The sequence below is a fragment of the Colobus angolensis genome, unplaced genomic scaffold (genome assembly GCF_000951035.1).
Source record: "Colobus angolensis palliatus isolate OR3802 unplaced genomic scaffold, Cang.pa_1.0 Scaffold104, whole genome shotgun sequence".
Classification (NCBI taxonomy): Eukaryota; Metazoa; Chordata; class Mammalia; order Primates; family Cercopithecidae; genus Colobus; species Colobus angolensis.
The window spans coordinates 9,802,611-9,874,699 of NW_012111364.1; the positions used below are offsets into that span (position 1 = coordinate 9,802,611).

Consider the following 72,089-nt stretch of genomic DNA (forward strand, 5'->3'; position numbering starts at 1 on the left):
GGATGGATATGCTAACTAGCTTGACTGTAGTAATTATTTCACAATGTGAATATATATGAAAACATTACATAGTGCACCATAAATATATACAATTTTTATTTGTTAATTATACTTCAATAAAGCTGGAAGAAAGTAAAAAAAGAATAATAATAAACCCTTTACATTTTAACATACATAAGGATTTTTACAAGAAATAATTATGTTTTCCCAAACATAAAAATTAGTTATGAGTGATATGGTCTACAAATTTTGTAATCTCTTTTATGTTTGGCCTAGAAGATAGCTGGATTCTCACATCTGTTTATTTCCAATCTGCTGTGATACACTGTGCTAGATAAATACATGAAGATAATTTGGCCTCATGCAGATGTATAGCTGAAAAAGGGAGGAGTATTTTAATGGCCTTTTTAGATAATTGTGAGTATTTTTTGATATGACATCAAACTGTTTAAGTACTAGTTTACTAAAGGTTTGCTATAATGTGGAAACAGAAATGGTGTCAATGAACTTTTCGTACTCTGTACATTTGGGTGTATGAAAGTGAAAAATTCAAGTCATGTCTTATATTATGAAAATAGCTTTGACATCATGGACTTTCTGAAAGGATCTATTTGAGAACCATAATTGCTACTATAGACCAAAAATAATAATAGTTTTACATGCACCTAGCAGGAGTAGGACATTCTCTTAAATTTTGGTCTGAGGAAGACTTATGAAAATTGATTGAGATGAGGCATCATTTAACAAGACCTGCAATCTTAAAGGGTCATATACGAAGATTGTAAGAAATGGGAAGGGTACCTAGGCAGACAGATTTAGCTTTATAATTCCTCCAGAAACCAAAGTCTTTCTGAACAGAAACCAACTCAAGGATAAAGCTTACCCACAGCATCCCTATGCAGCAGAGGGGATTTAAGGAAAAACCTAAAGTAAGGCATCAAAGGATCCTACCCTGAGCTCACAAAGTCCCTGCCCTGCAGTTCACCTCTGTCATTCTCAAGATTTTTGTTGTTTCACATTCAAACAAAACCTGCACCAAACTGTTGTGTAAATTGAGACTGAGACTCAGGATTTACCATAAGACTCTGTTGCTTATGAAAATTGTACCATAGAAAGGAAGGAGGAGTACACATTCGTCAGAGACTGAGGATCACCCTAATGAACCATTTTAGGCTAATCAAGAGAAAACTATAGTTGCTGAAAAAGCTTGAGCTGAGTTTTAATGAAAGCTATCCTTGGACCACATTCTGCCATGTATATAAGAATCCATGAAATAGTTTACTTGACATTTGCTATTAGCTTGATGAAGCCCAAGCTCTCCGTTCTTTAAGGTGCTCTGAACACCACCTTGCATGAAAGATTCTTTCAGGATAAATGCAAAAATATTTCAGAGTCATGATGTGGTGCCCTTAGACAAAACATCAGTCAGTCAGAACCTGAAACCAATGGCTGATCCCAGGACTGTTTAGAGATCGGACTTAGGTGCTGTCCCTATGGGTACAAGCTGGAAGGCTCATGAGATTCACAGTTTTATTGAAATGGTTTTTGTCCAGTCTCCAACAAATTCCTCATTTTCTAGTCCAATGATAAAATTTTAGTTTTATTCTTTCTTGGTCCCAGTTTGATGCTATTGACCTATCCTAAAACTATGGAAACACTTTCCTCCATTGCTTCTAGTTCACCACTCTATGGGAATGTACTCTGGCTCCTGCGCTTACACTTTCATGGTATATTTGGTTGATCATTCTTTCCTTACTTATCATTCTCTCCTTACTCCTAAAATACTGTCATCTCCAAGGCCTGCCCTTTAATTTCTACTTCTTTTGCTCTTGCAGAATGATTGTTTTTACTTTTTAAATATGCTGATGACTCTGAAAATCTGCCATTTCTGCACAATTATTATGTGCCAGGAACTGTTTATCTCTATACATTTTATTTATTTAAAATTTTACAACAACCTAATGGTTATTTTTAGCATCCCTGTTTTGCATGAGGACCAAAAAAGTGGCCTGTCTTGTTCAAGTCACAACTTGGAAGAGCTGGAATTTTATCTTAGATCTAACTACAAACTGGTTGCCTTAAACTTGGCATATGCCACTCAACATATTGCCTACCCAGATTTCCATCTTGAGCCTGAGACCAGGTCTTCACACAATTGGAGCACATTAGAGACATCAGTAAAAATGCTTTTAAATACAGTCTTTGTCCTTCCTGATTCTCAGATGACAAAAATCTTGGCAGATGGTTTGATGCATGGATCTTTATATTCAGCTTTCTATTAGAACATCACCAGGATGCTTCCCAGGAACTTTGATTTTAACCTGAACAAAACCAAATCTACATTCTCCCAAATCTCCCCTTGTAGTTCTTATATTGTTAATATATCATAATTCACACAGAGATAGACATTTAGGAGTCATCCAAGAGCCCTTCTCCTCTCTCACTCTTCTTATCCTCTTGGCTCCAACTCCTATAAAATTCATCCCAGAGATACCTGGACATCCCCACTGGTACTGCCATCATCTGTCACCTCCTAATCAGCCTCCTTATTTCTAGTCTCTCCATACTCTAAGTGTGTCCTGCATCTTGCTGCTAAGGCCATTTTAGTTTTTCTAAGAAGTGTCTTTGGGTGACCATGTTAATAATTCTTTTATTATTTTCCACAAGGAAAATGAGGCAGAAAGAGGTTCAATATCTGGTCAAAATATCATCAAGTGAAAGCATCATGGCAGTTTAGTGGCACATTGGCCATTCTTGAATTTTACCTCTGCTATTTAACCTTTTGAACTATAGTTCGGATTTGAGTAGATACAGGTGATACTTCAGGAAATCATGAGAGAACACGGATAGGGAAATGGAGGGATAAATAAATGATTTCTGTTTTTCTCATTTTGAATTTTAATGTTTGAAATTAGAATTCCTAGAATAATGTTCTGAAATGAAGAGAAACAAGGAATTAGTCATCTGGACTACATGTTAATTTAAAAATAAATTTTAAATAGTGGGCTTCACTACAAAAGCATAAACATTTGGAGATACATACACATTATTGGTAATCTAGTTGTGTTTTTCAATTTGTGAGGCATAGATCCTGAATGGTTTAGGAATTATATAGCAAGGAGTTGGTGAATCTGAATGTTGCTGTCTCATTGTCTATAAATTGGAAAAAAGGTAACTGATACATCTAAGAAAATGATTTTTCAGATGTATAGAATGGCAAGTGAAATACAAACTTAAAAGTGTAATAAAAGTCATAGTAGGTTGTTTCATTATGAGTTTTTCTATCAGTGGATACCTAAATACAACACTTCTCAAGTAAGCAATTTGTTTGCTATTTTGATGTTGGGAATGGGCCTCACATACCTGAAAAGGTTAAAATGTATTGCTTTTCTGACAAAAAAGAAAATAATGGGGAAAAGACTTCCTATTCAATAAACGGTGCTTGCATAGGTGGCTAGTCATATGCAGAAGATTGAAGCTGGACCCCTTCCTTACACCATATACAAAAATCAACTCAAAATGAATTAAAGACCTAAATGTATAACCAAAAACTGAAAACTCTAGGAGAAAATCTAGGTAATACCATTCAGGACATAGGCATGGGCAAAGATTTTATGATGAAAACACTAAAAGCAATTGCAACAAAAACAAAAATTGACAAATAGGATCTATTTAAACTAAAGAGCTTCTGCACAGCAAAAGAAACTATCAACAGAGTGAACAGACAACCTACAGAATGGGAGAAAATTTTTTTCAATCTATCTATCTGACAAATATCTGATATCAGAATCTACAAGGAACTTAAATTTACAAGAGAAAAACAAACAACCCCATTAAAAAGTGTGCAAAGGACATGAACAGACACTTCTCAAAGGAAGACATGCATGCAGCCAACGAACATATGAAAAAAAGCTCAACATCACTGATCATTAAAGAAATGCACATCAAAACCACAGTGAGGTACCATCTCACTGCAGTCAGAATGACTTTTACTAAAAAGTCAAAAAACAAAAGATGCTGGCAAAGTTGCAGAGAAAAAGGAACACTTTTACTCTGTTGGAGTGTAAATTAGTTCAACCATGAAAAACAGTGTGACAATTCCTGAAAGACCTGGAGGCAGAGATACCATTTGACCCAGCAATCCCATTACTGGATATATAACCAAAGGAATATAAATCATTCTCCTATAAAGATACATGCACATGTATGTTTATTGCAGCATTCACAATAGCAAAGACATGGAATCAATCTAAATGTTCATCAATGACAGACTGGATAAAGCATATGTTGTACATATACACCATAGAATACTATGCAGTTGTAAAAAGGAATGAGATCATGTCCTTTGCAGGGACGTGGGTGGATCTGGAAGCCATTATCCACAGCAAACTAACACAGAAACAGAAAACCAAAGGCTGCATATTATCACTTATAAGTGGTAGCTGAATGATAAGAACACGTGAACACACGGCAGGGAACAACACAGTAGGGCCTGTTGACAGTGCAGGGGCAGGGAGAACATCAGGAAGAATTGTCTACGGATGCTGGGCTTAATACCTGAGTAATGGTATGATCTGTACAACCAACCACATGGCACACATTTACCTATGTAACAAACCTGCACGTCCTGTACATGTACCCTTGAACTTAAAAGAAAAGTTGGAGAATAAATAAATATTTAAAAAGATGGATTAAAGACTTAAATGTAAAACCCAAAACCATAAAAACCCTTGGAAGGCAACCTAGGCAATACCATCCTGCATCTAGTAATGGGCAAAGATTTCATGACAAAGACACCAAAAGCAAACACAACAAAAGTAAAAAATTGCAAATGAGATCTAATTAAACTTAAGAGCTTCTGCACAGTGAAAGGAACTATCAACAGAGTAACCAAATAACCTACAGAATGAGAGAAAATATTTGCCAACTATGTATTCAACAAAGGTCTAATATCCAGCATCTATAAGGAACTGACATTTATTTATTTATTTATTTATTTATTTATTTATTTATTTATTTTTGAGACCGAGTCTTGCTCTGTTGCCAGGGCTGGAGTGTAGTGGCCGGATCTCAGCTCACTGTAAGCTCCGCCTCCCGAGTCCACGCCATTATCCTGCCTCAGCCTCCCGAGTAGCTGGGACTACAGGCGCCCGCCACCTCGCCTGGCTAGTTTTTTTTTTGTATTTTTAGTAGAGATGGGGTTTCACCGTGTTAGCCTAGATGGTCTCGATCTCCTGACCTCGTGATCCGCCCGTCTCGGCCTCCCAAAGTGCTGGGATTACAGGCTTGAGCCACCGTGCCCGGCCGGAACTGACATTTATAAGAGAGAAACAAGGCTGGGGGCGGTGGCTCACGCCTGTAATCCCAGCACTTTGAGAGGCCGAGGTGGGCGGATCACCTGAGGTCGGGAGTTTGAGACCAGCCTGACCAACATGGAGAAACCCCATATCTACTAAAAATACAAAATATTAGCCGGGTGTGGTGGTGCATGCCTGTAATCCCAGATACTTGGGAGGATGAGGCAGGAGAATCGCTTGAACCCAGGAGTCAGAGGTTGCAGTGAGCCGAGATTGCACCATTGCACTCCAACCTGGGCAACAAGAGTGAAACTCTGTCTCAAAAAAAAAAGCAACCACCTTAAAAAGTAGGGGCAAAGGACATGAACAGTCACTTCTCAAAAGAAGACATACATGTGGCCAATGAACATACGAAAAAAAGCTCAATATCACTGATCATTAGAGAAATGCAAATCAAAACCACAATGAGATACCATCCCACACCAGTCAGAATGGTTGTTACTAAAAAGAAAAAAAAAACAGATGCTGGTGAGGTTGCAGAGAAAAGGGAATCTTTACACACTGTTGGTGGGAGAGTAAATTAGTTCAACTATTGTGGAAAGCAGTATGGTGATTCCTCAGAGAGCTAAAAGCAGAATTACAATTCGACCCAACAATCCCATTACTGGGTGTGTACCCAGAGGAATATAAAACATTCTGCCATAAAGACATGTGCATGGGAATGTTCATTGCAGCACTATTCACAATGGCAAAGACATGAAATCAACCTAAATGCCCATCAACGACAGACTGGATAAAGAAAATGTGGTACATATACACCATGGAATATTATGCAACCATTAAAAAAGAATGAGATCATGTCTCGTTCCTATGAGATTCCTATGGATCATTCCATCCATAGGAATATGGATGGAGCTGGAGGTTATCGTCTTTAGAAAACTATCACAGGAACAGAAAATATATTATTAGTTTAATGAAAAAATTAAACCCTAACTTTCTCCTCTGACAATCCTAATCACAACCTCCACACGAAGGAAAAGGGGTTAGTCTGGTCTCTAGCCACAAGTCTAACTTTCAGCAGCTAAAAACCCCATTCATCTTTCCTTAATGTGTTCAAGAAGAGCAAAGAGATCAATATTACTGGGATGTAATGAACTAGGGAGAGGGAAGGAAGTCAGAGATACAGTTGGAAGGCAATGGAGGTGGATTTTGTCAAGCTTTTGGACTAACAATTCGACTCTGATTTTCTGGGGGCCTGTTACTCCAGGGCTCCTGATTCCTAGTTCAGAATCTATAAACAGCATCTATGACTGCACAGGGCGTATCTATGTCTGGACAGGGCACAACCTGGAAATGCTTAGGGGAATTCTGTTTGAAGAAAGCTTTTGTTAATTTAACACACATTGTGTTCAGGGACCTGGGCTAGATAATCTTACATTCATTGTTTTATTTAACACTGTAAAATTATACATTCCTCGCCCATGAAAATGTCCAGTTCATCTGTCTCTTTCACTCCCATACCTCTCTCCCATAGCCTGCGACCAAGACTCTAATCATCAGCTCCTGTTATTGCTCTCAAAAAATTAGGTCACTTACGGCTTTACTTGTTTCCCTTCCAACTTAAAATATTCAAGCTCTATTAGCTAGTTTAGATTGGGTTATGTTGTAGTTACAAATGATCCCAAGTCTCAGACACTTACAACCAGAAAAGTTTGTTTGCACACTCCAGCTACATATTGATCATGGTAGGTTGTGACCCTTCTCTACATAATTTTCATTCTGGGTCCTTGGCTGGGGGAGTTCCTCCTACCTGGGATACTGGCAGAGGAAAACAGTTGGTGTTGAGCTACATCATGGTTCTTAAAATTTCTGCTCACAAGTGACACCTGTCACTTCTGCTCACGTTTCATTGGCAATAGCAAGTCACCTGGCTATGCTGATATCAGTGGGCTAGATATAGCATAATCCTCTCCTAGGGAGGGGCACTGCATATTTTTGAGCAATAATAGAACATACCAAAAGTGCATCCCTATGGAGGCACACTCACTGTACCTGTCATCCTGAGCCCTCTTATCCTTCTTCCACACACACTGTGCCAAACACAGAACCTGGATCCATTCCCCCGATGTCTTGACTCTGGCTCTCAGACTGGCCCAAGTTATTGGAGGCTCTGCCCTCTCTAACGGTGCCAGTCCACATTCATGCTTGGGTTTTCCTCCTTTGCTGGACCACCATGATGCCCATCCATCTTTTCGTTTTCCCCTCATTAACTCTGATAATTGTCTGTTATTTTCAAGTTCACGCTCGCAACATTCCAAACCCTTCAGTACCTGCAGAAGATAAGCCTCCTGCTTTTTATGGAAAACGGGCCTATAAGAATGAATTCTTCTAAAACTTGTAAACCCTTCTCTGCATTCCTTTTCCCCTCTCTGCTCTGCTTTTCTCCACAGCACTTATTTATCATCATCGACATACTTAGCTTATAAATCTTGTATGTTGGTTAACATTAGATGTCAACTTGATTGGATTGAGAGCTGCCTAGAGTATTGTTCCTGTTCCTGAGTGTGTTTGTGAGGGTGTTGCCAGAGGAGACTGACATTTGAGTTGGTGGACTGGGAAGGAAGACCCACCCTCAAGGTGGCTGGGCACCAGCCAGTCAGCTGCCAGAGCAGCTAGAACAAAGCAGACTGAAGAAGGTGGGATAACCTTGCTAGCTGAGGCTTCTGGCTTAGAAGCCTCTTTTTTTCTTCTTCACATGCAGTAAGCTTGCTTCCGTTCCTCCTGCCTTTGGACATCAGACTCCAGGTTCTTCCGCCTTTGGACTCTAGGACTTGCAACAGCGGCTTCCCCGAGGCTGTCAGGCCCTCAGTCTCAGACTGAAGGTTGCACTGCAGGCTTCCCTGGTTTTGAGGCTTTTGGACTTGGACTGAGCCAAATGAATATATACATAATCCATGTTTAATTGTGGGACTTTGTAATCGTGTGAGACAATTCTCTCTAATAAACTCCCTTTTACATATATGTGTATCCTATTGGTTCTGATCCTCTGGAGAACCCTAATACATCTTGTTTATTTTTTCTCCACTGCCTTTTCCTCTTCTTCTAGGCTTACCTAGACCACCACCATTCCTTCCCTCTTTCCTATTCTGAAGTAAAAGTTGTTTTTTCTCGCTTAGTGCATGGTATTCTGCCCATTTCCCATGGCTTCCCTCAGTCCTGCTCTGTTTATTCTTCTTGCTCTCTTAAGAGGAAATTCCTGCCTCTTCCTTGGCTTTTTCCAATTGGTCTACGTACTGGTTTCTGTTGTTCCTAGAGACACACTGAGATGTTTCACGTCTCACTGTCACTTCTTAGAAGGGCTCTCTCTACCTCGTCTGCCTGCCGAGCAACCTCTTGGGGAGACACAGGTACTCCTGAGTCATTGAACTTGATCCGTTTGGTGTTGGCATGTTAATTTATCTTCTTACACCACCTCCCACTTCCTTAACATCAAAAGACAAGAATAATTATTATTTTCCATGGTTGATGTGAAGAGTACCAATAACTTATACAAAATGCATTGCAGTTAGGAGAGAATAAATGGCAGTGAATGCCCTTATTAATGTTATTCTATCAGTATCAGCTCAGATACCATCTGTTCTGTGAGCTCGACTCTGAATCATATCTAGTTCTTCCCTGGGTTCATTGTGATCTATTCTTAACTGCTTTAAAACAGTAATTATTCTGATTCTAATTAGTGATCCTTCCTAGTAAAATTTAAATTTTTTAGATCTCTTTCTCCCACCCCTGCCCCAGCCTTAGCAGTATTTTCTTATTTCTTTTTTGTAGGTACAGGTTAAATCACTGGTCTTCTTTCATTTGTGGCTAAATAAATGTTTTGCTGGAAAAGTAAAGAGTTCCCAGTTCCATGAGATCTATAGTTCTACAAAATGAATATATACATAATCCATGTAAATATTTCACTTTTAAAACAATTTTTAAATATTTAGATAAAATTTAATTTGTGCATGTGTGTATGTGTGTGAGACCAGAGATGGCGGGGGGTGGGGGGAGGGTCTCACTATGTTGAGCAGGCTAGTCTTGAACTCCTGGCCTCAAGCCACCCTCTTACCTTGGCCTTCCAAAGTGCTGGAATTGCAGGCGTGAACCATTGCACCCAAACTCACTTTTTGTTTTTGTCTCATGCATCCGTGTGAAGAGACCACCAAACAGGCTTTGTGTGAGCAACAAGGCTGTTTATTTCACCTGGGTGCAGGCTGGCTGAGTCCGAAAAGAGAGTCAGCAAAGGGTGGTGGATTATCGTTAGTTCTTACAGGTTTTGGGATAGGCGGTGGAGTTAGGAGCAATGTTTTGCGGACAGTGGGTGGATCTCACAAAGTACATTCTCAAGGGTGGGGAGAATTACAAAGAACCTTCTTAAGGATGGGGGAGAGATTTGTAAAATGTAGATAGAAGACCTACTTTCCCACATTGCTTTCCCACATTGCTGTCCCACATTGCTCTCAGGTTTAAAATACATCAATTAGGATACAGCAAAGTCTGTTTGATACTGAAAACTTTCCAGCAAGAATAATCCTTAGAACAAGTCATCTCTCATCTTTGCTCTTGCCTGTAACTACTAAGTGACTACTCTATCTTCTGCGCTTAGGGATTTTAAATTGTTGGCATTTTTGATTTAGCCGGGAATGCGTTGTATGGGGATATCAAACCTGCATGCTCCCCAAGCATTGACTGTAGTCTGATCATAGTAGGTCGTGCACATATAATTTTACTATTTCTCAATTTATTTCAGTGCTGATGTAATTAGTAAAATACGATTTAAGAGTGTTATGATACTCTTTTAAATCGTGATGTCTTTTCTTCATCAAAGAGATACTTAAAAGCACATAATCATCTTGTGGAGGCAGGTTGACAAAATACTTTTTGAGATTCTAAAAGGAATCTTTGTACTTAAAATGTTTAAGGACCACTGATGTATTTTGGCTTCATGTATCAATCAGATTTAGATTTTATTTTATTGTTTTAGAGATGGGGGTCTCCCTTTGTCGCCCAGGCTGGAGTGGAGCTCACCGCAGCCTCAAACTCCTGGGCTCAAGCTATCCCTCTGCCTCAGCCTCCTGAGTTGCTGGGACTACAAGGGTGTGTCACCATTTTTTGTAGAGATGTGATCTCGCTGTGTTTCCCAAGCTGGTCTTGAACTCCTGGTTTCAAGTGATCCTCTTGCCTTGGCTTCTCAACGTGTTGAGATTACAGGCGTGAGCCACCACTCCTGGCCCCGATTTATTAATAGATTTTATAAGGACATTTTAGGCCTCACGCATCAGTTTCTCAGAACAAGCTTTTCTCTGCACTGCATACTAAATCAGACGGTAGTGAGACAAATAAACGGTGATGATTTCCCTAAGAACAAATCAAGTACAGAAAACTCCCTAACTGTCAGAACAGCAGGTAGTCTGGACCGATCTCTGAGGCTATCCTTAAACAGGTGCACTGAGACGCAAGGTGCTGGAAACAAAAGAGCTCCTCCTTGCGCCCTCCCGCCGCCCGACTTAGTCCTGCTCCGCCCGGGCCACCCCGCGGCCCCGCCCCTATGCGCGCTGGTTGGTCCTCGCAGGCATGATGAAACTTCCCGCACGCATTACAGGAGCCAGGTCGGTATAAGCGCCCGCAGTCTAGGCGGCCGGCACGCTCTCCGCTGCCCGGCCTCCGCTCACCGTATTTCCTTGACTTGCTTACGCCCAGGTGAGCCGGACCCCGCGCCCCGCGCCCCGCGCCCCCCGCGCCCGCACCCTCCTCGTGTGCCCTGCGGCTGCTCCGGGAGGAGGGGGAGGAGGATGCGCTCTTAAGCCTGGCACCTGGCAGACGCGGTTCGGGGGCGCCTGCTGATGCTACGGCTCCTGCGGTAGAGAGGGCGGGGCGGACGCCTAGCGATTGTTGCGCAACTGGCAGCTAGCGGAAGGACCTCTCTGTCCTGGTCCCCTGAGGCATCAAGAGGGAACCGCGACCGGGAGGCCGGGCTGCTCCGGAGAGAAGGCAGCGGCGGTCTGAGCCCCTGTAAATGTTATATGTGTACTTTTTTTTTACTATGTGTCGTCGAAGCCTGTGGACATTTTCGCAGGCCGGGTCCCTGCGGCGGACGGGTCGGAGCGTGCTGGTGGCCAGGTCGCAGTCAGGCGTCGCGTGGTCCTGATCTAGGAAGAAGAGACTCTGGCTTTATTACCGCCTCGGTGTCTGTGCTTTCCCCTTCAGCTGCCCCCGTCCTCACCTGGACCCCTCACCTTCCTCCTCCTCTCTCACCCCCCACCCCTGCCAGTCCCCACCCCTCTCTGTAGACTGCAAGACTTAACAAGTGACTTGCCGAGCAAACCCTGCGGAGAATAGGTCTGTTTAGGGACACAGGCGGCCAAGTACAGAAAAAGGCAGAAGAACTAGCGTGCCTTTTTCAGTGGATGCCATTTTACAGGGCTGGCTTCAGATGATTGTTATAGTTTTAAATAAAAGGACAGTTTTCTTCTCGGCCCTTGGCCTACATTATTTCTTTACTGTCCATTGCCCTGGGCGCTTGACTAATAATTTAACAGCAGTTTTTTGGTTTTTTTTTTTTTAATTTTAAATCATGATTCATAGCATTGCTGTAAGAGTAATTAGAGGTAAAATAGGGCTTGAGCCTGTCTGTAGTTGGTTACTTACTGACATCTTAACATAAAAGTAAGGTGAGAGGGTGAAGTTTTAAGTAACGTTAAGTGGAATAGAAATTAAATGCCCTGAAACTGCCATGTCCGGTTCGGTAGGCGCTAGCTACCTGTAGCTGTTGAGCACTTGAAATGCTGGCTAGTCCTAATTGAGGTGTGTTGTGTTAACTACACTGGATTTTGTCGTTGGAGTAGGAAGAACAGTGTAAAATATCTGCTCGATAATTTTTTATATTGATTACATACATGTTAAAATGATACTATTTGTAACATTGAGTTAAGTATATTTAAAATTAATTTCACCTTTTACTTTTAATGGGGCTACTAGTATATTTAAAATTACATACGTGGCTCACATATTTATTGGACAGCACTGCTCTAGAAGTTTAAGAAGAAATAAGAAAAATGTTGAGAACAGGTCGCGGTAGTAGGAACTTTGCCCTCCTATGAGACCGATTCCAATAAAAATAATAGGTTATAGTTTTAATTGGCCTTTTCCTACTAGAAAAAATAAGTGTACTTTACATGCCCCTTTGTTCTCCCTCTTTCCCCTCCAGTTTAGTGTTTAGCGTGCATTTATTATAGCAGGATTAATACAGGGATTCACTAAGCAGCGTTAAGAAAACTTAGGTAAATGATTCCCTGAGGACCACACTTGATTTTCAAAGCACTTTCCTAACCCATTTTTAACTGGTATAGAGTCAAAGGCAGATGGCTTATTAGTAGTCATCTCATTTAAATCTTATGGAATTCCAGTAAATCTCAAATAATTTATTATAGGCTATTTGGGCTATTTGGTCAAGTGCATGGAAGGGACAGCATAGGACATGTGGTACTTCATTTCCAAATTGCTTGAGATGATTTTCATTATAACCATATATTATTTGGCTCTGGTTTTCTGGAAAAGCCAGCTAAACCTTTGGTTCTTTTAGATATAAATGAAATATCACCAAAGGATTGCTCAAAGTGACTTACGCAACTTGAATATATATTTTTTTCCTTAGGGTGTTTATCCCAAATTATCTGGGCATTTGCTTCAATTTGCAGTTTTTTTAAAAAAACACCAAAATAGTTATTTTTCAAGTTAGAGATGTTTTCATAAAAACAGTCATTTTGAGCTGGCAGCAGCCAAATAAAGTAGCCCTTTATTTCACTGTTGAGAATTTGAAATTGGAAAGTAATTAACATATGTAAGGATGACTTACTTGCTTCCTGGATTATAGGGATGAGCCAAGTTTTTATTAGGGATGTTGTTGCTGTATATGTCCCACCTAATTTGCTTCCTTAGTGAACAATGCAACTTTGAGACAGAAATATTTGAGAACATTTTTGTCACTTAGGACATTTTGATAGTGCACATTTTGTATCTTCTATTAACTTAAAATGTTTTATTTGTTATAAAGCCAGGATATCTGATATCAAATTAAATTGTTTTCTTTTCCCTTTAGATTTTCTTCAATCACATCTGAATAAATCACTTAGAGGTTACCTAGATGTAATATAGTGAAATGCTTAAAAGAGCTGTGTATCTTAGTATTACACTTAACAGCACTATGATTTTCTGTTGTACCCATTATATTATACCTGCAGCTAGTTCGGATAAAGAGAGGGCATTTAACTGTCAAGACAACCTGAGAGGAGACTCTAGTAATCTGGAAAGTCTCTTGGATCTTTGAGGCATTTTGGGATGGAGAGAGTGGGCCTGGGATCTCTGGCTAGGCTGGAGCCAGCCTGAATTTGTATCTATATCTTGGAAGCAAACTTAGAATGCAGAGACAGATGTGGCCTGAATGCTGCCAGCTCTAGCCAACCACTAAATCCTAAGGTGGGAGAGATGCAGGCTTTGACTAGGTGCTAAGCTGCTGTAGCCCGTTGAATGTAGAGGTCACTATATTTTCTGAATACCTGTAAGTAAATTAAATCATTCTCTACTCCCGTGTGCCTGCCAACCTAATGGGGAATCCCTATAGAAAAGATGGTTTAAATTTTAGTCTTTGAAGTGATTTATGCATGTTTCTGGAATCAAGATTTAATGCAGACTTGGATTGGATATTGAATATTTTTGATTTATCTGCTTTTATCTCCATAGAGAGCTTATAGCTTCATTGCACCATGTGTGGCATTTGGGCCCTGTTTGGCAGTGACGACTGCCTTTCTGTTCAGTGTCTGAGTGCTATGAAGATTGCACACAGAGGGCCAGATGCATTCCGTTTTGAGAATGTCAATGGATACACCAACTGCTGCTTTGGATTTCACCGGTTGGCAGTAGTTGACCCGCTGTTTGGAATGCAGCCAATTCGATTGAAGAAATATCCGTATTTGTGGCTCTGTTACAATGGTGAAATCTACAACTATAAGAAGGTAAGGAGAAAGAAACCAGATGTCTGGATGTGATTAAACTTAAGAGTTTGTTGGTCACGATGATATTACATATTCTGTATCATGCTTTTTACTTTGCAAGGCACTCTATGTTCGTTATCTCATGTGCTCTAAGTATGTAAATAGGGAACTGATGAATAAAAAGGTGAGTGAAATGACATGGTCACAAAAGAAGTGATAAAAATGAGAATTACAGTTCAGTTTCTTTGACTCTTAGAATTTTTTCTCCTTCTCCCCAGCTTTTCATTTTGAAAAAATTTCTAACATACAGAAAAGAACAGAACAGCGAGCACCTAGATTGAATAGTCATTAATGTTTTGCCATATTTGCTTGATTTTTCTTTTACACACACACACACACACACACAAACACACACACATTTTTGCTGAATCATTTGAGAGTACAGTGCAGATATTATGACACTCCTAAATATGTAAGCATTTATCTTCTAAGAATAAGGACATTCTTCTACATAACATCAATGCCATTATTAAACCTAAGAGTCCATAATACCACCTAATATCCAGTTTATTCTTAAATGAAATTTCCCTAAGTGTCCCAAGAATTTTTTTTTTTTTTTTGAGACAGAGTCTCACTCTGTCACCCAGGCTGGAGTGTAGTGGCGTGATCTCGGCTCACTGCAACCTCTGCCTCCCGGGTTCAAGCAATTCTCCTCCCTCAGCCTCCCAAGTAGCTGGGACTAGACACCTGCCACCATGCCCAACTAATTTTTTGTATTGTAGTAAAGACAGGGTTTCACCATGTTGCCCAGGGTGGTCTGGAACTCCTGAGCTCAGGCAATCTGCCCACCTTGGCCACTCAAAGTGTTACCAAGAATATCTTTATAGCCGGTTTTTGTTTGTTTTGAGCTAGATTTCATTCAAGGTTCATGCGTTTGGTTGTGATGTTTCTTGGTATTTTTTGAGACTTCTTGATAGATAACCTGTCATGCATTGATAAGAGGTTTATATCCTAATCACATTTTGGACATTTTTATCTCTGAACAATAGCTTTTGTCATTGTTTGTTGCCTGCTCATAGGAACACTCTTAATAACAGTCTTCTCATTTAAAAAGTTTTAAAATAGTTATTCAGGAGATTCCTTTTACACATTTCTTTATTCCTTTATTACGGGCCTACTATGCACCAGACATCATTTTTCTAGGTGATTGGAGATGAAATGGTGAAAAGGAAAGGCAAGAATGGACTTTCCTGCTAGTGGGAGGTAGAAGAAGAGAGTATTAAAACTTTTCTCTTTCTGAGTCAAATCAGTGTCATATACGTGAGAATGCCAGGTGGTGGTATGGCATTGTCAGCTTGGCTTTCCCCTTAAATGAAATAGGAAACGCCCTGCTTCCTTGAACAGTGTTGTTTCTTTTTATTAAAAAGTTACAAGAAGTTAAATATTTTGAAAATAATTAATTTCTATTCTGAATTAGCCGAATGTTTTATTTGTAAAAGTAGAGAAGTTTGTTCCACAAGCATCTAAGCTTATGTAGTTGGGTCAGCTAGCAAACTGTCTAATGAGCAGAATGTATATTTTAGGCTTATATAAAGTATTCAAAAATCCCCCCCCCCCATACCTCCCTTTTGGTAAAAATAAAATTTACCACTACAATAAAATACAGCCAGAGGTGTGCTGGGAGTAGAGGGAGACTGAATGAAAAACAGGAGGAATGGGGTCAAGACTAGAGCAAAGAGCAGGACCTCTCCCTGCAGGGGAGTATCAGGGGCCTGCAGCCAAGTCAGATGACAGCATGACTTCAGGAGGTAAGATTTGAGGGCTTTTATCTAAGATGCAGCATTGGAATTTGGTTTCAGGGGAGTAGGAAGTGATACATCCGTTACCCAAAGGACCCTTCTCCTTTTTAAATAAATTACCTGCAAAGTTTAGGCCAAAGAGGTGGGCAAGGTAGATTTTGGAAGCTGTTGCTTGCTAATATCAGTGAATGCTTTATAGTCACTAACCCTTCAGGCAGTTCAGCCCAGAACAGTCAGCAGAAGACTGTTTCCAGACCCCACCTGCTAGTTATAGATCATCCCTGATAGAGCAGAGAGGGGTGACCAGGTAGTGACTTTACAGTCACTAGAGGCAAAGCCCATTTTTGGACAGTTCAGTGAGGGCTTATAGACAAAAGATCCACAAATGATGGAGTGAGCTGCATGGAGGGTGAAGCATATTTATGGGTCATGCACATACATAATAGGTTTACTTTTTGAAATTTGAAAGCATGTTTTAAGCTTATCTAGGATTTCCACCTGATTTAAACCTCTTCTTTCTCTAATATCAGCCAAAAACCTGAGTACAAGGTTCAAAGAGGAATATATCAAGGACTTTTCATCCTCATAGTTTGCCAGTGATGGTGGAGAGTGTCAGAATTGGGGAGTAGCCTAATCAAACCTTCCTGCTGTGCATGCAGTGGCAGACAGTCCCTTTGCTGTTCCTTTGGGGCATGCAGACTAATAAAGTGCCACCATCATTTTGTCTATAAGTAAGGAGTAGCTTTAATGCTACTGCAGTGGTGGAAGCATTGGGCATTGTCGTCCACCCCTGGGGACCAGCAGCTTTGTTTTGGATCATGTATCTGTTATTGTGATGTAGCCATTTATTTTTCATGGAATGGTGCCAAATGATGTTTGTCCCTTTGCTTTACATTTTCATAGCTAGGACTTTGAAGCTGAACTGGAGGAACTTCTTGGCCAATACTATCTTCTCAAACCAAAAATTTTTAGTTGCAGAAGACACGTTTTTTTAGTGTCATGGCAACCAGGCAACCTGTTATCTTAACTTACAGGTTGAGCATCCCTAATCTGAAAATCTGAAATTTGAAATGCTCCAAAATCTGAAACTTTTTGAGCACTGACATGATACTACATGTGCCTTTTGATGTCACAGTCAAAATGCAGGTGTAAAACACACAGTTTATTTGGTGTGCCCTAGGGAAAAAAGACCCTCTCAGCCCCCTTCAGCTGCAGTATAACTTTTCTACGCATGCCCAGATTTCCCCGTGCAAGCATGCCCACAAAGAGGAATAGAATGGCACATGTGCAAGCTGGACACACCAATGGCAGGATCCAGGATCCCCACAGATGGGACCTCTGCGCATTACCCATTGTGTATTTTTGCTTATTTTCTGCTCTGTGGTGTTAAGATACTGAAAATGTCAAAAAGACCTGTAGATACTTCTTTGAGCAGCAATGATAAGGAAAAGTAGAAACATAACACAGAAAGTCAAGCTATAGGAGAAATTGGACTGTAGTGTAAAGGTTTAGATTACATGATGAAAATGTGTGATAGAGATCTTGAAAGGCTGGAGCTACCTGCATTCATAACAGAAGAAGAGGTCATGTCAGTTTATAAAATCAAAGAGAGACTTCCAAGACAGAAGCCGTTGTTAATGAGGCAGATGACTCTGGAGAAACACTAGAAAAAGTCATTTGGCCGAGTGCCTCCTCAACCTCAGAGGACCCGCTTCCTGGTTGCTCAGCTGCTTCTGATATTTCTTCTCACCTAAAAAAGGAAAAAAAAAATACAGTGTACAGTAACCTTTTAATCAAAACACAGCATTGTCAGTGGAGTCTGAAAGCCTGCCATTGTTTGTACAGCTGTTTAACTGCTGATACAGGTATTCTGGTGATACTACTATGCTACTTATTATTTTCTTACTGTGTTAATGGTAGGTCATATTTTTTATATGTATGAATAAGTGTATGAAAATGATTGCTCTTTAGTAGCATGTAAATTCAGAGTCAGGAATGATGGTCAATGATGTCAAACAGCCACAGATTTGCCACATGGTAGCTGAGATAGTGACACCTTTGCTTTCTGATGGTTCCATGTACACAAACTTTGTTTCATGCACAGAATTCTTCGAAATATTATATAAAGTTACCTTTAGGCCATGTGTATAAGATATATGAAACATAAATGAATTTCATGTTTAGACTTGGGTCTCATCCCCAAGATATGTCACATATATGCAAATATTCCAAAATCCAAAACACAACACTTCTGGTTCCAAACATTTCAGATAAGGGAGACTCAATCTGAATATATATGTATTACATACATAGTATGTATATAATATGCATTTCCATCCCTCCGCAGATTACTGTTCTGGCACATTCCCATTATATTCTGTTTATCAGACTGCAACTAAAATTTTCATGGGTTCAGCTTCATGTTGAACAGAATTTGCAGATTATGAGTTGAAACAAACCCTAGTTTGATAATGCTGTGATTCTCTTAAATCACCAAAGTGCATGAAAGGATTATAGAGCTCAGAAATACTGAAGCAACTTTGCAATAAAAAATTATTAGTGAATGTATAAGGAATCTAACATTTTGGTTTTGCTATTGCTTCATAAGATGCAACAGCATTTTGAATTTGAATACCAGACCAAAGTGGATGGTGAGATAATCCTTCATCTTTATGACAAAGGAGGAATTGAGCAAACAATTTGTATGTTGGATGGTGTGTTTGCATTTGTTTTACTGGATACTGCCAATAAGAAAGTGTTCCTGGGCAGAGATACATACGGAGTCAGACCTTTGTTTAAAGCAATGACAGAAGATGGATTTTTGGCTGTATGTTCAGAAGCTAAAGGTAATAATAATTTTTTCTATAGACTTTCATTATTGTCTTGGTTGTATGTTTTCTTTTAAATTATATTTGAAAATCTCTTAGAGAGCAATCCAGAATTTTACAAGTGACTAATTAAGTTATGAGTCTTTACCTTTTATTAAAAAAACAGAGGAGTTGTACTCTCCTTTTCAGCACTTAAATTCTGTAATACTTGAAGGATGATTCTTTAGTGCAGTCATTTATTTTTTGCTATGCTAATATGCTCTACGTCTGGCTTGATCCTAAGTGTAGTCTTAAGTTTTCCTGTGTCATCCTATAATGGTCGGGTTGACTCTGCGATTATTGCACTGTGGTACTTTGCTGCAGTTATAGTACAGCAGATATTAGGATTTCTAAAACAGCTTTATTGATAATTCACATACCATGTAATTCACCGACTTGAAGTATGCAGTTTGGTGGTTTTTAGTGTATTCACAGATGTTGGTAACTGACACTCCAGTCAGTTTTAGAATTGTTTTTCCACCTCAAAAAAAAAAAAAAAGAAAAGAAAATCAAATCCTATGCCCTTTAGCTTAGTTATTGCTGGCAGGATCAACTAGGTTTTTTGTTTTTGTTTTTGTTTTTGATTTTGGAGATGGGGTCTTGCTCAGTTGCCCAGCCCAGGCTGGAGTGCAGTGGTTTGAACATAGCTTAGTGCAGCCTTGAACTCCTGGGCTCAAGCGATTCTCCCACCTCAGCCTCCCTAGTAGCTAGGAGTATAGGCATGCATCACAACACCCTGCCTCCTGTGCCCTTTAGCTTTGAATTCCATCTCTCCATATCCATCATCTACACCCCCGCAGTTGTAGCCCTGGCAATCACCAATCTTTCTGCCTCTGGATTCCCTATTCTGTATGTTTCATATGAATGGGATTATATATCATATGGGCTTTTGTGACTGGATTCTTTCACTTGGCATAGTGCTTTCAAGATTTGTCTATGCCGTAACATGTATCAGTACTTACTTTTTATGTTCAAATGATACTCCATTACATGGATACACTGCATTTTGTTTATCCACTTGTCAGTTGATGGACATTTAGGACATTGTTTACCCCTTTTGGCTATTACGAATAATGCTGCTATAAACATTGGTGTGCAAGTTTTTGTGTAGACATTTCTCTTGGGTGTATATCTAGGAGTAGAATTGCTGGCACACATGATAACTATGTTCAGTTGAAGAACTACCAGATTATTTTTCGAAATGGCTGCATTATTTTTTATTCCCTCCAGCAGTGTATTAAAATTTCAGTTTCTCCATATCTTCACAAACACTGTGTGACTTTTTAATTCTAGCCATCCTAGGGTATGTGAAGTGGTATCTCATTGTGATTTTGATTTGTATTTTCCTGTTGACAGTGATGTCCAGCATCTTATCTTATGCTTATTGGCCATTTGTGTATCTTCTTTGGAGAAATATTTGTTCAGATCCTTTGCCATTTTTTTTTCCCGCTAGGGATCATTTTATTTGAAAAACATAATAGACTTTATTATTTTATTCTGAGCAGCTTTAGAAAAAATTGAGAGGAAAGTGCAGAGAGTTCACATATGCTCCCCCTCCAGTGCCCCCTCCCGGTTTTCCCAACTCTTAACATCTTGCGTTACTGTGCTACATTTATTAGATTTGATGAACTGATACTTATATATTAACTGAAGTTCATAGTTTATGTAAGGGTTCACTCTTTATGTTTTATAGATTTTTGGATTTGACAAATGTTTAATGCTATGTACCCACCATTACAGTATTATATAGAACAGTTTTATTGCCCTAAAAGTCTCCTGTGCTTCACTTACTGATTCCTTCCTGTCCTCTTCCTCCTAACCCTCCCCACCCCGCCCCCCCATTACTGATCTTTTTACTTTCTCTTTCACTTTGCCTTTCCCAGAATGTCGTATAATAGTTGTAATCATATAGTGTGTAGCCTTTTCAGACTGGCTTCTTTCACCTAGCAGTATACATTTAGGGCAATGTATCTTCCGTGTTTTTTCATGGCTTGATAGCTCATTGTTTAAATTGCTGAATAATATTTCATTTGTTTGCATGCACTGCAGTTTGTTTATCTGTTCTTGAATTATACATCTCTAATTGGGTTACTTTGTCTTTTTGTTACTGAATTGTAATAGTTTCTTATGTATTCTAGGTAGAAATCCCTTCTGTTCATCAGGGTTGCAGGATACAAGATCAATATACAAAAATCAATGGTGTTTGACACACTTTAACTGAATATTATGTACTTAAAATGAGCAATCTGAAAATGAAATTAAGAAAGCAACTTCATTTATAATAGCATCAAAAAGAATAAAACACTTAGAAATAAATTTAAGAAGTGTAAAACTTGTACTCTGAAAACTATAAAACATTGTTGAAAGAAATGAAAGAAGATCTAAATAAACGGAAAAGTATCCCACGATCATGAATCGAAGGCTTAACATTATTAAGATGTCAGTCCTCCCTAAACTGATTTACGGATTCAACTTGATCCCTATCAGAATCCCAGATGAGTTCTTTGTAAAATCTACAAGCTGGCTCTCAAATTCATATGGAATTGCAAGGGACTAAGAATAGACAAAACAATCTTTTGAAAATGAGGAACAAAGTAGGAGAACTCATACTTACTGATTTTAAAACTTACTACAAGACAATGGTAATAAGGACAGTATAATACTGGCAGAAGGATAGATGTATAGACGAGTGGGATAGAATTGAGAGTCAGAAATGAACACATACGTATATAATCAACTTATTTTTGACAAGGGTGCCAAGAGTATTCAGTGGGGAAAGAAGTTCGAAAACTGGCACAGTGGCAACCAGATATGTAAACATATGCAAAACCTGGAGTTGAACCTTTACCCAACATCATATACAAAAACTATGGATACAAAAAAATGCATCAAATGAATCCATTTTGAACTAATCCACATAAATGTAAGGGCTAAAACTATAAAATCCTGAGAAGCAAACATAGAAGTAAGTTGTCATGACCCTGGATTTGGCAAATCTTTCTTAAATATGAGACCAGAAACAATAATACAAATTGATAAATTGGACTTCATCAAAATTAAACAGCTTTGCACGTCTAAAGGACACCATCAAGAAAGTGAAAAGACAGCCCGCAAGTTGGAAGAAAATACTTGCAAATCATGTATAGCACTTTTTGATGGTAAACTTGAGGAAGACATTTATTTTTTATCCCTTACCTACACAGTAGTAACATCCTAAAATCTCTCTCCCTGCCTCTTTTTGCCGTTCTTTAAATCCTTTCTCACTTAATTTTCAGATTTAACGTTGGCCAAAGCAGGGATAATGAGATCAGTCAAAGGGGTACTTAGGACGCTAGTGACAGTGTTTGTACTGATACCGCAACTGCCTTATTTTCAGGCGTTTCTAGTGTGATCAGATGGCAAAGAGCAAGTATATATATATGTATGTCAGTTGCCAGGACTGCTGGGCAAGCCTGGTAAAGAGAACAGCGGGGAAAAGCAGCCTCCTGCTCCCCTGGGCCTTCTTTGAGCCTGATGATCACTTGATATGGAACTAGAATCACATCCAGTTTACCCTCTGAAATTCCTTGATTGTTGTTTTCTATATCCTTGACACTGTCCTTTTCCAGACCAAATTATCTCATCTGGAATACTGCAATAGTTTTCCCTTCTCAATGCTTTTAGAATAACCTGTCGAAAACTCATCTGATTATAGTGCTGCCTGCTTAAAACCTTTTAATTACTCCCCATTCCCTATGTGGGCTGCGTAGCTCACTTGAGCTCTGCTAGCTGGTGAGGGAATCTGGGTCCTTTTTCTGGTATTTGAATTCAGTGCTACACAGGTTACTGGCTGGGTAGACAGTCTCAAATTGTAAATCACGGGTATTCCATGTAGATAGTCTGTTACAATCTACAATCAAACATTGATGTTTGTGTCAAAGATCATGGTGGTGTGAGGTTGGGTACTGTCTGTGAGAATTTATTGAGGAAATTTAAGTTATATGGTTTTATTCACATATAGTGTATAACAACTAGTTAAAGGATAGATGTCTTCTTATCTGACTTCAAAGTAGCTAAGAGTGGATCATTTGTACTTGTTAAAGGTCTGGGAACCATGGTTATTTTATTTTGAGATGGAGTCTCGCTCTGTGGCCCAGGCTGCAGTGCAGTGGCCAGATCTCAGCTCACTGCAAGCTCCGCCTCCCGGGTTTATGCCATTCTCCTGCCTCAGCCTCCCGAGTAGCTGGGACTACAGGCGCCCGCCACCTCGCCCAGCTAGTTTTTTGTATTTTTTAGTAGAGACGGGGTTTCACCGTGTTAGCCAGGATGGTCTCGATCTCCTGACCTCGTGATCCTCCCGTCTCGGACTCCCAAAGTGCTAGGATTACAGGCTTGAGCCACTGCGCCCGGCCGGCTATTTTCTGAAAATACCTCAGTGATGACAAATGACTACCAGACTATCATCACATTAGGACTCCAGTTCATCCCTTTGCTTCATAAGTATGTCTTTTCCTTTTGTATATATTTGCTTTGGTATAGAAAATAGATTTTCTTGATTAGAAATCTAAGAAGAAGAAATTGAACACTGGAGGTTTTTCTATTTCTTTGAATTACTAAAAGTTAGTGTAATTTGGCAGTATATCCCTATGCCATTATTATCTCTCCAGTAAGTAGATGGTAGGGCTTAGGAAAATAGGAAATTTTTTTTCCTATTTTGCTTATTTAATGGCCATGTGTTTGTATTAAAAAGGGAAAATAAATAGGAATATAGAGGATGTTAACTAATCGTGACAGTTATTGGGAAGGGTTACCTAATTTGAATAAAGGTATCTTTTTGAATTTGTAGGTCTTGTTACATTGAAACACTCTACGACTCCCTTTTTAAAAGTGGAGCCTTTTCTTCCTGGACACTATGAAGTTTTGGATTTAAAGCCAAATGGCAAAGTTGCATCTGTGGAAATGGTTAAATATCATCACTGTCGGGATGAACCCCTGCACGCCCTCTATGACAATGTGGACAAACTCTTTCCAGGTAGCAGACCCGCGTCCACCTCTTCCCCATCCTTCTCCAAGGGAAAAGAAATTTTAAGTTGTACTCTCCCACCATTGGAATGATTTTAGTTTCAAAACCTACTTCCTGTTTTGTTTGGAGGGAACACATTACGATTTGGCAAACTCCACCATTGAGTAAATACCATCATGATAGATGTTGATGGTTGTGTATTTCATTTCAATCACTAATCCAGCCCAAGATTTTCTGGAGCTGTTTGGTTTACTTGCTGTGTTTATAGGTTTTGAGATAGAAACTGTGAAGAACAACCTCAGGATCCTTTTTAATAATGCTGTAAAGAAACGTTTGATGACAGACAGAAGGATTGGCTGCCTTTTATCAGGTGAAATCAATGAAAACTAATTATATTTCGTGTGTGTTGAATTGAAATGATTTGTAGCCATCCCTTTTGTTTTTACTATAAAATATTTTCTGTGTGATTTAATCTTTCCTTCATTATCGGATGGAAACAATCTTTTATAAGCTGCATGTAATAGTCATAGTCGTACTCCAACTTGAGTTACAGTACAGCTATGTTATGGGTGTTAAGAGTGAGCCAGTGGGTGTTTGGAGTTCTGTGTAGTGATTTTTAACCAATTCAACTACCACTGTTATCACCGTTTGTATATTTTTCTCTTACTGAAGTTGATTTCAGTTTATAAAACTCGGGGATTTTAAATGGTAAAACTATGATCTTGGTGCTTATCAGGAATATACATCTTCTGTCCCTGTCTTATGCAAGGCACATAACTAGGACACTTCCACTTCCTCTTTTGCTTGTAGGGGGCTTGGACTCCAGCTTGGTTGCTGCCACCCTGTTGAAGCAGCTGAAAGAGGCCCAAATACAGTATCCTCTCCAGACATTTGCAATTGGCATGGAAGACAGCCCCGATTTACTGGCTGCTAGAAAGGTAAGGTGCTGTCTCTGTCCCTTGTGTAGTTAGAGTAGACTTATTATTAGAGTGAAAATGGAGTCAATAATGGGTGATTCTACTTCTGCTGCTGTATTGACTGGGACAATTGTTTTAAATTAAATGTACTAAAATAGAATGAAATGGCTGTTGAATATGCACTGTGTTGTACACTGTCCTCTGTGTACTTTTATCTGTTATGACCCATACAATTCTCACAAAGATCCTATGATGATAATTATGCTCTTTTGAAAGTAAAGGTATCTGGGCATGGTGGCCTACACCTGTAATCCCAGCACTTTACAAGGCTGAGGGAGGTAGATTACTTGAGGTCAGGAGTTTGAAACCAGCCTGAGCAACATAATGAAACTCCATCTCTACAAAAACTGCAAAAATAGCCAGGCTTAGTGGCGCCTGCCTATAGTCTTAGCCTCTTGGGTGATAGAGCCTAGGTGATAGAGCAAGACCTTGTCTCAAAAAAAATAAAGAAAGTAAAGGCGTAAGTCAGGTGCAGTGGCACACACCTGTAGTCCCAGATACTTGGGAGGCTGTGGTGGGATGTCTGAGCTCAGGAGTTCAAATCCAGTCTGGGCAACATAGCAAGACACCGTCTTGAAAAATTTTTTAAAAAGATTTTTTGTTTGTTCGTTTGTTTTTTTAAAAAGAATGTAAAGGCGTGGTATCGTGGCTAACACTGCAGGCTTTGGAACCTGACTTGTGATTTGAAATCCTGGCTCTACTCATTGATGTAACAAAAATAATAGTGTCTGCTATGGGGAAATTTTAAGGTGAAATGATATAATTCATGTAAAGTAAGTAGGATAGAACTTAGCATGTAGTAAGTACTTAATGAGTGTTAGCTGTTATTATTATTTTAAAAAGTACTGTATTTAGAATACTGTGGGCAGAGGGCAGCTTGTCTGTATTCAGTGAGCAGGAGACCTAGTTCCCACTATGGAGAACTTTCATAGCATGGATGAGAAAAAGCTAGAGAGCAGTCTCAATGCAAAGTGATCAATGCCGAGAGAATTCAAAATAGCCAAGGGAAGTAGAATGAGGGGAGGGGTCATTCTATATAAGAATAACATCCTGGATATAAAATTAGGCATTTCAGAAGGACCAAAAAAGACCAAGCTTAGTGTGGGACCATGTTGGAGTAGAGAGAGATGAGGTGGGTTAGGTAAAATAGGTAGGGAGGGAGGTGCCAACGGGGAGAATGGCTGAAGCCTTGGCACCAGAGGAGCTGAGGTGAGACTTACTTCCTGGTGGTGGAGTTGAAGCAGGCGAGGAAACAGTGCTGGATGGGGCTTGTATGTGGTGGGCTGTACAATCATTTTTCTTTTTTTCCCACCATTGTTAATTCATAAAGCTTTGTGAACTCCTGTCCTGTTTGATTTTCAAGGGAAGTTATTTTCTTTAACAAATAAATGGGTATTTCTTTATATAATAAGGTGGCAAATCATATCGGAAGTGAACATTATGAAGTCCTTTTTAACTCTGAGGAAGGCATTCAGGCTCTGGATGAAGTCATATTTTCCTTGGAAACTTATGACATTACAACAGTTCGTGCTTCAGTAGGTAAGGTATTATGATATTATTAAATAAAAAGCTTTTTCTAATACTGAAAAAAAGTAAGGTTTAAAAAATTTATTTCAAGCCATAGTTTAAAAATGTTATTTAAGGATGAATGCAAATTAAATCCCTATGTTACTGATTATTTAAGACCACTTAAGAATTCTCTGAATCTCTTTTGGAGTGAAGGGAACAATAAATACATAGTTCAACCGCCACATTGTTGGTATCACTGCTGGTGTTTCCCCAGGGAGCAGATACGTATTTTCTGCCCTCTGCCTCCCATTTCTCTTAGAGTTTCTCGGGCTACAGTCTGTATACAGTGAGGCAATAGGTCTATTTGGTAATGCATTTTTGATAAGAAATACTCATTTTAGATATATTTTGGTAAATATTCCATCACATAACTTACCAGTCACTAGCTATCATTGCTCTGCAAACAATATTAATTTTATTTTGTAAATAATGTATCTACTGAGATTGGAGGTATACCCCAAATTAGACTGATCCAATGTTAACTAACCTTTGTATGCTACTGCCTCCCTTGAGAGACTTGCCTTGGAGGGCAAAAATATCTTCGGTATTACAATGCTTTATGACCCTCCAAAACATCACAATAAATAAGCAGATAGACAGGATAGCTCTGGTATTGGAATTTCATGGGGCTGGGGTGGGGTTAGGAAAATAAGTGTCTATCACCTCAGCTCTCTAGCTGAGGTGATAATAAAAACAAAACTGAGAAGAAACACTAGTTTAGAGGGATGTGGTGGAGGACCAAGAAGGCAAGTTTGATAACTTATATAGTCTCCCCAGCTTTATGTGAAATCTGGTAAATGGGGAGTGGCAGGGGGAAAGTACCTAACAAAATTAACACTAAACCACCAAAATGGCTGTTCTTATTTTTGTGTCATAATACCACTATGAAAGGCATGATTTTTAGGTATTTGAGTCATTGTTCAGCTTAGCATAGTTTTGAAGTGAACATTCTTGGTCTGAAATCATTAGAATTTTAAAACCTGTTTATAAAATGACAGAATGGTTCTGGGTTATTTTATTTTACAGTAGTGCTTTTGGATTAAGTACATCTAAATGGCTTGTAAATACAAGGTCATTATTGTGGAAACTACTTTATATTAATATGAAGTCCAGTATGGTAGTAACACTTTCAATTATTTCCAAAAATCAAATCAAAGGCATTTTTGGTGGAAGGTTATGTTGACATTAAAGTTAATTTCTCTCTCTCATTTAAGGTATGTATTTAATTTCCAAGTATATTCGGAAGAACACAGATAACGTGGTGATCTTCTCTGGAGAAGGATCAGATGAACTTACACAGGGTTACATATATTTTCACAAGGTAACCACTCTGAAGTGGAGGAATATTCGTGCTATATTAAGAAAACTATGAATTGTTTGACTATTTCTATCATCTTTCAGTATGACAGTAATAGTTTTGAGTGTCTTGTGAGGTTACAAAAGGGAATCTGATAATGTTTGCTTTCTATCTCTTGGGGAAGAAAGAAATTTTAATGTGTAAGATGATTTGTATTCTTTAAAACTAGTTACAGCTGGGTGTGATGGCTCATGCTTATACCCCCAAGCTGTTCAGGAGGCTGAGGTGGGAGGATCACCTGAACCCAGGAGACTGAGGCTGCAGTGAGCTGTGATTGCGCCACTGCACTCCTACCTGCTTGACAGAGCAAGACCCTGTCTCTTAAAAAAAAAAAAAAAAAAAAAAAAAAGCTAAAAATAAATAAATAGAACTAGTTAAGCTTCTTGAGAATCACCTTTCTGCCATTTCTTAGCATCCTGTGGAATTATGACTGTTGCCCAGTGTGTTCACTTTATTCTAATATTAGCAGTTTGGTAGGAAGGAAGGCATGTTTTGTAAAGCACTGCTTACCTCTGTTCAGTTATTTACTCCTTCCCTAAATTTGTTTAACTTTTTGTCTTATCCAACTTTAGGATTGGAGAGGGAGAAAGAAAAACTGCTTTGTGTGCCAAAAGCAAAACTCTTGGTGTTTTTGTTTGTGAAATAGGCTCCTTCTCCTGAAGAAGCTGAGGAGGAGAGTGAGAGGCTTCTGAGGGAACTCTATTTGTTTGATGTGCTCCGCGCAGATCGAACTACTGCTGCCCACGGGTAATACTTTCAGAGGCTACTGTAAAACAAAAACAAAAAAACACCAAAAAAAGAAAACCAAACCAAAACAAAGAAAAGCTCAATACCCTGAAAAAATAAAAATCCATAGCTGATTGGCTGTATGTTGCATCTAGTTGGCTATATGTCACAAAGTGTGACTTTTATAGAGAAAATGAAGCTGTTTCTTAACTTTGTCCCAAAAGAATCAGGCCACATTTCAAAGTGTTATTGTGGTACATGGAGAGAAGTCTTCTTCCATAGGTTGTTTGAGTTGGAGTTTTCACCTTTAAAAGGTAACAACATTCTGCTCACATCTGAACAGCCAAGATGGAAGAGGGAAGGCTGCTGCAGCAGCCACTGTTAAGTGTTTTAAAGAGAAGTAAAGATTGTAAACATCATGTGACAAGTACTGAGTGTCCACCGTGCCTATTTGGTGCTGTAGTGACCCTGAGGGGATAGGGTAGTGAAGATGCAAGGGGTTTGATTACATTGTAACGAACCAGGTGTCTTTGGTATCATTTCTGGTTGTCTAAAGTTATGTTGAAGAACTGAAGACTTTTACTGTACAGGATAAACAACTGTCATTAAATGTTTTAGTTGCCTCTGCTGAATCACAGCTAGATCAGGATATAATTAAACATGGGTTTAGGGAATGAACTGAATCTGGTGATTATCCTCTCTACTTGTCCTAACTAGAGTCACTAGGCTTCAGGAAACCGGTGATAGGGAATTTGATGAAATATAGTGGGACTCTGGTTTAAATTGCATATTGTATGTGAATTGTTAATCAGTGGTTAAAAAAATACTGTATTGTCATCACAATTGTTAGAAGAGATGGTCTCACCTAGAAAACACTGAGTAAGAAAGGTTCAGGCAAGGTATTTTCTTAAAGATTGGGTTACTCATGATTTGTAACTTTTTCTGCTTTTTGAAATATGCATTCAACTATTCCTAGAAGGGAAAGTAAAAGTAATAGTCTCAGTTAGTTTTACTCCCTCAATGACATGGTATGTATATATTATTTTAAATGAAGATTTTTTTTTATATTTATTCGTTAGTGTAGAGCAGTCATTAGGGGGCTTGTATTTGACCGTATGACCTTAACATTTCTTAGGATCTGGTTGAATTGATGGGAAAACTGAATCAGAACCTAAACTGACAGGCACTAAATACCCATTTTAATTTAGATTTTCTTCTTTTCTCCTTTAAGCCTTGAACTGAGAGTCCCATTTCTAGATCATAGATTTTCTTCCTATTACTTGTCTCTGCCACCAGAAATGAGAACTCCAAAGGTAGGTAAATCAACTCAAGATAAAAACTGTCCATTGCCATCAGATTATATTTGTAATTTTTAACTGATGCTCCTTTTTTTTTTTTCATGTCAGAATGGGATAGAAAAACATCTCCTGAGAGAGACGTTTGAGGAGTCCAATCTGATACCCAAAGAGATTCTCTGGCGACCAAAAGAAGCCTTCAGTGATGGAATAACTTCAGTTAAGAATTCCTGGTTTAAGATTTTACAGGAATATGTTGAACATCAGGTATAATGTCTTTAAAAACGTTTTCAGGAATGCGACAGTTTGGATGCAGAGCTGTCATTGCTGTTCATTCTGTATTTAGTTTGAATGCTTTGTCCCTGTCAGAGGGATTCACAGTCTCTGTAAACACTTACCTCTTTTATAAGAATTACATAAGAGTTAAGTAGCATGAAGGATTATAAAGTAGCATCTAGAATTGAAAGAGAGAGGAGACTTACTACTTATCATCACTGATCTTCATTTATCAGATTTTTGGGCACCTGCTGGGTGCCAGATCTTGTTAGGCACAAATGACTAAAACAGAGCCACCACGTATTAAAAATATGCATATGAGTGTTCTTTAAAAGGCACTGCAGCTATCCATATTATGAATACTTTAGCATTTTCTAAGTGATGGGTGATTCAAAGGGTCTCATACAATTTACAGTCATGTCTTACCTGAATGTTTTCTGTTTTGTGAGACCAGAGTAAACAAGCATTTCCTGCCATTTAAAAAAAACTGTTTTGCTCCTATATGCTTATTCTTACAGGTTGATGATGCAATGATGGCAAATGCAGCCCAGAAATTTCCCTTCAATACTCCTAAAACCAAAGAAGGATATTACTACCGTCAAATCTTTGAACGCCATTACCCAGGCCGGGCTGACTGGCTGAGCCATTACTGGATGCCCAAGTGGATCAATGCCGCTGACCCTTCTGCCCGCACACTGACCCACTACAAGTCAGCTACCAAAGCTTAGGTGCTCTTTATGCTGTAATGTGAAAGCAAATATTTCTTCTTGTTGTATGGGGACTATGGGGAGTTGGGGAACAATGAGAGTCAACTCAGGCTAACTTGGGTGTGAAAAAAATAAAAGTCCTAAATCTAAAACATTGCTGTAGTCATTTATGCTCATACAGTCTCTTCATAAGAGGTAACTAAAACTTTTTTGCTGCATCACAGTAAAGTGGAGGGTAAGCTAGGAAAAGGGAAAAGGGAAAAGGATCTGACGTCTGCAAGAACTCACAGCCCTCTCCTGGCAGATCTGCTTTAGATGACATTTGCGTCTTGTGCCTGTGTGGCTTCCTTCCAGTCCTTGCCTCATCTTAGGGACGTCATCAAAGGACTACACTATTTTGGTTCTGCCTACATTCCTAACAGCTGCCTAATTAGACTTGAGACTTGAGTCTTCTATAGGAGTTCAAGACAGCTGTATTTTGCAAGATAGTAGTTCATTTTTTTCTCTTTTATGTTGAGCCAAAGCCACTTCTGGAGACTTGTCCTAGAGCAGGGGTCAGGCTTTTTTAAAATTTTTATTTGTTTTTAATAAAGAACCAGATAGTAAAGATTTTAGGCTTTGTGGACCTCTTTTGGGAGTGTTCAGCTCTGCCATTATAGTGCAAAAGCAGTTACATAGATAATATGTAAATAAACGAGCATGGCTATGTTCTATTAAAAGTTACTTATAAAAGCAGATGGTGGGCCAGATATGGCTTGTGGCCCATAGTTTGTTGATTGCTGTTCTAGAGGAACAACCAAACTAACTAAGCATTTCTGGTAAAAGTCTAAACCTACTTGAAAGAGAAAGTGTAACAACATATTCAAAGAACAGGTAGAAGATTTTTCATTTGAATGCTCATTGGTTGTTCAGGGACAACATTTCGAAATACATTATAAAGGTGAATTTAGCTCTTAAAAACTTTTGAAAAGGGAATTGCTGGTGTACAGATAATACAAGGATGCTTAATGGAGGAAATTAAGCAGAAAATTGGTAATTTGGAAGAAGGGTGTATTTTAGGCTAGCTGTAGGCCTTTATGATTTAAGAATATCGCTAAGAAACTGAGGAAATGTCATTCATACTAGATAACTTTTTTTGTTTGCTTGTTTTGTTTTAGACAGTCTCGCTCTGTCACCCAGGCTGGAGTGCAGTGGCATGATCTCAGCTCACTGTAACCTCCACCTCCTGGGTTCAAGCAATTCTTGTGCCTCAACTTCCCAAGTAGCTGGATTACAGGCAGGTGCCACTGTGTCCGGCCAGTTTTTGTGTATTTAGTAGAGATGGGGTTTCACCATGTTGGTCAGGCTGGTCTCGAACTTCTGGCCTCAAGTGATCTACCCACCTTGGCCTCCCAAATTGCTGGGACTACAGGTGTCAATGACTGCACCCAGGCCTAGTAGATTTCTTTTAATGATAATCTTGTGTTTGTAGGTGCTTAAGTTGCCTAAACCTAGAATGATTTGATTCTAGGCATATTTATTCCTGGTAAAGGCTCAGACAGCCAAGCTAAATGACATTGAAAATACTTGGGAAACTTCGTTGAGAATGATTACACAATGTACATGACAAGATTAATGTATGACATAAACCCCAAACTGCCAGTTTTCCAGGGAGGGGGGTTTGGCTCCAGATTTTTAACTTGAGTGACTGAGATCTGGCATATTTAGTTACCACCCAGAAGTTTGATAGTAAAGATACTTGGTTAAGCCAATTTCATAGCAGCAAACAATTATAATGGTAGCACCTTTCTGGATTTCAAACTACACACAAGGCTTACAGAAGGTTCTTGGCACAAAGAATAAAGGTAGCTTTTTCTCTTCTTTTGCAATTTTAAACTGTAGAAGATTTGAAGAAATGGTGGCCTTTGGGTTGTTGTGCACATGACTTTATAGCTCACTTATTGGCCAAGGCTGTTTTCCTGGATATTGGTAATTTAGTGCCAAGGAGGCACTAATCTACACAGCATCTCTAACAACCAATAGTCCAGTTCTTTTGAGCATAAACTAAAAGATTATTAGCTGATGTCATTCTGCCATTTCAGTCTGATGTGAGCACTGTCGTGAATGACCTGCCCTTTAGAGGTTTATTTCACTTTCTCTTAAAATTTGCTAAAAGGTTTTACTATACAGTCTGACAGAATGATACACTTCTATTTAAAAAAAAAAAAAAAAGTAAAATCCACCTAAAATCTACTTGTAAAGTTTTAACGTTTTCTTGAAGATCTTTTGCTATAAAGGGACAAGTGTACATGTGTGGTGGATGATCTTGGTTAACGTAAGGCCTGAAAGCTTCTGAAGCCCTTTACAAGGAAAAATATGAAAAGGAATGAAGCCTAAGCCTCTGATAGCCCGGTCTCCAAAGGATTATACTTGGTGGGAGATTTGCTGGTATTAGACTGTGGGATGAACATCGTGAGACCACAGAGTCAGAGCACGCTCCTGAATGCCTCCTGTCTTGGAATTGCCTTAGTTTGGTCTAGAATCTTTGATAAAGGATCCTTGGAGCAGGTCCCTAGGAAGGGAAAGTCTGGCCACGAAGAAGCAAAGTGGAAGCTGGGCAGGGAGGCAGTTATATGTGGTTCTAGACTGTGCAGTGGAAAAATCAATACCAAGCATGTAATTAGCAGCTTTTCTAAGTACTTTTATTGTGTCAGCTCATTCTAATCTTAGGAAGCGTGGCGGATTTTATTTTCTAAAAGTGGCCATAGCAGTGTTCCTGGTCCCATGTACTCTTCCAGAGCCTGGCTGCCCCTCTGAAGAAGCAGCCTATTTCTTCTCTCTTGAGCCTGGGCAAGATTTTGCAACTGCCTTATAGTAGAATACAGTGGAAGTGATGCTGCGTGACTTCTGAAACCAGGTCACAAAAAGTGATGTAGCTTCTGCTTTCTGTCTTTTGATGTATAAGGAAACCCAGGCCACATGGAGAGGCTGCATGTGAATTTGGGCTGACCGCCCTAGCAAAGGGCTCAGTCGACAGCCAACAACAGCCACCAACTGCCAGCTGTGTCAGGGAGTGAGGCTCCAGATGGTTCCAGCTGCTAATCTTTGAGTCTTCTACCTGGAGCCCACACATGGAAAGGAGAGAGGAGCCATCCCTGCTGTGTGCTCTGTCCAAGTTCTTCATTCACAAATCTGTGAGCATAATAAAAACCTGTTTGACACCATTAAGTTCTGTGGTTTCTTACACAGGCATGGTAACTGAAACAGAAAAACACTGTTATCTCCATTTTACACATATTAAATACATTGCTCATTTGGCTAATTAGTAAGTGGTGGAACCTTAAATTATCCAGGTAGGTTGACTGCAGAGCCTTTGAGTTGTTCTTTTCTAAACATTGTCTTGTAATGTCAGCCTGAAACCATAGCCTGGGTCTCTGGTGTGAATTGGGAGACTAAGGAAAAGGGCTTTTATTGGGAGCAAGAACCGGGATTGCAGTGAATCTCCCAGGGATTGCACTGAGGCTAATTTTTTTTCTGTAACGACATAGGCTAGGTGATACTGAAAAAACAATCCCAAAATTTCAGTGCATTACCACAAAAGGGTTTTTTTGTTTTTGTTTTTGTTTTTTTTCTCAAACTGTATGTCCACCTTGGCCTATGGAGGGCTCTGCACATTGTTGAGGGGGTTATAAGCACTCTGGAACCCAGGCTGATGGAGGCACAACCTTGACATAATTCCACCATCAGCAAGGCAGGGGATAAAGTGGTGAATTAGTTACTGAAACTTAAAGCTTCCACCCTGAAGTGACACATCACTTTTGTTCACATTATGTATAAGTCATGTGGCCACACCTAACTTCAAGGGAGCATGTACCAGAAAGGAAAATAAAATATCTGGAGAATAGCACCAGCGACTCCCCAAATCTGCTCTTCGGTAACAAAATACTGAATTCACTTTCCTGTGAAAGAAATATATTCACCCCCTTTGGAGGGTTACAACTGAGGAATTCCACTGTGCAAGGACTCCAAGCCCAGAGTTTAGGATCTTTGGGTGATGTACTTATGTAGAAATCTATTTCAGGGCTGGAGATGGTACTTCATGAACTAAGAAAAAAGTGATCTGCTCCCCATCTGTCCACTATATAATTCAGCAGGAATAGAATAACTGCAGCAACAACAAAACATATTTAAAAAGGATAAAACAGAAGAAATATAGCAAACCCTACTCAGGAGCAATTTTGACATCCTGCCGTCAGTCATTTGAGTGCCTCCAACTCCAGGAGAAAATTACCCTTCAGAGGTCACCAGCAGCCAAGACATCAATGTGTTGGCAGAAGGAGGCAGATTGAAAGAATTGGGAGAACCAGTATCTGAGCACAGGTGAGAAACAGAACAGTTTGAAGGGGAAGAGTTGATTTCTAGCAATAAAGCCAATTTGGCACATACTATTATAATTGTGGTCATACAGAGTGAATGTTAACATTAATTGGTTACCCTTCCTGAGTGCCAAGGACTGCTCTAAAAGGTATAATCAGTCTTCACAACAGCTTGTGAAGTTTGTTCCTTTGAGCTCATCCATGTTTTGTGGATAAGGAAAGCAACATACAGAGGTGTTACATTGCATGCCTGAGGTCACATAGCTAACACATAATAGAAGTGGGATATTGGATCCCAGGTTTCAGGGTTTTAGAGACCTTATGCTTAACCTCTACTCTGTTACTTTTCAAAGGGATAGACTATAGAATATAATTATGTACATGGAAAAAAATATAATTCCATATTTTTTCTCTACTGTCTTGTTAATGGGAGTATATGGTCTATTTTATGGGTAGCTCGTAAGTTATTTAGGATATCTACAAATTTAAGCATAAGATACTATTTTAATTTTTAAAATTTGTCATGAGCATGTATGTGTGCGCATCAGTGGAATAATTTAGATCTTCTGTGACTTAGATGTGATTTTGATCTTTGTGAGTTTTTACCTGATTTCAGGCCCTACCTAGTCAATAAATTGATACCAATAAATTAATTCATAGTCCTCTTTGCAACTTGGTGAATTTTTAATAATACTAGGAAGAAAACCATACCTAGAAATTGCCAGTATATTTTAGAAATTGGTTATGGCAGTATAAAATATTTATTTACTATCTGAGGCTACAATATAAAACAAAACCACAGGGTGGCAGCCACAACACATATTTTTCTCTGGAGGCAATTTTATGCCTTTTCTGAAAGGTACTGGTGTGGGGAAAGTATTTTATGCTAAATTGAAGAGATGACATCTTTATTTCATAAAATCATCCAAGCACAGAAGCCCTATAATTCGCTATAAGTAGTTAGTGAGCAGTTTTAACTTGTAGATATCATATGACTGTTGTACAGGCCACTATGAACTTGTATATGTATTGTTTTTGTGAAACCTTTATCTCCCTCTTCTTTGATCCCCTATCCTAAACACACCTGCACAATGTGCATTCTTACATAAGTGAGATCCTTTATCCTCTGGAAGGTAAGAAAAGATGTGAACAACCTCAAATCTGTTATTTGCTTTTTGAATGTAGCAAAAATCTACATAAACTCATTTTCATAATCACCCACTCTACTAAACCCTGACTTGTCTCAGTTTATGCAAATGTAGCTAAAAGACAAAATGTGTATTAAGCATTTAGTTTACACATAATACCAGCTAACGTGTACTGATGACTTATGCTGCACCTAACACTGGTGTACGACCATATTCAGTCTCTATGACAATTCTGGGAGGCAACCACTGTTGGTACCATGCCCATTTTATGGTTGAAGAAACAATGTACAAACAGCCCAAACACTGAACAAGAAGATGGTCAATTTGTGGCCAATGGAATTGCCTGTCAATTATAATGGATACCACAGAAAAGAGTTCTATATTATAAGGCAATTTTTGTATGTAGACAGATGATTCATAGAACTTGGTGAGCCCCCATTACAATGACCTTCTTTCTGTGCAAGAAGTGCCTTTAGTTCCTACCAGCAAAGCTGTATCCTCTATCCATTAACTTTATGCTTCACAGAATTGAACTCACAGGCAGTGGTTGTAGTGGAAATGTTGGAAGTTATGGAGCAGCAGGTTTGAAAGTGGAGGGGCAGGGAAGAACCCAGCATGTGTGTTGGTCCATTTCAGGGAGTGAGAAGAAAACACAGTTAAAAAGAATGATTGAGGCCGGGTGCGGTGGCTCACGCCTGTAATTCCAGCACTTTGGGAGGCCGAGGCGGGCGGATCAACTGAGGTTAGGAGTTGGCAACCAGCCTGACCAACATGGAGAAAACCCGTCTCTATTAAAAATACAAAATTAGCCAGGCCTAGTGGTACATACCTGTAATTCCAGCTACACTGGAGGCTGAGGCAGGAGAATCGCTTGAACCCAGGAGGTGGAGGTTGTGGTGAGCCAAGATCACGCCATTGCACTCCAGCTTGGGCAAAAAGAGCAAAACTCCGTCTCAAAAAAAAAAAAAAAAAAAAAGAATGATTCATTATTGCATAAAGTGGCTGGGTCTCTGGGGCTCTGTACCAACTGAACAGATCAAATTCAATGAACTGCTAGCTTCAGAGCTTTGCTAAACACACCAAAGGCAACCTTATAGCAATCCTATTACATTGTCCTGTGACCAAGGATAATGTAAGACATTATCTGTTGTATTTGGCACAGGAGTTATCTAGGTTGTATGCTTCCAAATGACCACAAGGTGGGGCAAGATGATACCCAACTGACTGTCCCACAAACAGGGTAATTTTCCTGTCGGTTTTAACATCTGAATCTTGTGCATCAGTTAATTTGTAGTTTAGCACTTTTCGTGGTCATAGATTAAAACCAAAACCCCAGCTAATGACCTTGTACACATCTTTGTCATACTGTGCCATGGGATACGTAATGTCACAGACCTTGGATTGCATTGCAAAGCCACCTTTCTTCCATCTTCCTGACACTATTCCCCGTGCTCCACCCTGACTCTGATTCACCTTGGCTAGTGGTGGGGGAGGTGGTCTCCCTAGCTGAGATAGTAAATACAGGAGGAAGCAAGGGTTGGGGAGGGCCACTGGGGAAGGGGGGAAATGTGAGTTCTTCTTTGCACAGTAAGATGGTTTAGATGCTTGTCCCCTCCAAAATTATGTTGAAATGTGACCTCCAATATTGGAGGTGAGCCTAGTGGGATGTATTTGGGTCATGGGGTCAGATCTCTTATGAACGGCTTAGTGCCATCCCCTTGTTGATGAGTGAGTTCTTGCTCAGTTAGTTCACATGAGATCTATTTAAAATAATCTAGACTCTCCCCCCACCCCTGCCCCCACGGTTTGCTCCCTCTCTGGACATGTGACCTGCCTGCTCTTCCTTTGTCTTCTGCCATGAGCGAAAGCTCCCTGAGGTCTCCCCGGAAGCCTAGCAGATGCTGGTGCCATGCTTGTACAGCCTGCAGAACTGTCAGCCAAATAAACCTCTTTTCTTTATATGTCACCTAGTGTCAGGTGTTCCTTTGTAGCAATGTGGAAGGACTTAGAACAGCAGAAAAGTTTGTGATGACAGCAGTGGACATATGGACCATGTGATATGTAATGTCATATGTTATCACCCAACCAGAAATTACACACTGATATGCTGCAAGGGGCCAGGCAGGTGGACATATGAAGCCTCCTGAGCAGGGGTGGGGAGCTATGGCCAAAGGCAAAGAAAGCCCAGGCAATCTGCTCCTCAGATCCAGCCTTTTGATGCCATGTGGCAACACTGGTGGTCTTTTATTGTGAGGGAATCCAGAAATCCAGATTTTTGTGAAAAAACAAATACAAACAAAAAACTCCTGATTTTAAAATATTGATTAAAATGGTTATTTTTATTTTTGTTTTTGAGATGGAGTTTTTCTCTTATTGCTCAGGCTGGAATGCAATGATGTGATTTCTGCTCACTGCAATCTCTGCCACCCAGGTTGAAGCGATTCTCCTGCCTCAGCCTCCCGAGTAGCTGGGATTACAGGCATGTGCCACTACACCTGGCTAATATTGTATTTTTAGTAGAGATGGGGTTTCTCCATGTTGGTCAGGCTGGTCTTGAACTCCTGACCTCAGGAGATCTGCCCACCTCACCTTCCCAAAAAATATCGGTTAAAATGTTTAAGAATTTTCAGGTCAAACAAACCATGTCCTATGTGCTGAAATTAATCTAGATAGATGAATCTACACATACTCTGTATAACTCACAGAATCACTAGCCCTCCCTAGACTCCTCTTCTTAATATAAAGACCATAACATTGTTAAACACCAGAAGGAATTCTGTGCAGTTTTATTTCACTTCTGCATTGTGGCATCCCTTCAGTAAACCTGTGTTGAGCGCCTTCTTGTTGGGCATTACTCTACTCGATGGAGAATAAGGGCTGTACGTGTAGGGAAGGAAAATATCTTTTCCTCATCCATCCTAGGTTCATGACTGAGGCTCCTATAACAAAATACAGATTAACAAGAAAAAGGCATACACATTTATTTATTTGTTCATTTATTTAGGAGGCAGAGTCTTGCTCTGTCACCCAGGCTGGAGTGCAGTGGCATAATCTCAGCTCGCTGGAACCTCCACCTCCCAGATTCAAGTGATTCTCCTGCTTCCACCTCCCAGGTAGCTGAGACTACAGGCATGTGCCACCATGTCCAGCTAATTTTTTTTGTATTTTGGTAGAGATGGGGTTTCACCATGTTGCCCAGGCTGGTCTTGGACTCCTGAGCTCAGGCAATCTGCCCACCTTGGCCTCCCAAAGTGCTAGGGTTACAGGCGTGAGCCACTGTGCCCTATTGGGGGAAACTGCCCCCAATATTTTACCATAGGTTCTTTCTATTTTCCATAAGTATTGGCTGGCCAAGAAATAAAGAGAGACAGTACAAAGAGAGGAATTTTACAGCTGGGCCACCGGGGGTGGCATCACATATTGGTAGGACTGTGATGCCTGCCTGAGTCTCAGACCAGCAAGTTTTTAATTAAGGGTTTCAAAAGGGGAGGGGGTGTAAGAACAGGGAGTAGGTACAAAGATCACATGCTTCAAAGGGCAAAAAGCAGAACTACTAATAAGGGTCTAACAAAGATCACATGCTTCTGAGGGAACAGGACAAAGGGAAAAAGCAGAACCACTGATAAGGGTCTAACAAAGATCCCAGGGCAAAGGGCAAAAACAGAACCATTGATAAAGTTCTATGTTCAGTGGTGCATGTATTGTCTTGATAAACATCTTAACAGAAAACAGGGTTCGAGAGCCGAGAATTGGTCTGACCACAAATTTACCAGGGTGGAGTTTTTCCAACCCTAGTAAGCCTGAGAGTTCTGCAGGAGACCAGGGTGTATCTCAGTCCTTATCTCAACTGCACAAGACAGACATTCCCAGAGCAGTGGTTTATAGACCTTCCCCCAGGAATGCATTCCTTCCCCACGGTATTAATATTCCTTTCTAGTAAAAGAACTTAGCGATATCTTTCCTACTTGCATGTCCATTTATAGGCTCTCTGCAAGAAAAAGAATATGGCTCTTTTTGCCCAATCCTGCAGGCAGTCAGACCTTATGGTTATCTTCCCTCGTTCCATAAAAATCGCTATTATTCTGTTCTTTTTCAAGGTGCACTGATTTCATACTATTCAAACACACATGTTTTACAATCAATTTGTATGGTTAACACAATTATCACAGTGGTCCTGAGGTGTTGTACATCCTCAGCTTACGAAGGTAACAGGATTAAGAGATTACAGTAAAGATAGGCATAAGAAATTATAAAAGTATTATTTGGGAACTGATAAATGTCTATGAAATCTTCACAATTTATGTTCCTTTGCTGCAGCTCCAGCTGGTCCCTCTGTTCAGGGTCCCTGACTTCCCACAACAATGCCCAGCCAAATTTATTTAATATAAATTTTTTGTGACATGAGAAACTTCATAAGAAATGAAGACCCAAGGAAATGGTTAAGCCAGTATATTTTTATGTTAGATTTGATGAACAGTGGACAGTTGAGAAATGTGATAAGACAAAGAGGGCATGATCTGATGGCAACAAACAGGGAAACTTAAAGGGCTGTTTGCTCAGATTCCTTTGTGATCCTTCATCTTTAGAGATAAGGACATGCCTTTCCTCTGGGTGTAGAGGACACCTCTTCCATAAGGGTCTTATGTCCTACTTCAGGGAAAGGTGAAAAAAGAAATCCTTCCTAGGTTTTATGATCTACTTCGGGGAAGAAGGGGGGCAGGGGAAACTCAGAGACTTCCCTGTTTCTGCCAGTTTTCAGTGTGCCAAGGTGTTATATTTTGGTATAGCATGTCCTGAACCCCATCCTATGTATCTGCCCTGTCATATATAGGTGTCTTGATTCTCTTGTCTCTGACAAAATTTTTAATTCCCAGTGGTCATGAACCATAGTGCTTTAGTTTTAAATGTAGTATGGAGCTTAATTTGGAATCATAAGAGTAAAAGGCTCTGAATAAAGATGTTAATTGATTTATGTACCATTTGTACTTATTCAAAAGACATCTGTCTCTATTTTGCAGAAAGAGACACAAAGATGTTTTTATTCTGTGGAACAACTGATAGAGTAATAGAAATAGAGTCAGTCTCAATTCTCCCATCCGTTCTTATTTGTCCCTAGAACTAAAACTTCATCAGATGGTTTGGTGTTAAACCTGACAAATATATCAGCACTTTAGACTCATATCTCACTTCCTGTTAGGCACCTCCACGTGTCCTCTGGTGTTATCACAAATTTTGCTGTTCAACTCAGATCTCACATTCCCACACCCCAATTTCTCTTATACTCCCTATCTCAGCTGGGAGACTACCTTCCCCACCACCAGCCAAGTGAGTCACAGATCAGGAAGGAACACTGGGCATGGCATACTTTAATGTCAGGAGCATGGAAGAAAGTTGGCTTTGTAATGCAACCCAGGGTCTGAGAAAGACACAAACAGTGCAGCCTTGGACCATACTGACTTCCAGTCATACAAATCATTCATATTTTTCAATGTTGACATTAGGACGATATATTTGTCAAGGTGGTAGGATGGGATATATTTTATTAAACAGTTGTGTTTGCTTATTTATAACTTTTGCTCATTTAGATATGCGATATGTGGGATTCCATTTGTACTCTTGTACCAGTACCCACAACCGTTAGTAAGGTCAAAGTGATGCTGGTGGTGGAGGTGACAATTTCTTACCTGGACCCTGTGGCACTACGGATGGGAGATTCCTGCTTGTTGGGAGAGATGTCTGAGGCTTCCTTTGCCAGATTCTAAGAGATAACCAGAGAAAAAAGAAGATCACAATAAGAGTAGGGTTACCTGCCAGCCCTCCTCTGCTCCTCCTGAGGTTAAAAGGCTTCCCATATGCCTCTGCCTAGTGGCAGAAATGAGTGGATGAGCGAGGATGGCTGGCATGGATTCACAAATGGAACAGGAGACTGTGAAAATGTGTGTGACCCAAGAGATATTTTGGGACTTGCTTACTTCTAAGAGAACATTTGCAGTCTAGCAAAAATGGGGGCATTGGGAATGGGGACTAGACATGAAAGACTTGGAGATAGTGGGGAGAAAGGAGTAACATGGAGCAGAGAAGACAGGTACAAACAGGATGGTTTTCAATGGCGTCGGAAAAGTTCTTTTGTCCCATCCAGAAGGTGTAGTGAGATCAATGCCTTCTTAAGGCATGGGGAATGAAAAAGTCAGTGGGGGAGAGACACTGATTTATTACTGGGTGCAGGGGGCACCTGATATTCAATCCCATCTCTTACATCTGTATTATTTAGTTTTTTTCACTAAAAACCCTGGTAAAGAACTGCTTGAAGTGTGTGTGTGTGTGTGTGTGTGTGTGTGTGTGTTTCTTAGGCAAGATGCCCATCAATACAGGAAATAGATTACCTGAAATCTCCACTGTGTCTGTCCATAAGAGCAGGCACTAGAGACCCATCCCAGCAAAAAAATGACAGATCCATATTATTGATTTAAAGACAAGAAGCCTAACGGGATCACAGGTCTGGAATAAAGAGTTGACCAACCTCCCTCTCTGCCTCTATGGTCCCCACAGTGGTGCATGTCACCTAAGGCAGGGTGCAAGGTAATCTGTTGAAATGCAGGGGAAACTGAACTTCTATTTTTTTTTTTTTTTTTTTAGGCGGAGTCTCACTCTGTCACCCGGACTGGAGTGCCGTGCAGCTCACTGCAAGCTCCGCCTCCCGGGTTTAGGCCATTCTCCTGCCTCAGCCTCCTGAGTAGCTGGGACTACAGGTGCCCGCCACCTCGCCCGGCTAGTTTTTGTATTTTTTAGTAGAGACGGGGTTTCACTGTGTTAGCCAGGATGCTCTCGATCTCCTGACCTCGTGATCCGCCCGTCTCGGCCTCCCAAAGTGCTGGGATTACAGGCTTGAGCCACCACGCCCGGCCTGAACTTCTATTTTTCATTTTTTTCCTTTAAAATTTCCTTTAAAATTTCTATTTTGTACATCATTTACAAAATGTATGACATGTCAGTATATTAATAATTAAACATATATCATGCTCTAAATTTTTTACTGATGGTGTAGAAAAATGTTGGAAGATCATAGCACTCATAGATAAAGTTCACACTCCCTTCATACAGCTTATAAGAAGTCCTTACATGATTGGGTTAAATGCCTATCTCTCCAGCTCATAACTCACCATGCTTTGTTTGCATGCTCAGGCAACTCCAAATGGTCTGCAGTTCTGCCACACATCAAGAAGTGAGGAAAGCAGTCCGGGTGCAGTGGCTCATGCCTGTAATCCCAGCACTTTGGGAGGCTGAGGCAGGCAGATCACCTGAGGTCAGGAGTTTCAGACCAGCCTGGCCACCATGGCAAAACCCCATCTCTAATAAAAATACAAAAAAATTAGCCAGGTGTGGTGGTGATTTCATAAGAATCACTTGAACCTGGAGGCGGAGGTTGCAGTGAGCCAAGTTTGAGCCACTGCACTCCAGCCTGGGTGACAGAGGGAGACTCCATCTCAAAAAACCCAAAAAACCAAATGAGCAAAAAAAGAAGTGAGGAAAGCAGAAAATAGGACAGAGGAAAAGTTAAGCAAAGATGAAGTTTCTGCTGTAGTTTTCAGCCATAGCCTGCTCCCACAGAGTTTGAATGGCATAACAAAGTTGTTATCACCTTCAGGTGAGGGGGCCAGGTTTTGCAGGCCTGTATGTCAGCCCCCACCTGCAAATGCCTTTGGAGGAAGTCAGAGTCTTCCAGAAGCTTCCGGGTGAATAGAAATTCTTCAGAGAAGGCTGCAGTTGTGAACCATTTGTGGCTATCATTCACAGCAGCTGGCGAACTTGGTGTACCAATCTGGTAAGGGTTTGGGGTGGATGAAGCACCAACAGCATTACTGCATTTTGCCACACTGATTTCTACAAATGTGTAATGAGCTTTACAGAAATGGTAACCATGCAGGAAAACTGTTGTTTTATTCTTCATCAACATGCTAATTGTAAGTTTGGTAACTTTTTTAGTCTTGTGTGTTTTCCGCTTTAAATACAGTTTTATTTTTGGTTATCCAGCCCTTCTAAAACCTAACCTATTTTCTACATACCTTAGTTTCTGAATCTTTCTTTGCACCTAGATAATTTCTATTAATCTTTGAGACTTACCTTAGATGTCAGTTTCTCTGGGAAGCCTCCTTCAATCCTCTAAAGCTGAGATACTTTTCTGCTACTCTGTTCTCATAAAATCTGATATAGTCTGGTTTTCATGACACTATAGCAAAGTTGTAGAATTATCTAGCTATGTGAATTATCTAGCTATGTGTCTGAGTCAGTCAGGGTTGGTCAGGAAAACAGAAGGCACTCCATGTTTTGGGGGCAGAAGGGGTTATAAGGAATTAGGGGCTTGCTTGACTATTGGAAAAATTGGGGAGTATTGAAGACCAGGCAAGCCAGTGGGAAGGAAGCGGACACTGGAGATATCATCCTGAGGCAGCAGGGCAGCGGGTTCTCAGGAACTTCCCAGCAAGCTGCTGCAAGTCTTAGGAATCTCTAAGAGCCCCCCCACCCCACTGCCTCACAGTGCAGCAGCGACACAGATGGGGTCTCAAGAGCTCCCCAGGGAGCCATTCTGAATCTCTCATTTGCTTCAGGCAGGATGCAGTTGCCTCTAGAGAATAAAACTTCTCTTTTTCTTCTGTCTTCCAAATCTTGAGTGACTTCCATGGGAAACTCCACGTCCTATGTAAGTGGATTATGGGAGAAGACCTTAAAAGGGATGATGGTGGTGTCTAGTTGACAACAGATGATTCAGCATAGTATCTCATGGTAAATGTAAAGAGACAAAATTGCAACAAGTTTAGTCAAATGATCAAATTGGCTTTTATTTGTGATTCATGAGTCAGGTGAGTGGTGCTCTGTAGGGCATGATGGAAGAGTCAGTTTTTAAAAGCTTGAGCAGGAACAAGGAAATAGCATAATACAAAAAGCAGATTGGTTAACAGCAGGTTACTTTCCTTGTAAGGGTTAAAGCAGAGGGGACTTTCTTATCGTATTGGCTAAAACTGGCCTGTTTGGGGATTTGGCTATTATTTCTTTTTCTTTCTTAATTTCTCAGAAGGTCAGATTAACAACTTAGTTTCAGTTTGGTGATGTGGAACTTTAGCCTGGGTTACTCCATTTTGGTTTGGTCTGTTGGGGCCTACTGCAGGAGCTTAGCTCAAACCAATGGCCTTCTAGAAATTTTACTTAACAGAGTATGAGCTTTTCACCAGCTGGAGAATGTGTCTTTCTCATGTTGTGTTCCCAGAGTCTAGTGCAGTTCCTGGAAAATAAAGGTGTTCAATAAATGTTCATTAAATAACAGAATAAGTGATGAGGAGAGGACAATAGCTCCCTGAAACCAGATAATTTCAGTTATGTTATAAACGATGTTATCAGAGATCAATAGTTCATCTCCAGAAGAGCCTCGTGTTTAGTAATTTATGGTACAGATAATGGCAATTCAGGTTGATATTTTTTCTGCGCTGACCAAAACTGTCACGCTTCTGAAAGCTAAAATCCTAGGTAGAAGGAAACCTTTGCAATTCAGGGCACTGAAACTGTTGAGGCATGCTAGGCCAATCTGCAATATTATTACCTCTTTTCTTTGTCTTAAATTTCTTTCAGCTCTCAGGAACCATGTGTATATTAAGTGAGCTGCCACGAGGTGGCACTCTTGCTTGTTTGTTGTAGTAGGCCACTGCCTTCTAAACAAGGGATGTGATGGAGCCAGAAATGTTAAGTCTTAAAGCAAGGAAACTGTCCCTGAAATTGTAACATTGTCGTTAGTTGAAGATACACACATTGCTTCAGATAAGAATTAAAGCAAACGCAAAAGTGAAAGAGAAAATCAGAGCCTAACGTCGTTGTCTATAATGCTCTCACCATCTGAGTTACTTGTCAACTGGCACTAGAATCTTGTTCTCCGAGGTGTCCCCAGGGGCTCTTCTCCTTAGTTACTCTGTCCCAGCTTCCTGTGTAAGGTGGGATGATTCAGTAGTTTATTATCTTATCTTACTTCTGAAGTCTATGAGGGGCTCAATCCTCTTCTTCCTTCTTCTTCCTTCTTCCTCCTTCTTCCTCCTCCTTCCTCATCCTCCTCCTCCTCCTTCTTTCTTCTTTCTTCTTTCCTCTTCTCCTCCTTCTTCTTCTTTTTTCTCTTTCTTTCCTCCTCCTCCTCCTCCTTTCTTCTTCTCCTTCTTGCTTGTTTTTGAGACAGTACCTCCCTCTATCGTCCAGGCTGGAGTGCAGTATTGCGATCATGGCTCACTGCAGCCTCGACCTCCATCCAGGGCTCAAGCAATTCTCCCACCTCAGCCTCCTGAGTAGCTGGGACCACAGCCATACACCACCATGCCTGGCTAATTATTTTACTTTTTATAGAGACAGGGTTCCCCTATGTTGCCCAGGCTTGTCTTGAACTCCTGGGCTGAAGCTATCCTCCTTCTTCAGGCTCCCAAAACGCTGGGATTATAGGCATGAGCCACCACGTGTGGCCTGGAATCACTTTTCTATGGGAGAAAAATCCCAGCAGATGAGTAGGCTTTTAAATTAGCTCAAATTATGGCTCCGAAAGTGTTGATCATGACTAATAGAGGCACACTTGCTGTAGCATGACTGAAATCCTTCCCTTTAAGATCCACAAATTTCTTTCCAACCAAATTAAAACTTTCTGTAGGACTTACACTTTTTTTGAAATCACAAAAGTAATCCATGCTCATTGTATAAAACCACCAAAATAAATATAAACAAAGAGAAGAAAGAAAAACATAATTAATCTCAGCCTCAATAACCAATAGCATTTTAGGGAATGTCCTTTATTACCAATTTATTTATATATGTGATTGACTTGGTACACTTTTAGCACATACTCTCTTCCAGGCACCATACCGGTCTTGAGTTTGCAAAGAAGAACAAGATTTTCTCTACAAGACAAATATAGCCCCTCTCTCTCTGATTATATAAACACATGCATATATAAGTTTTACAAAAAGGTCATATTTTACAAACAGTGGGCCCTCTGTGTCCACCGTTCTGCATTCATGGGTTCAATCACAGATCAAAAATATTTGGAAACTTTTTTTACAGTACAAGAGAAAGTAATGCAAATAAAAAGCAATATAGTATAACAACTACGTACATGGAAATTGCATAGGTATTATAAGTAATTTAGAGAAGATTTGATGTATCTGAGAAATTGCGTGAAGGTTACATGTAAATAGTATGCTAGTTTATATCAGAGATTTCAGCATCCTTGAATTTTGATATCCACTGGGATCCTGGGACCAATCTCCATGGGTGTGGAGCCTTGCTTTTCCCCATTAATGATATACTAAGAACAGTTTTCCATGTCACTAAATAATTTTCAAAGGCATTATTTTAAATTCATAATATTTTATTTTCTACATATACCATAGTTTATTCATTAAATTTTCATATTCTTGAAAATATATGTGTATCTATTCTTTTACTACAAAAAATAATGATTAATGGCTATGAACATATAGTCACAATGAATAAGATCTAGTATTTAATAGCACAACAGGGTGACTACAGTCAATAATAATTTATTGTACATTTCAAATTAACTAAGGATATTATTGGATTGTTTGTAACACAAAGAAAGGATACAAGCTTGAGATGATGGACACTTCCATTTGCCCTGATTTAATTGTTATGCATCATATTCCTGTATCAAAATATCGTATATACTCCATAAATAAATAAACCTACTATGTACCCACAAAATAAGAAAAAGAGAATCAGTGAACAATATTGTAGCCAATTTTTTGCCCACAACCACAATTATATTCCTAGTGTAAATTGCCAAAGCTGGGGTTGATGGATTAAATGACTTGCAAAATGTTAAGGCTTTGCTAGCTATGGCTAAATTTCCTTCATAAGGGCAACATCAATTTTGTCCCTATTCTTGCACTTCTGTGAATCCTCACCAATACTGAGTATTTTCATTTAAATATATTTTCACCGTAGGTAAAACATATAAATATATTTCATTGTTGTTTAAATGTATATTATTTATCCCTGACTACTAATGAGGTTGAATATGGTTTTTTATGTTATTAGCCGTTTTTCTTATTATTTGCTTGCTAACTCCTCTGTTCAGTTTTTTATTGGACATTAGTTTTTTCTCATTGCTATGTAGGAATTTTTTGTAAATTTAAGTTATTAACCCCTGCAATTATGTTTCTAGTTTCATATTTGTATTTTATTTTGTATTCTGTTTTTGTCATACAGAATTTAACATTTCATAAGTATTTTTTATTTTATTTTCTCTTATTTTTTGATAAGTGTTTTTCCTTTAAACTTTCTAATTTTAGATTAGAAAATTATTTAGGCATCATTTAGCGGTAGAAGCAAGGATGAACATTTTAATTTGCTCATTGGAAATTATCCTCTAGAATTAGCTCTCTTTTCTTTGATTTAGAGTTTCTCAAAGAATACTTGACCATACAATAGGGTAATTACTAAATCCTTTAACTTATTTTGGGAAGCCTTCCCAAAGATTGTTAATTGGGAGGGAGGACAGCACTGTTTCCTTGGGGGCCATTCTGAAATCTATGGGAGCGTTTCTGGTTCCCATACATATATGACTGGGACAATCTACTGGCACTTCGTGGGTGGGATCCAGGAATGCTAAACGTCCTGTAATGTGCAGAACAATGAAGAATTGTTACTCCTGACTGCCAATAGCAGCTCCCATTGAGACAAACTGTTAGACTATCCAAAGACATCTTTAAAAAATACTGTTTCTTGAAAACATTGTATCAAAACACATTTCCAGCTAAGATGTGGTAGTGTTTTTTCCACAGTGTATTTATATATGTAAACATAATGGATTGGCATACACCAAACCTTTGCTTTAATAAGGTTTAAATTGCTTTATCCAATCTGTCAAGATAACATAGGCTTGAGTTGAGAATGGACACTAGACAGGTGACTGGTTATCAATTTGAGTTATCAGGTAAGTTAAATTACTGATTTGCTCAGAAAGAGTTGCAGAGGGGTTGGAATTAATTAATTGGACTTGTAAACTGAGAGTAGTTATAATCTTAGTGATGCTTTAAAAAATGCTATTGGGGATACCTCTATTTCCCATTTCATCATGCTCTCATTCTGTATTCTTTAGTAAAGCTTGTGACCTCATGGTTGCCAATGCAACTGCTTTTGCTCAGTATTATTTTTCTGATTGCTCTGGGCGCTGTTTGTGCCAATGCAAATGTAGAGGGCAGGAAGTAGACAAGTGCGTTTTTATCTGTTAGTGCATTGTTCCCTGGAAATATAATTATTTTGTTCACCTGAAACTGCCTTTGATCAAACAAGTGGGTATAAACCAGAGGATTTTTTTCTGTTGCCTGCAGATGGCAGTGATTATTAGCTTGTCATTCCAAATACAAGGTGTTGGTTTTACCCAGGAGTCTAAAGTGCTATGTTAATTGCAGGGTTTATTGTGTTCTGATAAAAATTAGTAAGAGTCACGCCCTGCCTTTGGGGGAGAGGACTGAATTTACATGCTTGATATAATGTCGTTTAAAATAATAGTTAACGAGACATGGAACACAGAAGAGTTATGAAATTAACTTCACTTGAGTATGCAAAATATTGAATAGTGACAAGGATTTAACAACAAAATTTGATTATTGTGAACAAATCAAGTAACATGTCTTGGAAAATTAGATTCAAAAATATACTTAGAATATGATAAACTTTGTTCTGTAAGTTTTAACTCCAGAACAGGATGTAGCAGTCAGTAATGGTGGATTGTTCTTTGCAGACAGTGGCAAGATACATTCTGGAATACAGACAACAAATGATGCAGTCCAAATGGAAGGAATCGTCAAAAAGGTAATGGAAATCAAACTACAAACACCACCTTTCTGTTATGTAAGTTCTTGGATAGTGTATGCAAATCTGAGGAAGATGTAGTAGAGTTGTAGAAGTCTAGAAAGAGTCCACTAAAATGGTCCAAAGAAATGAACAGGAACCATGTTAAGGCAGACTCAGAAGATGAGTCTTCACCAAACAATAAAGGGGAAATGGGAATGTGATCAGAATAATTTTTTCCATGGTCATTGGGCATTGTTTTACCTTCTAAAGGGGTTAATATATGCTTTCAGATGTGTACATTCATGGAATTGGCATATCAAGAGTGTGTAGAAGATAAAATTATAAACACGTTGAAGGTGATGCATCTAAATAAGGTGTTTTCCAGTAAGTTTCAAAAGGGAGAAAATGAAAGTTTTGGAGATACATCCCATCTTCGGAGGTTGAAGTAACTGAGTGAAGATAGCTCTGCCTTTCTGCAAATGACTGTGGGTTATGGAGACAGGTCACTTGAGCTAGAAGAACTCAAACCCAGTGCCAGGGATTATGTTTAAATATTTATCAGAATTACAATTCAGTTTGGGAAGGTAAAGGCAAACCATTGTACTATCACGAGTCTAGAAAATTAGTAGATTGAATTGACAATTCACATATTGAATAGTCTTATTGGAGGTGTTCAGAGGAAGCTGGACAGATCTTATGGGAGATGCTAGAAAAGACTTATGCATTTGATGTGACCAGATTAGACTTGTGATTCTGTGACTTACTCTTTTGAAAGGACTCTTAAGAGAGGAAAATGAAGATCAATCTTATGAGTAGTATGAACCTAAATATAAAATGTTTTGATTTAGCAATAGACAATGGAGCTGCAAGTTCTCTGTATTTCTTTTATTTCCCTGTCTCCAAATTGAAATTACCTCATTTATTTATTCAGCAGATATTTGTAAAGCTCCTACTCTGAGCCAGCACTATAGGCCAACAGTAGATTCTCAATACATGTTAATTTAGTGGAAAAATTATAACTAGTAGGAGAACAAGGAAGATCAAAGCATAGTTTCCCTCCTCACATGGGCAGAAAAAATAATGAGGAAGAGAGGAACAGAGTTGAAGAAATGGGCTATAGATCTACTGAGAAAATAACCATAATGTGAAGTGCTAAAAGTTTCCCTAACTAATTCTTTAACACTATCCCATAAATTTTGAAATGTATTTTTATTGTCACCTGTTCAAAATAATTCCCAATGTCCCTATTGATTTCTTCTTTGACCTGTGGGTTTCTTAGAAGTATGTGATTTAGTTTTCAAGTATTTGGGGAATTTTCCAGCATTTCTTTATTTGTTGATTTCCTATTTTATTTCTATTATGGTCAGAAAGCATTGTTTGTGTGATTTGAATTACTAAAAAATTAGTAAGTTTTTAAAACTTTTATTTTAAGTTCAGGGGTACGTGTGCATGTTTGCTATATAGGTAAACCCGAGTCATGAGGGTTATTTTGTCATCCAGGTATTAAGTGTAATGCCCAATAGTTTTTTTCCTGATCTTCTCCCTCCTCCCATCCTCTACCCTTTGATAGACCCCAGTGTCTGTTGTTTCCCTTTATGTGTCCATGTGTTCTCATCATTTGGCTCTCACTTATAAGTGAAAACATGCGGTATTTGGTTTTCTGTTCCTGCATTAGTTTGCTAAGGATAATAGCTTCCATCACCATCCATGTTGCTGCAAAGAACATTATCTCATTCTTTTTCGTGGCTGCATAGTATTCGATGTTGTATATGTATAACATTTTCTTTATTCAGTCTACCATTGATGGGCATTTAGGTTGATTCCATGTCTTTACTATTGTGAACAGTGCTGCAATGAACATACATGTGTATGTATCTTTATGATAGAAGGATTTCTATTCCTCAGCAAACTTTCGCAAGAACAGAAAACCAAACACCACATGTTCTCACACATAGGTGGGAATTGAACAATGAGATCACCTGGACATGGGAAGGGGAACATCACACACCAGGGCCTATTATGGAGAGGGTAGGGATGGCATTGGGAGTTATGACTGATGTAAATGACTAGTTGATGGGTGCTGACGAGTTAATGGGTGCAGCACACCAACATGGCACATGTATACATATGTAACAAACCTGCACGTTGTGCACATGTACCCTAGAACTTAAAGTATAATAATAATAAAAAAGAAATAAAAATACACAAATAAAACTACAATAACTATGCCCATTTGAAAAACATGGCTGGGCAAGGTGGCTCATGCCTATAAATCTGAGCACTTTGGGAGGCCGAGGCCGGCGGATCACGAGGTCAGGCGTTCAAGACCAGCCTGACCAACATAATAAAACCCTGTCTCTACTAAAAATACAAAAATTAGCGGGGCATGGTGGTATGTGCCTGTAATCCCAACTACTTGGGGGGCTGAGGCAGGACAATCGCTTGAACTTGGGAGACGGAGGTTGCAGTGAGCTGAGATCAGGCTTCTGCCCTCTAGCCTGCATGATAGAGCAAGACTGTCTCAAAAAAAAAATTTTTTTTGAAAAACATAATGAGCCCAAATGTTAGCAAAGATATGGATTGATGCATAACATTTTTATTTGGCTTGTGGAAGTTTAAATTGGTACACCAATTGTGGTGCGTAAATTGGCAGTATCTAGAAAAGTTAAAGATAAGAATACCCCTGAAACAGTACCTCCACTGCTGAGAATATATCCTAGAGAAACTCTTATCCAGGTATCCAGGGAGATGTATACAGATGTTCTTCACGGTTATTTTCAATGAGCATTTTTCTGTTAGTGTAATTTAGAGCATGCTGCTCAGGCTAATTTTAACAATAGAATGATTTAGCTATCTCCATCATTAATTGATCAGTGTGTTAATGTAAAATAATTTTGATGGCCAGCAAAATTACTTAATGATTCTAATTCACATGTTTATTTTCTTTTGCATTTATTATGTGCCTACTACATACTAGGTGCTATGTTAGATGGTGGAGTGAATAAGGCATAGTAACTACTGGCTGTTACTTTTCAGTTTTAAAAAATTACTTAAATATTTCTGTCTCTGTTCTTACAAACATCTCTATTCCAGAAGACAAGTTCCAGCTTTACAGGAAGTGTAATATTCTCCAGATTAACCCGCTCTTGTTTCCCATGATCTGTATCTTGTCATAACCATGGAGGATGCTCAGTAATCACTGGTTGGTGGTGATCAGTGATAAAGTTCGTGTCTGCCTAACTCCTGGGCTCTCATCTGTAAAGAGACATTAAAGACATTCATTTAGTCACTAGCAGGAAATGAATAAATGGATACAGAATGGCTTGTGAAACTACAAAACAGACAAGAATAATTTTCTGAAGTTCCATCTTTAAGAGCTGTTCCATGCCCAGCTTCTGAGATGCAGAAAAAATAAGAATAGTAAAATATGAAAAAGAAAAAAGAGAAAGAACTTCTGGTGTGCTCTTAGTATACTTTCTAATGCATTGCTTCTAAAGCATTTCAAAGTGAAAATGAAATACATTTTTAATTTTTTTTTCTTTAGAGGATGTTTGTTCTCTATTTACCAAATGCAGTATTCTATATATTTGATACAAACTAATTTTTCTATTCCACATATTCATCAAATTGTTGAACATTTCCCTCTCAGTTGGCAAATTGGATTTTAATCTGATAAGCTTGATTTCACAGTCTGCAGTGTTCATCTCATCAAACCTGCCAATAGGATGGAAACATTGCAGCCAAGCAATGAATAATTATTAATCATTTTGTGTGAAGTTTTGGGAAAAGTAACCTAAGATTATAGGCAACATGAAAAAGTCTCTCTCTTGTGACAAAATAATCTCTGCTTGTAGCATACATGTCCAAACTATGCACTTCTGGCTGAATTTTTCCTGCTTTGTGTGGAAGCAATGAAAAGCACAGATACATTTTGCTTCTCTTTGGTTTTCCTCCAAGGAAGCTAGTCAGACTCAGGATGGTCATCAGCATCTATAGCAAAAATGTGTTAATTTCATAATAACAGTGCATGGTAGAGCGGGTAGATAAACTCTGAATAAATTACACCTTCACTAGTCCTACTCAAACACTTTGGGAGAATTTCTGCTACCAACCTTGACCTCCTTTGCTTTATTGCTACTGAAGAGTTCTACTTCGTGAGGTCCTGGGGCAAGTATGTGTCTCTTATATTCAAATATACTATATGTTGTTATCACCCTGCAGAAGCTGAATTGGCCCCCATCTGCAATTTAGTTTTGATGTCAGGATCAGTGATGCTACATAGACATAAGGTCTGAAATGTTTATTATTTATATAATGAGGCTTTCTGAGGAGAGCAAGGCTTGAGAGAGCAAGGAAAGGAGAATGGCTTGGGGTTTTTGTGGTGATTAGTGGGTGGGGTTGGGATTAGACTGGAATTGCACATAGGCAGAGGCTTTTCGATATGGTTTGGCTATGTCCCCACCCAAATCTCATTTTGAATTGTTGTTCCCATCATCTCCACTTGTCGTGGGAGGGAGCTTGTGGGAGGTAATTGAATCACAGTGGTGGTTCCCCCATGCTATTCTCATGATAGTGAGTACGTTTTCACAAGATCTGATGGTTTTATAAGGGTCTTCCCCCTTCACTTGGTTCTCATTCTTCTCCTTCCTGCCTCCATGTGAAGAAGGCTGTGTTCCTTTCCCTTCCACCATGATTGTAAGTTTCCCCAGGCCTCCCCAGCCATGCTGTGAGTCAATTAAACCTCTTTCTTTATAAATTATCCAGTCTCGAGTATTTCTTCATAGCAGCATGAGAATGGACTCATACACTTGTGTAATTTGAATTTCCTGCTGAAGCCAAGGGTGGAAGTATCCCGGCTTTCTTAACAGTTTGCCCATACATGGGGCAGAAGGTGTGGCATAAAAGTTCTCATCAACAAATAGTGTAAGACTTTATTATACCATCTGTATCCTCTTCTATCAAGCAAACCTCCCACTCTTTAGACTGGGGAGAGCGGATAAGGATTAAATTGCTTTTTTTACCAAGACACTGACATTTAGAAATTCAATTCACTTTTAATGCACAAAGTACGTTACATCATTACTTCTTTAATGTGGGCTTATTCTCTCTGCTTAGTTGTAACATTATGCATTGTATTAAACTTTCTCTAAATTTAACGTTTACGTATTTTTGCTTGCTTAAACTCCTCAGTACTTAGAGTGTTCAAGTACAGTTTAAAAGTACATATTTATTGGCCAGGCGCAGTGGCTCACAAATCCCAGCACTTTGAGAGGCTGATGCAGGCGGATCACAAGGTCAGGAGATCGAGACCATCCTGACTAACACAGTGAAACCCCATCTCTACTAAAAAATACAAAAAATTAGTTGGGCATAGTGATGGGCACTTATAGTTCCAGCTACTCAGGAGGCCAAGGCAGGCAGCTGTAGTCCCAGCTACTTGGAAGGCTGAGGCAGGAGAATGACGTGAACCTGGGAGGCAGAGCTTGCAGTGAGCCAAGATCATGTCGCTGCACTCCTGCCTGGGCGACAGAGTGAGACTCAGTCTCAAAAAAAAAAAAAAAAAACACATTTATTAACCTAATCTGATTAAGCAGTCTAAATATGTGCTCTCAATTTTAGGCTAAGTAATAAGTGTGATTTCAAACAATGATATTCAAATAATACTTGAGGTAGAGGGTGGCATTAATAGGAAGAAAGTAGAGAGGACACGGGGCTTTCTTCCTTCCATAGCTGTGCAAGAGAATCCAAGACATGAAAAACACAATTAGATAATTAGATGTGCAGAGAAGCACACCTTTCTCTCTTCCTCTGGTTAAAGAGGATGAGGGGTTTCTAGATAGGATGGAGAAAATCATCGAAGAAGAAAGCCAAAGAGATAAGTATTCTGGGGATTTGTGACCGCTGTGGATGGAAAGTCGGTGAATAGCAAGTACTCGCAGAGGTGGGAAAACACCCAGGCTCACTTCAGGCAAAGCGCTGCGCTGGGGCTGGACCAGACTTGGGGAGAGGCTCTTCTGCCTGGGAGAAATGTGGAGCAGCTCCAACAGTGGGGATAGAGAATGAGAAGCTTTTCTGGACCAGTGCTTCAACACAAAGATGACAGAAAACTGGCCAGGGCTTTCATGAATTTCATGAGGCTTGGGAAGAGAATGATGGACAAGAGACAAACAAGTATGCTAAGTAGAAATGCAAGGAGATAGGTGAAAACTTCCTATGAAAAAATAGGAAATTGATACATTGGAGTCATGTTTGATATCAGATGCCAGTAGATGTATACAAGTGGAGATGATACCTACTCTTAGGAGAAACATGGTGTAATAAGTTGGGATCGAAGTTCCAGACTATATTCATTTATGTGTTCCCTCATTCAGTCTTCAACAAATCTTTTCAAGTGCTTTTTATGTGCCAGGCTCTGTTTCAGATATGGGAATAAAAATATATGGAAGATGAAGAATCTATTTTCAAGAAGTCTATGGTCTTGTTTAGTGCCTGGAAAAATGGAGGGATGAAGTCTTGACTACGTTCAAGTCCCAGGAAAGTCAGCAGGTAGAGAACAAAAGTAAGCATATCCCACATTTATATCTACCAAGGCTTTAGAAACAGAAGACTCATTATTTTTTGATTGATTGGGAGCTGACTATAGATGTGTTTTTCTAGAACTAACATATACTTAAAAATATAAAAATACAACTTAAATGTCAGTAACAGGCTTCTCTACCCCTCAAGACTTAGGCAAAATGGATGTAGAACTTCAGTTTTCTGCGAAATCCTTAAGGCAGGAGTGTGAGTGGTACTAATTGATCATCTTAAGGTCACTTCACCTGTGGAGTTATGGATTGCCACCATTGCAACCATTGCACAAACTTTGCCTTTTCTTCAGCTTCCACCCCTGCGACACCTGAATTATTCACTGGCAAGGAGAAAGATCGCTATGATTAGATGGCCTTAGAGCAGAGTTTCTCAACCCCAGCCCTATTGACATTTAAGGCTGGATAATTCTTTGTTGTAGGGGTTATTCTTTGCATTGTCAGGAGAATGTTTAGCGACACTTCTGGCCTGTGTTCATGAGATGACATTAACATGATAGTAGCAACCTCCCCTCAATTTGTGACAAACAAATATTTCCCTGGTGTTAAAATCACTCCTGGTTGAGAACCACTGGCTTAGATTATTCATTCTTCACTTTGGAGTGTGGTTTTGGCAATGGCGTGGGGCTAGAGGGGTGATTGTGGGATGGATGTCAAGGAGTGTTGTGAATATTTGCTAGTTCAGTGCCAGCCTGTCACACAGCTCCAGAAGGCACCCTTCACTTTGTGTTTTATGTAATGGCACTCCTAGCACACATATCTCTCATGAATCGTGTTCCCGGAGTAGTTTAACACAGAAGTACCATAATAATTATCTATGCAATATGCAATCTCCCCTTTCATTCTCAGTAACAGATTCAGGCCCCAATCTGTCAGGAGCATCAGCTCCAACACACTGTGGATTAGACAAAGTTCGTCTTAAGTGTTCTCAACTTTCTCTGTCTGTTCCTCTTTGCTTTCTTCAACTTTTCACACCCAGCTCCATCCTCAGATTTCTTGGCACTTACTGTCCTCTTGTCAAGGACAAAGTCCACTATGAATTAGTGTCATGGGTCTTAGGAGGGTCTGATAAAGGAGTGAATCTCTCACAGTGGAAGCACAGGCCCTAGAACACTTGGTGATCATAATAATAGTATTAGCTAATATGTCGACCACTACTAGATGTCAGTTACTTTGCTAGACACAGTATTTGTATGTCTGATTTGATCTTAACTACTATTTTCTGAGGCAAGTGCAATTCTCATTCCCACAAAGCAAGGAAGTTTCTTAGTGTTAAACGGCTATTAGGTAACAGATTTGGACATTGAACCTAGGTGGTCCAGCTCAAGGGTTGGGACTCCTAACCACTTTTCTGTAAAATGGCATCTCAAATTAGATCACACAAATAATCACTGTGGAGATAAACACTTCCTGCACTCATGTCAAAGTCTGGTCTTGTCCATTCCAGTAACAGAGACAGAACTGAAGAACTGTGCTCTACCTTCAGGGATTAGGGTGGGGATTTGAGAAAGCCAGTGAGAAGCACCAGCCAGATAGGCTGGCCCTGGGGTAGTCTCAAGGTCAGATTTGACTCAGCTGAGATAGATACCTGGGGGCAGCTAGACATTGTATATGAGTAAAGTATGAGGCCAGATCAAATTTAAGCTGGAGAGAAGAATACCAAAATGTCTCAAACAGGAAGCCAAGTACGCCTGGAGCTGGTGGACTGTGGAGGCAGATGTGGAAGGGAGATCCAGTGTGGCCTAAGGTGAGCACTCAGCATCCAAGATGCCCCAGTGTTTTTAGCTGCCTGTCCTGGAAGCTGGCTCTCCTGGGAGGTTGGAGCTGAGTTAGAGGCAGAGAGTTGGTGATGGTCCATTGTATGGTCCATGGTACCATACAATGTGCTTCCATGGTAGCACAGCATAATCCAGATCTTCCTGGGGTGGTAACCACAAAAAATAAACATAGAAACAGGACTGTACCCCTTCCTGTAAGACCAACGTTCTATGTGGCTTCAGGAGCAGATGGAGTTATCAGTTACTCAGCAGGTGAAACTTAAGAGAAAAAGAAGCACCAAAAAAAGCACCTTTAGCCTCCAAAATCTCTCTCCTAGCTGCCTTTTATGGCTTGTAAAATTTTGCCACCATAGATTCATTTATTTGGATTAGAGCTCATGTAAATGGCCATAAAAGGTAAGATGGCAAGCCTTCATCTTCCATTGGTTATTTCAGAGAGGATGAGTTTCCATTGTGAAAGCAAATGAGTGATACAGTTTGACTCTGTGTCCCTGCCCAAATCTCATGTCAAATTGTAATGCTCAGTGTTGGAGGAGGGGCCTGGGGGGAGCTGTTTGAATCATAGGGGCAGATTTCCTCCTTGCTGTTCTTGTGATAGAGTTCTTCTGGGATCTGGTTGTTTAAAAGTGTGCAGCACATCCCCACCCCAACTCTGGCCACTTGAAGACCATGCTTGTTTCCACTTCTGCCATGATTGTAAGTTTCCTGAGGCCTTCCCAAAAGCAGAAGCCTGTACAGCCAGCAGAACTGTAAGCTGATTAAACTTCTCCTCTCAGTAAATTGCCCAGTCTCAAGTATGTCTTAATAGCAATGTGAGAACAGACTTATACAACGAGCCCTTGTAGAAGGTACACAAAGCAGGTAAGTTTAGAGGGTGGTCTAGAAGGGAAGGACAGATTCTGGGTATTAAGAAATGCTCAGTAAGAGCAAGGCCAGGTAGGCATAGCCATGGTAACTCATTTCAGTGGGGGACAGAATGAGGACACAGAGACACAGTGAGATGGGGAGTTACTGGGAATGAGAAGAGGAACAGAAAATGTGTAGTCACAGGGGCAGGGTTGGTGATACATCAGAACTCGACTTGTTAGTTACCTCAACATTTGAGGGTCCCAACCCTTTGATTAGGGTCTTTACCGTTGCTGAGCTTCATTTTGAATATATATATATATATTTTTTAGTAAGTAAAATTTTCTTTGTTGTCTTAAGTTAACCTCTCTTTCTTTTTCTGTGCATATTGGGTGTGGCAACATCACTTAGTATGAGTAACTCAGACCAAAAATTTCCCTGTAAAATATCCTTGCCAATTTTCAGGGTATTCAAACGTTTCCAAAACTCACAATGTTCTTTGGTAGTAATGCAGGAGTGTTGTGCAGCAAAACACTCTTAAAGATGATATATTATGGCATCATTTCACCAAATGCTAGTTCTGCTTTGAGTATGTTGAGTATTTTGCAGAGTATGGGAAAACAGTTCCAATGGTGGCAATAAAGAGTTGGAGCATTTTTATACTTAACTATTAAACATGGAGTTACAGATATTTAAGCAGAATATCAAATGGGAAAGCAAGCTGTGTACATGAACAGGGACTATTCAAGAAAATAAATAACTCTGCAGACACCATCAGAAACTCAGTAATGAGAACATTCAGTAAATGCTCGTGCTGGGAGGGATGTTTTATTAATGCCATGTCATTAGTAGTTTCAGAAATGTCTGTAAAATATGGCTCTTGAAGTTGAGTTTCATGAAATTGAGATGTACCCAAGAAAAGTGGGAATAGCTGGAGTAGGTTGTCTGGGGTTTCTTTTGGCAGGAGCCTGGCAGGACAAGAAGATGCTGTGGGGTGGGAATAGCTGAGTAGGGGGCACAAGGCATGGCATACTAGGAGTAGTGTTACCTGAAGGCAAATATGAGGAAGGAGCAGCCAGGTTTTAGGTCAAGGGAGTGGTCCTGCAATGGAAGTCAGAAGCATAGTCACATCTGACAGAGTCAGTGTAACTGGGTGTAGAGTGTGCACCTAGAGGAGGGTGGAGTCTTGTCCAAGTCTTCACAGAGGAGTCTTTTAGATGGCCTGCCCTGCTCACAGTATCCATTTTAGGCTCTCTTTTTTTTTTGTAACAAATAGATTTTTAACCTTTAATTAAATTAAATATGAACTATTTCAGGCATAGAAACAAGGATTAGGAGCCTAATAAACTCCTATATATGCATCACTAAGCTTGGAAAATAACATAGTACACATACTGTTGAGGCCCCTGTCCAGAGGTAAGCACTATCTTGAATTTCATGTTTACCATTGCTACTAGTCTTGTGAGAGTTCTATGACATATGCAGGTGTCAATGTATATAGTATTGTTTTATAGATCAAAAAATTTTATGCCAGGTGTGGTGGCTCATGCCTGTAATCCCAGCACTTTGGAAGGCTGAGGCGGGTGAAGCACCTTAGGTCAGGAGTTGGAGACCAGACTGGCCAACATAGTGAAACCCTGTCTCTACTAAAAATACAAAAATTAGCTGGGCATGGCAGTGTGCACCTGTAATCCCAGCTACTCAGGAGGCTGAGGCAGGAGATGTGCTTGAACCTGGGAGGTGGAGGTTGCAGTGAGCCAAGATCATGCCACTGCACTTCAGCATGGGTAACAGAGTGGGACTCCATCTAAAAAAACAATTGTTTTTAAATTAAGGGTATATACTTTCTGCAAAGCTCACTTATTTCTGCTCAACATTATGTTTTTGAGATTTACTCATTTTAATCATTGCACAGTATTCCATTGAATAAATATTCCACAATTCATTATTTATCCTCCTACTGATAGATGTATGAGTTTTCTGGATGTATGAGTAAATGCCTAAGAGTGGAATTTCTAGACCATAGAATTTGTGCATCTAAAACTTATCCAGATTATTGCAAGGGACAGTTATTAACTCATAGGAGTTATTTATTTATTCTGGACTCCAGTTCTTTATCAGTTTATACGTAACAACCAGTGACTTCTCTTTTATTTTATGGTGTCTCTCTATAAATAGGCATTGTTTAATTTAGTTGAATTTGCTGATCTTTTCTTTTAGATTGTACTTTTTTACCTTAGGGTTATAAAGATGAAGCTGGGTTGGATAGCAATTAAATAAACATAGGTGAAAAAGGCAGCAAATTATACATAGATATTTTCCTGAGAGTTTATTCTCATTTTACATATTTATCTTGATTATTATCATTTGCCTTTCGCTTTTTCATATTAACTTCTGAGAGGGTTTTAAAATTCCTTCCAAAACTCTGATGAAGAGTCTGGCAAAGTTCGTAGTTAGAGAAGTCAATTACTTCTTCAGAAACAAAAATATTTTGGGGCTTAAATCAACAATGAGATACCACTATATACCTATTAGAATGGCTCAAATCCAAAATACTGACAACACTGAATGCTGGTGAAGATGTGGAGCAATGGGAGGTCTAATTCATTGCTAGTGGGAATACAAAATGGTAGAGCCACTTTGGAAGACAATTTGCAGTTTCTTACAAAAATAAATACAGTATACTTTTACCACACAATCCAGCAATTGTGCTCCTTGGAATTTCTCCAAATGTGTTAAAAACTTATTTCCACACCAATAACTGCACACAGGTGTTTATAGAAACTTTATTCATAATTGCCAAAACATGGATGCAAACAAGACGTCCTTCACAAGGTGAATGGATAAACAAATGGTATATCCAGACAATGAAATACTATTCATTAATTTTTAAAAAATGAGCTATGAAGCCACACAAAGTCATGGAAGAACTTAAATGCTTGTTGCCGCATGAAAGAAGTCAATCTGAAAAGCCTACCTACTGTATAATTTCAACTGTATAATAATCTGGAAAAGGCAAAAATGTGGAGACAATAAAAAAGATGAGTGTTTGCCAGGGTTTTGGGGGAGGTTTGGAGGAAAGAATTTGTTCAAAAATGTTATTGGAGAACTAACTTTCAAAATGAGGCAATGAGATTGAACTAGATTGAGTAGGATATCCCTATAATTTGCTTTCATAGCACCTTGTTTCCCCCAGAATATGAGATTTATCTCATTCCTGTAATGAGGGGTTGAGCTTCTTGAGGGGAGTGACCAGTTTCATTTATTGTTTTATTGCCGGTGGTAGTGGACAACCCAGTGCTTGGCTGGTGCTCAAAACATTTGTGAATTAATGTATCGCTCTGATGATGCGATATAATAAGAACTTATAAAGGAGATGGGAGGAAGACTACAAGGAAAAAATACATAAGATGAACAAATGCTCGTTTGTCATAAACAAACAGAATAAAAATGAAACAATAAGACCAAACCTTAAGCCCCACTATATTTTCCACTGTCACACTTTATGCTTAGTTGTAAAGATTTCACTTTCCTCGGATTCACCTGCTTCCATAGAGATAAATCTGCAAGTAGAGGATGCTGCCATAAGTTTGTGAGAGTGCCTTCTGGAAGGTCTCTAGGGTGGAGGCAAGCATGCTTTTCTTCCTTACAAAAATCCCCCTAATATAGCTAACTTAAAAAATGTTAGTAAACATTACATTCAAAGGAAAATAATGTAGATCAGGTGTCTAGAGGAAAACACCTGGGTGTAATTTGGTGCCATCTTCACTTATACTTAAATGTTGCCCAGGCCAGCTTATTCTAACCTCATACCAGACACTGACTCTACTTGCTACTATGACTTCTTGTTCTACCTGCTCCCACCCCAAGCTTTTAGTATTCCCTGTAAGCCCTCTTTACCCAACCCCCAACCAACCAACCAACCAACCACCATTATCTCACTTATAGACATCAAAGATGCCATCAAGAGGGGGACAGGATATGCCATTAACTGGGAAAACCTGTTTGCAGTACCCTGGTTAACAAACAAGGGGTTAGTGTCCAGAAGAGATAAAGAACGCTTATGAATAAATAAGAAAAAGGAAGTCAATTCAATAGAGGAAATGGGCAAAAAAAAGAACAGAAGTATGGGCTGGGCGCAGTGACTCATGCCTGTATTCCCAGCACTTTGAGAGGCCAAGGGGGGCAGATCACTTGAGGTCGGGAGTTTGAGACCAGACTGACCAACATGGAGAAACCCCGTCTCTACTAAATATACAAAATTAGCCGCATGTGGTTGCACATGCCTGTAATCCCAGCTACTCAGGAGGCTGAGGCAGGAGAATCACTTGAACCCAAGATGCGGAGGTTGTGATAAGCCGAGATTGCACTGTTGCACTCCAGCCTGCAAGAGCAAAACTCCATCTCAAAAAAAAAAAAAAAAAAGAGCAGAAGTGCTACTGAATGCTGCCGAATGAGTCAATTAAATTGGCAGAAGCTAGAAAGATTGATAATACCAAGTGCTGCCAAAGATGCAGAGCTGTGGCAACTCTCATTCAGTGCTGGTGAGCATGCAGATTGGTACAACCACTCTTAAGAAACACTTTGCATTACCTAGGAGAGTTGAACATGACTATACTGTATGGCCCAGCCATTCTACTACCAAGTATTGGGAAACTTTGGCATGCATGTACTAGGAGATGGCTACCTAAATGTTTAAAGCAACATTGTTTTTAATAGGCAAAAACCTGGAAACATCCAAGTGTTTATAAACAGTAAGATCCATATATAAATGTGGAATAGTTAGACAGCAAAATTATACTGCAGTGAAAAGGAATCAACTCCAATGCATACATCAATATGGACAATCTCAAAGGTTTGAACTTGAACAAAAGATGCAAGTTATAGAGGAAGACACAATGTTATTCCATTGCAAATGTTCAAACATAGGGGCACATAGGTCATAAAGACTAAAAGGAAACTAGAGAATGGTTACAATTTCAGGAGAGTGGTTCCCTCTAAGAAGGTTGTTGGGGTGGGGCTCAATCACAGAATGACTTCTGGGGATGGTAATGTTCTATTTCTTGTATTAGGTAGTGGGCATATGGGTGTTTATTTTATTGCTGCTCTTTATTTTTCTATTTTAAAAATTAATTAAGAAAATTTTGAGAGATGGGGTCTTGCTCTGTTGTCCAATTGTGGTGCAATTATAATTTACTGCAACCTCAAACTGCTGGGCTCAAGCAATCCTCCTGCTTCAACTTCCCAGGTAGCTGGGACTAGTGGTGCGTGCCATCGTGCCTGGCTAGTTTTTAATTTTTTTTTTTTTTTTGTAGAGCCAGTGTCTTTCTACGTTTCCTAGGCTGGTCTCAAATTCCTGACCTCAAGTGATCCTCCCACCTCAACCTCCCAAAGTGCTCAGGTTACAGGCATGAGCCACTGCACCTGAACTAGTTTTGCTCTTTAAACTGTACAAAGGCTTTTTATACAAACTCGTGTGTAAGTTATATTTTATAATTCTAGCAAAAGTCACCTATAGATAGATAGGGTAGTAACCTCCCATAGATTTAAGGTCAGCTTTTCATCAGCCATGAACTCTTTTGTCTTTAATGCCTTTGCTTCACCTATTCATCTGTTGATCTTGATGCCTTAACTTTGGTCTTTCTTTTCAAGTCTTCCCTTCCCACTCTTCAGGCTTCTGCTTCTTTATTTCATTTCAGTTTTCAGTAGTTCACTGTCTCCCTGACTCCTTAATACTCTGCTCACATGCCACAGACCTGTGAACCTATCCCACTAATGTCCCTCTGTGGTCCTAGAGAGCGGTAAAATGCAGTGCTGCATGAGAAAAGTACCTAGGCAAGAATAGAATTACATAACCTGATAACTTAATTAATTATGTAAGCTCATTTTTCTCAGAGACCTTTTGTGTGCCAAGCTGTTTGCAAAGTATGAGGATATAACCTTATCCCCAGCAGGAGACCCACAGCCTATTACAATCTGTCGAGCGTGTTTCCCCTGGCTTGCTAATGCTGATGAATTTGAGGTGGCTCCTGCTAGTGGGACTATTTTGGGAAGCATTTTTCTGTCTTCCATAGGGGACGAGGTAACGTCTGTGTAATAGATTTGCTATCCCTAGATTTAAAGTCCAAGCACATAAAAGAAAGGTGAAGAGGAAAAGAGTGACTCTAGAAAGAGTATCTGAATGTATCAACATGCACATGTGTGTTAAAAATAAAACAGATACTTTAATATCAAACAGAGGAAGAAAAAGTTCGCTCAATAAACCCTCGCTATGAAATCTTTTTCATGTAAGCATCTGTGGTACGATTTGTATTTTCCATTTATTTGGCATTAGCCATGAACCCTTTTGTCTTTAATGCCTTTGTTTATCTGTTCAACTCAAGTATTAGCTTTGTATGGGAAAGAGAGCTTGCATTTACATCTCACATTGAAATTAATGGCAAGCTTGTATATTATATGTTTAAGTAGTATTTATTGACTGATTTGTCTAACATGATTTTAGCACCAGGACTGAACCAAATATTAAGTACCATTTAGATATAATGGCTTGCAGTGAGCCAAATTTCTTCCCTTTTGGTTTATTTTTCTAAGGGGAGTGGCTTACATTTCTTGGAAATGAAATAGCCTTAGACTCTGATTCTAACTTGTAAACCAATGATAAACTTATTATTGTGTGGGGAAAATTGAAGATGCTTAATAATTGAATTGTTTCTTCCATAAGGAAACCTTTATTTTTAAAAAATAATGTAGCACTGTACTTCTTTTTATAGCATTCCACCTACATAGTATAATTTAGGGTAAGTGCTTTATAGCGTATTTCAAATACAGGTTGTCACCTTAAATATATATTCTTTATCTTATTGCTAGAAGTTGTTAGGTAGTTTGTATGCTACAGAACAAACATTGGCCCTCTCTGCCTTAGGAACATTTCCTTTAGGCAGAAATATGTAAACAGGAGATAACAGAAATGAACCAGAGAAAACATTTGAGCATAGTATAGCTTAACTATATGACACTATGTTTCTGACTTTTTGATAGAAGATTTAGATCTGGGAAAGACATGTGTTTTAGAATCAAAGGGAAAGTGACAACTAAGTAGAACAACTTATTTGAAAACTTGATCTACTAAACCAGAGAATAACATTAGTTTTTTTCTGCATTTTAAGAACATTTTTGGGTTTAAAAGGACTGGTCTCATGGGTCTGCCTATGTCTTGTGGTTTCAGGTAGATCTGGACCTCTCTCATGCTCTCCAAAATCATTCCCCATCTGCCAGTTGATGCTGTAAATTTCTATGACAGTAGGCAACTCATTCATTCTACTATTAAATTTAAGATTTAAAGTGAAGTTTTCATGGGAGAATGTAACATAATGATTTACTATCGAACTGAGAATTCCGTTATTGATAACCAGATTCTTAATTAGAACAGATTTTGGGAGATGAGCAAGGGAGGAGAGCATAGAAAGGATCATACTAAGCATGAGAAATCCAAACTAAAAATTCAATTTACAGCTGCTTCTCTTCTAAAATGTCAATGTCACAAATAAAAATTTTTAGGGCCCGGCCTGGAGGCTCATGGCTGTAATCCCAGCTCTTTGGGAGGTCGAGGTGGGTGGATCACCTGAGGTCAGAAGTTCAAGACCAGCCTGGCCAACAGGGTGAAACCCTGTCTCTACTAAAAATACAAAAATTATCCGGGTGTGGTGGTGCACACCTGTAGTCCCAGCTACTTGGGGGCTGAGGCAGCAGAATCGCTTGAACCCAGGAGGCAGAGGTGGCAGTGAGCTGCGATTGCACCACTGCACTCTAGCCTGGGTGACAGAGCCAGACTCTGTCTAAAAAAAAAAAAAGAAATTTTAAGTGTGTATGTGTGTGTGTGGAATATCATGCGTAAAGTATTTAGGAAAGGTAACTTTGCTCCTAATGTTGGCTAGTCCCCAGTCCCTTATTGCCAGTGAGCTTCTTATCACACTCCGATCCTGACAATCATGCTGGACACCATAAAAGTGTTTAATAGATATCCTTTATTTATTTATTTATTTATTGTACTTTAAGTTCTAGGGTACATGTGCACAATGTGCAAGTTTGTTACATATGTATATATGTGCCATGTTGGTGTGCTGCACCCATTAACTCGTCATTTACATTAGGTGTATCTCCTAATGCTATCCCTCTGCACTCCCCCCACCCCACGACAGGCCTCGGTGTGTGATGTTCCCTTCCTGTGTCCAGGTATTCTCATTGTTCAATTCCCACCTATGAGTGAGAACATGTGGTGTTTGGTTTTTTGTCCTTGCGATAGTTTGCTGAGAATGATGGTTTCCAGCTTCATCCACGTCCCTATGAAGGACATGAACTCATCCTTTTTTATGGCTGCATAGTATTCCACGGTATATATGTGCCACATTTTCTTAATCCATTCTATCATTGATGGACATTTGGGTTGGTTCCAAGTCTTTCCTATTGTGAATAGTGCCACAATAAACATACATGTGCATATGTCTTTATAGCAGCTATAATAGATATCCTTTAAAAGAGAGAATATCAGCTCCTTTTTCTGCATGTCTGTGCCATGGGACAGTGATAGAAATAAATAGAAAACTACTTTTTCTCTCTTGGAAGCTCTGTTGGGGAACAACTCAGCATTGGCAATACCAATTTCATCATAACTGTGGATAAATATAGGAATTAGTATTATATAATTTTTATCTCTTTAGCATATTTCTTATATAATTGGTATATGACAAAATTAATGGATGATAAGAGAAATTATTTGATATCAGTTGTATAATGGGCAGAGTTGGTATAAGAATATTTCTTAACACTGGTTAAACATTGATAGATTTGAAAATAAAACTTGAACATTTTGTGGTAGACAGAGAAACAGCCTAAGATTTTTTTTTTTTTTTTTGAGACGGAGTCTGGCTTTGTCACCCAGGCTGGAGTGTAGTGGCGCGATGTCCGCTCACTGCAAGCTCCGCCCCCCGGGTTCACGCCATTCTCCTGCCTCAGCCTCCTGAGTAGCTGGGACTACAGGCACCCGCCACCATGCCCGGCTAATTGTTTTTCTATTTTTAGTAGAGACGGGGTTTCGCCGTGTTCGCCAGGATGGTCTCGATCTGCTGACCTAGTGGTCCGTCCGCCTCGGCCTCCCAAAGTGCTGGGATTACAGGCGTGAGCCACTGCGCCCGGCCAAAACAGCCTAATCTTTATCAGGCTTATGGAAAGTCAGTTTGAGAACACGTATTCGAGACAAAATCCACTGCTTGGGTCAAGTGCAGTTTAACTGTATGTCATGAACAGATGTTTTCCTTGGTTATTTACTTTAGGTTTTGAGAGAAATTTCTCAATATGACATAAACAATGGTTTGGCTACAGGAATAAAAGGAAATAGTATTAAATTTCCTGCAGAGGAGAATTACAGTTGGATAGCAGTGACATCCTCAGAATTAGGATTTGAAGAAAGTGCACGAGTCAAAATATCGTGAGTACTCAGATTTAGAAATGGCTGAATGAAAGCAGTGAGTAGAAGAATGACCTGGGAGCATCCCCTTAGTGTTTCAGTTATCCTTGAAGCTGGGCTAAATCTGGGGCAGATGCAGGGGCCTTGAATTACTCAAAGGATTTGACTTTGACTTTTGTCCTGAATGTACAGGTTAAAAGGACACACGGTCATACCACTCTCCAAGATAATATTATTATCAAAATGGGTAATACAATTTTTGTTTTAGAAGCAAGTAAATGGAGAGGTCAATGTGGGTTAGTGTTTTTAGGAGAAGTTTCTAGTTAGGATAATAGATTGAAAATAAGTTACAAAATCATCCATCTCTAATACTTCCAAAATTAGCAAAAATAAATACCAAATAGCAGGAAAAAAATCATCCACAACAATCAAACAAAAAGAGGCGTAAGGTAATACAATCAAACACAACCCCCACCATCAACAAGCCTGGCACCTGAGGAAGAAGCAGAAGGCTCTTATATGCTTATACAGACAGAACAGCAGAGCAAAGTAAGTTCTTAACCTCCATGCTCCAGAACGCATACAGGTGAGTCTGCTAAACTTTGACAATACTGAACTGTCAGAAAAAATTGTGAGGTTTTTTGAAATAGATTTTTAAAAAGGAAAAAGCATTAAAGATTATACTTACTGTCCTGTTTAGTGTTCTCTTCCAGGTTATCTCTGCCTTTTACTGTTTTTGAATTAGTTTACAAGTCTATAATTTGTAGGGAAGTGATAGTAATGCAAATGCTTTATTCTATAAAAGTATAAATTATGTCCAGTGCAATGCAACTGATTATTGCCCTGTGGATTCTGACCAGTTTCACTAGGTTTTGTATCTATGTATAAATTCATTTTAGCATTTCTTATCTGCCTGTGTGTATGTAATATTTTGAATTCTAATTTGAACAGGTTTTAATACCTATAGGTTCCTTCATTGAATTAATGAGTTAAATAAAATCTTTGGCATGCATTTATTTTATATCTATGTGAGTCCTGATTATACTCTCTTTTAATCAGTATCCTTTAACATTACCAATGTTTTAGGTCTAAAAAAGACCAATCTGACTGGGCATCTTTATGTTTTTCTCCCTCTGACTGGTGAGTAGTGAAAACATCTGGGAAGAAATAGATGTAATATGTAAAATGTACTATGGAACGGATTCTTGGTGATAAAAATAAACGTTCTAAGGTCACATATTGAACAGGGAACATGCTGGAGCCACCTCTGCAGTCCTCCTTCCCCACCTCTAATTCCTCCCAGCCCCAACCCACTGCCTGCTGTCAGCCTTCACATATGGAAGTAAGTGGAGTGAAACCTGATTAAAAGCACTTATGAAAACTCAGAAGTGAGAATGGAGCCAGGATACTGCAATAAATAAAGAATATTGCCTTAGTCGTGTTCTTCTCCTTCCTAACTACTATTTAATCGTTGCCATTCCTTCAAATTACAGACAAGTGGATAGACTTAAAATACTCAGCTCTTAGACTGTATCCCTAACAGTAAAGAAAAACTGGTCTCATAATTGAGAAAAAATCGTAGCAGACAATCATAACTTTTCTAGCTGTGGTACTTTGCCCACATCCTTCAGAGCACTACCAGTCTACCATTTGCCAGTATCTTTAACTCTTTTCCTTGAGGCCTCCTCTGAATTTACAGGAGGCTTCCTGGCTGTGGGGTCGGGGTGGGGCAGGGGAGAGTTAGCGCTCCTCTGAGAGCCAGCCTTGACCAAATGACTGATAGTAGTTGACGTATGAGTACTCCAGCAACCTTGCTCCTTGGGTTGGATAACTTTGAGGAGTATATTTTGAATTATTTATTAGAATCGACCCAAGGAATTAAGCTCCAGTCACCTCCAGTAGTGGCTAGCCTTATAGACACACCCTTTATTCAGTGACTTCCCTTCTAGCTCATTGCTCTACTCCCTGCTGGACTTTTACACTTCCCCAATAAATTACTTGCTATGGAATATTTGCTTTAGAATATGCTTCTGATTACCCAAATTAAGACAGGATTCAAAAAGCCATTCATAATATACCAAAGCACATACAATGCCTGGCCAAAGCTGTCCAAGTGCATCAGCTAGGGTCCTAGCAAAAATGATGGCAAACTCAAAGGTTTTAACTGAAAAGCATTTATGGAAGAAACTATTTACCAAAATTTGAATGATGTTAAAGAAACCAACAGGAGATGGAGAAGCACTGGGGACTAGCAGAGCCAGAAAGATATTTCCCAAAGAGAAGAGGAGAAAGAATTGTGCTACTGGAGTCATGTCAATGATGGAGCCATGGAAGAGAGGCCATCAGGCAGAAGCTTTGACAGTGGAGGGATGTGGTCATTGTAAGACCATGGCAAGGCAGGAAAGGAGTGGGGATAAGTACCTTGACATTTCCCTCTTTCCATCTTCCAACCTCCTGCCAATTCTTCCTGTTGGCAGAACCCAGTAAAAATCCAGAGGGCAAAGGAGGCTGCTGTGGTAATGAAATCAATGTAAGTCAGCCTCCTTGGGCACAGAGCACATCAGAGGAGTATATAAATGGATCCGGGCATGGTAAGAAGAAGGAAAACAATAAGCACACTAAGTGAGCAATATCTAAATAAATGGAATGGAAACTATACAAACATTTGACAGCAAAATAAAAAAGGAAATAAGCAAGTATGCAAAAGATAGCCAGTTCACTCTAAAAGAAAATATCAACCAAGGAACATTTGCTTTACAGTATAGAACAATCTAATAAAAATTTGAATCTGATCTAGAGTTCAAAGATAAGATGCTAATAAAACAAAATGAGATTAAAAGAATATTTCCAAACCCAAGAAAACAATTTGAGGATCAAAATCTCAAAATAACAGAACTAATAAATGTGTAGAAATGTCAAGAAACAGAATTAATATAGCTGATACTGAAAATAATGACAAGGAGAAATGAATAATCACAGATAATGTTGATAAAAAAGACAAAAAGATTAAAACAATTAGAGAAACTAATAAGTACTGAGGACAGAAAAGATCCGCCATAAGAATGGCAAACATCTTTTCAGCAGAGAACGCATGAAAGTAAAATAAGTATCAAAAATATAAGATAATGTCCCTATAATAAAGAATAAAAATTCTGATTGAAAATACATA

The 72,089-nt window shown here is 39.4% G+C and overlaps 1 protein-coding gene across 5 annotated transcripts; it reads left to right on the forward strand.

Annotated features, from left to right (window-relative positions):
- The first annotated feature begins 10,848 nt into the window (after positions 1–10,848).
- On the forward strand, positions 10,849–31,056 carry ASNS (asparagine synthetase (glutamine-hydrolyzing)). Of its 5 annotated transcripts, XM_011943215.1 has the most exons (14): positions 10,849–11,039; positions 11,397–11,678; positions 13,438–13,473; positions 14,079–14,350; positions 18,737–18,974; positions 23,821–24,006; positions 24,266–24,367; positions 24,808–24,935; positions 26,387–26,513; positions 27,758–27,864; positions 28,547–28,647; positions 29,858–29,939; positions 30,033–30,188; positions 30,716–31,056. In XM_011943215.1, the coding sequence occupies exons 4-14, from the start codon at positions 14,102–14,104 to the stop codon at positions 30,923–30,925; spliced, it is 1,686 nt and encodes a 561-aa protein (XP_011798605.1). In that variant the 5' UTR covers positions 10,849–11,039; positions 11,397–11,678; positions 13,438–13,473; positions 14,079–14,101; the 3' UTR covers positions 30,926–31,056. The 5 variants fall into 5 exon arrangements, with proteins under 5 accessions (XP_011798605.1, XP_011798597.1, XP_011798614.1 ...); XM_011943207.1 differs by lacking the exon at positions 11,397–11,678; XM_011943224.1 differs by lacking the exon at positions 11,397–11,678 and having other exon boundaries at positions 14,153–14,350.
- The last annotated feature ends 41,033 nt before the right edge of the window (positions 31,057–72,089 follow it).

Excerpts from the sequence above, each read along its gene's own strand:
- ASNS (XM_011943215.1), top strand. The coding sequence starts at position 14,102 with ATGTGTGGCATTTGGGCCCTGTTTGGCAGTGACGACTGCCTTTCTGTT. Across the intron at positions 26,514-27,757 it reads AACAGTTCGTGCTTCAGTAG|GTATGTATTTAATTTCCAAG; the intron begins GTAAGGTATTAT and ends CTCTCATTTAAG. Across the intron at positions 30,189-30,715 it reads AGGAATATGTTGAACATCAG|GTTGATGATGCAATGATGGC; the intron begins GTATAATGTCTT and ends TTATTCTTACAG.